The 72,089-nt window shown below is 35.6% G+C and overlaps 1 long non-coding RNA gene across 1 annotated transcript; it reads right to left on the bottom strand.

Moving 5' to 3' along the window:
- Nucleotides 1–44,415: 44,415 nt before the first annotated feature.
- LOC118499864 lies at nt 44,416–56,203 on the bottom strand. Its single transcript, XR_004902410.1, has 3 exons — nt 56,031–56,203; nt 49,119–49,126; nt 44,416–44,427 (listed from the first exon to the last, which is right to left on the bottom strand). It is a non-coding gene; the product is annotated as an uncharacterized LOC118499864 (long non-coding RNA).
- Between the last annotated feature and the right edge of the window lie 15,886 nt (nt 56,204–72,089).

Below are 72,089 nucleotides of genomic sequence, written 5' to 3'. Positions count from 1 at the left end.
TGATACAGCTTCTGAAAGTGAAGGACAGGTGGTTTGGAATCACACATCCTAGGAGACAATCGAGGCTTCAAGTGAGAACTAAACATTTCCGGTTGTGGTAATGGGATCTCATGTTCTTCCCATGTTTCCTTATTCCATTTAAGATTTTTATCATTTCTTATTCACCAGAGTTCAAATATTCTATCGCCTCACAAGCTGCTCCTGGTGTTTCTAATTAGCATACAGCTGGTGAAGATCGAGTGTGACCTTTTCTTGACTAATTTTCCTTCTTCAATTCAACAAGAGCCTGTGAAGTACTGTGCAATTAATAAGAATGTAGAAAGAAGTAAAGGTCTCATTTTATAGTTTAAAAAACGATTAATTTCACAAAGAGCAAGTTAGTTATAATTCTAACAGTAGTTCTTAAGCATCCTTTAACACAACACCTAACTGAGCCATTTCACTGTGCTCTACAAGAGTATAAGAACAACCAATTGTTTATTTTTGTATTTTTGCAAAATACTTGAAAATAGTTATTCATGAAATCACAAATAAGAGTGACATACCAACCTAATTATTAGCATGGTACTTACTGGCACCAGAAGTTTGACTAGTTTTCATGTACTCTTATTTAAAAGCAAACAAAATTATTCCATTTCAGAAATAAAAAGTTATTTTATTTTTTATTTTTTATTGAATATATTGGGGTGACACATTGTTTAATAAAATAATATGGGTTTCAAGTGTATAATTTTATAACACATCATCTGTGTATTATACTGTGTGTTCACCACCCCATATTAAGTCTCCTTCCATCACCGTTTATCCCCTCTTTACCCTCTTTCACCTCCCCCCATTACCCATTTCCTCTGTAATCACTACACTGTTGTCTAAGTTGTTTTTTTCTTTTTGCTTAATCACTTTCCCATTTCCACCATGTCCCCTAACCCACCTCCCCTCTGACAGCTGTCTGTTTTTTGTGTTTCTCAGTCTGTCTCTATTTTGTTTGTTGGTTTGTTTGTTTGTTTGTTTTGCTCATGAGATTCCACATATAAGCTAAATCATATCTTGTCTTTCTCTAACTGGCTTATCTCATTTGGTGTAATACTCTCCAAGTTCATACATTCTGTGACAAAAGGTAAGATTTCCTTCTCTTCACAGTCAAGTAGAATTCCATTGCACAAATGTACCACAGCTTTTTTATCCACTCATCTACTGATGGATTGGGCTGTTTCCAAATATTGGCTATTGCAAGTAACACTGCAATGGACAGAGGGGTGCATATATTCTTTCAAATCAGTGTTTCAGGTTTTTCAGATATATTCCTGAAATGGAATTGCTCAGTCATAAGACAGTTCCATTTTTTAATTTTTTGAGGCAACTCCATATGCTTTTCCTATCTACATTCCCAACAACAGTGTATGAGGGTTCCCTTTTCTCTAACATTTATTATTTGTTAATGTATTGATGATACCCATTCTGACATGTGTGAGGTGCTTTCTCATTGTGGTTTTAATTTGCATTTCTCTGATGATTAGTGACATTGAGCATCTTTTCATATTTCTATTGGTCATCTGTATGAACTCTTTGGAAAATTACCTATTCAGGTCCTTTGCCCGTTTCTTAATTTGATTGTTTGATGTTTTGGTGTTGAGTTGTATAAAATCTTTATAAATTTTGGATATTAGCCCTTTATCATAGGTAATCATCTTCTCCCATTCAGTGGGTTGACTTTTCATTTCATTGATGAAATGGCTGTGCAAAAGCTTTTTAGTTTGATGTAGTCCCATTAGTTTATTTTTTTCTTTTGTTTCCCTTGCCCAAAGCAATATACCACAAAAAAATATTGCTGCGAGGAATATTTTGCTGCCTATATTTTCTTCTAGGATTTTTATGGTTCCAAGTCTAACATCAAAGTTTTTAATACATTTTGAGGTTTTCTTGTGTATGATGTAAGAAGGTGATTTAGTTTCATTATTTTTGCATGGATCTGTCCAATTTTCCAATTAGAATTTATTCAATAGATTCTTTTTACCCCATTGTATGTTTTTGTCTCCTTTGTCAAAAATTAATTGACCACAAAGATGTGGGTTTATTTCTGTTCTCTCTATTCTGTTCTATTGATCTATGTGTCTGTTTTTATGCTAGTACCATGCTGTTTTGATTACTATGACTTGTAGTATAGTTTGACACAGGGTACTGTGATTCCTCCAACTTTCTTCCTTTATCTCAGGATTGCTGTGGCTATATGGGGTCCTTTGTAGTTCCATATAAATTTTTGGAATATTTTTTTAGTTCTGTGAAACACATTATTTGTATCTTGATAGGAATTGTGGTGAATCTGTAAGGTTAGGGTTAGTGTTGGGGTTAGGATTATATAGATGGCTTTGGGTAGTACCAAATGTCATAGTCTAAGCATGACATTTTAATGAAGTTAATTCTATCCATGAACACAGTATATACTTCCAGGTATTTGTATCCTCTTTAGTTTCTTTCTTCAGTGTCTTATAATTTTCCACGCATGGGCTTTTATATCTTGGTTAAATTTATTCCTAAGTATTTATTGATTGATTGATATTGATGCAATTGTAAATGTGATTGTGTTCTTAGTTTTCCTGAATAGTTATTTTTAAATGCTTCAGCAAAATGAAGTTGCTTGATTTTGACTTAAATTTATTTTCCTTTAGCTAAATAGTTTTATAATTTAATCTCACTAATAGATTATAATATTATTTTTGTTTTCTGATTATATGCAATGCATGTGAGAATTAGTAACATACTCTTTATGGTCTCTACAAAATGTTATTTTGCATTAAAGTGGGGAAAACACCTCTTCTGTGTGTGTGTTTTCACCTTTCTGAACTTCCAGACAGGTTAGCAAAAATGACAATGCATTTTGTGTCTCTTACAAAAAATATACACTGGACCTAAAAAAAACACATAGCTGATCCTTTTCAATTTTCTTAACTACTGATTTGGACTGACACATGATCCAAGTCAACCGATTGTGCGTAAATCAGTAGCTGAGAAAGCCAGACCTTCTCTCCGGTTTGGCTTCTTTCCTAAGCTTCTGGGCACGTGGTGTTCACTCAGTGCACCATTAACTTTTAAAATAAATTACTTCTTAAAATGCTCCAGTTATAAACTTTAATGGATGATGTTTGTTTCAAAAATATCCAGTAAATAAATAGCAAAATGTAATTTAGAGACTTGTATTTAAAAAATTGCCTTTATTAGACTTCTTTCCAATTGTACTTATTTTTTAAAATTTAGATAATAGAAACTTAAAAACGTGCATAATTCAGGCCCCTACTATTAATGTTATGACATGTATCTTTAAAATCTTTCTTTTTGCATATAGTGTGTGTATATATTCATGTGTTTATGTGTTGAGAGTAATATATGTTCCCTATGTGTGTTCCTCTAATAGGAATAAGGTGTGATGGGATAGGCTAAGCAGGACACAACTGCATGGAAACTAAAACTAATTTATCATCTCTGATCTGTTCCTTTAAATCACACCTCTAAATCAGACAGGCAATGTTAAAAATCCAGCTTTTCATAAAAAAAATGTTGCCTTCATCCATATCTAATTCCCATTTCTTATACAAATATATGTTCAGAAGAAAATGAGAATTTGAGAATTACATATGGATGGAGGTAACACCATATATGTATAGGGTGTGTGTGTATGGAGAGAGAGAGAAAGAAAACTGCATTTCCACATTATTGCTCTCTGTTATGTAGACTTTGTATGAGATTTTTAAATGTGTTATTCTCTACTAGAAACCCTAATATAGTAAAAAAAACCCTTAACACTGTGCAAGCTCTATTGATGGCTAGTCTGATTTTATCTTACACATATGAAAATAAGAAACACAAATTTACCAAGGTCAAATCACTATTTTATGAAAATCTAATAAGTAAGATTTGGTATGTAAGAAATCTATGATATGCTATGATGAAGAATGAAATGGAGTGAAAAAAAGCAATGTAAGAAAATTTCTTTGAAACATTTACATGAGGGGATCCTAATTTTAGCAGTCCTTAGGCATGATAAGCAACTGAGGAATATAAGATGGTTCTTTTATCTCAGATGTAGATGGAGTTAATGTTTGGTTTCCTAGGTGTTGTGAACTAAAATGTCCAAGCCTCATTCCCCACCCCCCCACCCCCACCGCAATCAGCCCTGTAACCACACAAGTGCTTGAAACACTGCCAGAAATCCATATCTTGAAGAAGCAATTAGCTTTTCTCAATTATTTATGTGCCTTATATTTCTATAATTAAATCTACTTGTTTATAATAAATATTCTGCCTTCATTTGGCCATTAGTAGGTAGAGATGTGTTTGTAAACTTTAGACGTCCTTAAAATTCATGAAAGTTAAATGTCATAGTCCAAGCAAGTCTCAGTCAGCACATTCTTGTGTATACATAAAGGTCAAGCATTTAAAGTGAGGAGTAGAAAACCAAAGAGCACATTGATAATTGTAAAAATTGGGCAATTATTACTATACTACAGAATGTTACTGCATGCCTTGTCTAAACACAATCACAAAATGTTCAAGAATCTCAGAAGTTTTTTTTTAATCTTGAAAAGCTAATTGAACAAACTGTTAAGATTCTCTTAGTATATAAATAGAGAGAGAGATGCAAGAATAGCATATTTTTTCATGTTCCCATGTAGGAATATTTATATAAACTATATACTACATAAGCCCATAAGTATAAAATACAAATAAAATATGTGTGTTCACATCAAGCAAGAAAATGGATGTACAAAAATAGCTATGTGAGAGTTTGCTGGTTAAAACAATAATATATAAACCACTTAATAAAACTAAATGAGATTTATTCCACTGCAGCTAGTATGCCATTCCTGCCAAATACCTGAGGTTCTTATATCTCAAAAGCTTAATGGTGGAACCTTTAGAGATTCAATATGCCATGTCCGGAGATGTGAGCAAGACACACCATTAGTTTAACAGTAGAGTGTGCATTTCTGTGAGGCAATTTAGCTCCTGTGTGCAAAATGTCAGGATTCCTAAGTTAGATGTGGAGTCAGTGTCTTGAGATCAATTAATTTAAAATTTCTTAAGACAAGGAGAAATCTATTATCAGGCATATTTTGAAACACACAAAAAAGTACTCAATGGAGATGACAACGTGCTCAATTCAATGTGCACTTCCACAGAGACTGTCGAATGTCTCCAAAATGTCTGATGCTTCATTGTTCCTAAAGGTGCATTCGCCAGCTTTGGATTCACTTCTTTTACCGCATGCAACAATCCAGTACTTATGTTCTGATTGCCTTGAAGTTTAATGTACTTCTATTTTGAGACATTTACTGAATCATATTAAGAACTATGGTGCTTGGGTTATAGAGGCAGCGTCATTTTTCTTCATTCCATTAAAAAGGTCTCTCGTCTTCTTCGTGTATATTTTCCCTAGCTAGAAAAGAAAATATTGCTGTCACTTCCAGTGGGGTTTGCCTTTCATCTCACAGTGGCATTTCAGGTCTCTAAGTGGTATCCAATTTATTTGTATTCCAATGCCACTTCAGTGAAGCGTGCCTCTCTGTCAGCTGAATGCAAGCTTCAGGTGCTCAGTGCTTGGATGCCATGCCATGAACAAATTGACACTAGCAACTACAGCCAGCCTTTTCACAGGTAATTTCCATCTACCTGCTGGGGCACAGTTCTCCAAATTATTCAGCAGCACTATCTATTATATTTTTTAGAGTAATCTGACATTTCTTTCCTTGAATTTCTCAAACGATGATATTTTGTTGTCAACTCCCTTTTATCATATTGAAGGTTAATGTTAGCATAATTTTAATTTTGTTTCTGAGAAAATAGTTTTTATTTAACATTAGACATTTAATGGTTTCATATTCTTTTCATTTATTATTAAAAATCAAACTTTGATTAGTCCCTACAATTTATAATTTTATGTAGGTCAGAATCAGAGGGTTATCCTAAAATTGCAACAGGCATAGCATAACATAGTATAATATAACAATATATTTTTCCTATCCTATTTTTATTTTTCCTTTTTTTACTCATTCGCTTCTGGAAAATTCACTAATTATAGAATATTATGTGATTGGTGGATTATGTTTTAATGTGTTCCTTCTAGTTTATGGTAGATTAACTACATAAATAGCCCCAAGTTTCCATTCTTTCTCTCTAATGTGGCTTTGTAGCTCCTCCCATCATGACCCAGAATCTGCTTCAGTACCCGCTTTGAATCTGGGCTGGCTTTGTCCAGTAGAATGCAATCAAAGTGACAGAGTGCCAGTTCCAAGTCTAGGCAATGGGTACTTGTACACCTCCACCCTTTAGGGGCGCCCCTGCTTCCACCATGAGATCAAGCTCAGGCCAGTCCTCAAAAGGATGAGATATAACTGGAAATAGAACCAGATTATTCAGTAGAATCACCTTCATCAACATGTTCACACCCAAGCCCAGGTAACAGAAAACATGAGTAAGCCCTGCTTAAATCACCTGGGCCTAGCCTAAGCAACCCATAGACTCAGGATAAATAAATATTGAAATTTGTAGCTGAACAGAATACAAAACAAAATACTTCCTCACATTTGGCTAAGCCACAACAAAGAGACAAGCCAAAAAGAAAGCATGAATTTTAAAAAATCCTTTTGAAAAATAAAGCTATGTCAGAAAAGACATGTAATTTTCTAAGTCAGTATCTTGCATTCAAGGCACCACTGAGGAGTTATAAAATGTAACATGGAGAAACCAATATCCCAGTTGAGTTTTAAAGAGGAAAGACATTTGTAAGACAGAGAAGAAACAAAATCTCAGTAGCAGAGTGAATTATATGAGCAAAGGTGAATTAGTGGATGTAGCTGGAATAAAGTTGCACGTAAAAGCTAATTGATGATGAGACAGAAAACCAGGTTGAGACTAAATCATAACAAGCTTTCTCAAGTTAGTTAAGGAATTTGAATCTAATCCCAGGAGCATTAATGGAGACCTAAGAGAATTTTTTGATAGAGAATGACAATAGTTCGAGACAGAGTGGATATAAATGAGTGTGTGACTGGAAGCAAGGCAACCAGATAAGGTGGCTTATCCAAAGGAAAAAACAATGAAAGCCTCAAAGGCAGCATCAGAAAGGATTTTTTTAAAGACCTAAATTCAATTGTTTTTCAAAGATAAAAATTAATAATTTTTCAGAGTTAGAATTGGTTAAAATAAGTTAAGAAAAAGGGATGGAAAAGGAAAGCACAAAAGCTTAGTATTGTAACACTTCCAATTCACGTGGAAACTATTAGAATAGAAAACTTGCTGCAAGAGGTTAAATAATACCTTTTATTTTAACATATTGATTTTGACATCGCTTCAGGACATACAGGTTCACATGGCAATTAAAAACACAAAATAAAACTGAAGATTATAAATTACCGTTGTCTGCTTTAGCATTTTGATGGCAATTCAAAGCGTGGAAGCCTGAAGATACCCAGGGATAGTGTCAGAGTAAGAAAAGGAGAGACTCAAAGACTTTAACTCCGGGAAACACAAAAGTCTAAAGGACCAGCAAGGAAGGAGAAGCTACCAAAGGATTCTTAAAAATATCTTTTGGATGTGGCTAAAAAATTGAATTTTAAAAAAATCCTGGGAAATAATGATGCAAATCCTTCAAAGAGAGCCTAGCCAACACTGTCAATGGCAAAAGAGTGATATGGGGTTCATAACAGCTCCATTGGCAATTAAGAAATGGCTGCAAGAAGAACAGCTTCATCAGGCACCAATTCTCTGCTTAAGAGTAATTAATAGATGAAAATTAAACAATTTGATTTACTTTTTTAAAGATTTTATTTATTTTTAGAGAAGAAAAGGGAGGGAGAAAGAAAGGGAGAGAAATATCAATGTGAGGTTGCCTCTCATGCAGCCCCTACTGGTGACTTGGCCTGCAACCCAGGTGTGTGTCTTAGATGCATTCAAACCAGTGACCCTTCAGTTTACAGGCCAGCACTCAATCCATTGAGCCACACCATCTAGTGTGGAAACCAAAGAATTTTAAAAAGCAAGCCTAGGCTACATTGTAACAAATTTTGGTAAACACTTAGAGGAGGAAAGTAGGACTTGAAAGAAAGTTGAGTAAAGGATGAGGATATTTGAGCTTCTTTGTAGGCTGAAAAGTGATCCCTGGAGGAAAAGACTCCCCAGGGTTTCAAAGAGCTAGGAAGAAATTGTTTCTAGGGTGCAGGTGAAACAGCTGCCTTGGAAGATAACAGAGGGCACTTCTCTGCCTATGGGTCATAGGGGAGAAGGGACATCAAATTAGGAGTGTTTAGAAGGGGGAATGCAAAGTCTTGAGACATCCTACCTGATACTCTTGGTGTTCCCTGTGAAGAAAGAATTCCATTGTGATGGCATTAAAAGTATTGTAGGATTCAGAAATAAGGTCTGGGTGCAGATGTGATGGAAATTCACATGGGAGTTGAAAAGGAAAAAGAAAAATTATTCCAAACAGTTCTGAAAGCTCAGAAGAGGATGAAAAACCTTAAGGCTGTGGTCCTAAAGATGTGCATTGATCTGTGTGAAGTCCATGGGTAGCAGTGGAGGAGGTAGATGGCTGAATTAATTTGAGTGAGAACAACCACCCAAAAAACGAGTCTGGGCAAAGGCACTGAAAGTCATGATGACAGTGTTTTGAAGGCAGACTCTAGTCACGATGGGAGCCTGCAGTGCAGCAAGAGGACAGCTACTATTTATAGGGAGGATGGAAAAACGCAAGGTAAATCTTCCCAACTCAATTCTGCTATGATGCAAAATAAACTTTATTGTGGCTTTTTCAGATATGAAAAATTAGATTGAACTGATTTATGTCTGTTCTACTTAAACAGTGAATACAGTTTTTCTTGTTTGAATATTTTATTACTATAACTCTTGTAGTGAGCATTCACTAAGTTATAACTAACACAAAACATGATTCCTTCTAGTAAGAAGGCACTATTTTATTTACCTTTCCCAAGTTAAACTAAATGTCAAGCATAGTTCAACGAAATGAATCTATAATTCTGAATAGACACAAATGCTTATTTTATTGATGCCAACTCTAACTCCAAATTAAAATCATATGGGATTGACACTGTGTACATATTTCAGATAAATTAATTTTGTTTTTTAATATCAAATACATAAGGAGAGTAACTAAAGCATTTGTTGCCCTTCTATGTTGGATCCATATGCAGGGACTTAAAAGATAATAATTAAAATGAATTTGCTCAATTCAGATTACATAAAAATATGATGGCAGATAGACAGATGGGAAATAGATGGATAAACAGATGGCCATATTACTTTAGAAAAATAAAGTAAAAACTTGCTTGCCATTCCAATTAACAGTAAATATCATGCTTTAACGTTGCACCTTGGATCAAAGATAACAGTATAGTAAACATGATAGTATTGTAACATGTAGTCCCAAAAAGACAGAGGCTATTTCAAGATTTTTACTTAAGATCTCGCGCAATTTGAAAAACTGTTGATATAGGGAACTTCTATGTTTATAGCAGGAAACTGATAAAATGCTGTGACTACTATATTTATAAACCAAAGACATCTAGTAATTATTTCATGTGCACCACTTAGGATTGAGGTTCAGAGGGATACTGTTTTTAAAGAGACTGAATTAATCAGGGAGAGCTGAACAGCAGGGTGCAAGTATAAATTCAATCTTAGGGATGAGGAAATATGTCCAAGTAGAGGGAGAAATGTTAAAGGTAACTCCAAAGAAAATTTAGGTTATTCTCAGCTTTGATTAGCCTCAGAGAAGAGCTAAGGAAAAGCCACGGTAAAGTGGCTTTTCAAATACGTATGTGCTGGATTATTTCAAGCTCAGAAGAAGAGACTGATATACTTCCTCCTGAAATCATCAACATTGGTTCAGAAACTAGAAAAAACTGAGATGCAGATAATGAGTAGGCACTATAACAAGAGAAAAGCCTGAGGCAAAAGAAATGACTCTGATTTGTATTTTTTAAAAAATGTACAATAAAGATATTAATGCTTACTTGACTTTACAATGAATGTATACATTGGTTTCAAAACATAATTCGACAGAGCATAAGGGACCAACACAGACAACACTATAATTAATATAGAAGTGTCCTTGCTTCTATGCTCTCTTATTGGGTAACTCTTTAATAAAGCCTTGGCAATGACTACTAAGAAGTCACAGTTTAGTCACATATAGCTATAACGAGCTTATATTTTATAACCATATAGGCAGGAGCAGGGAAGGAGAAATGATACTGATCTTTTCAAGAACAAAGGCTGTATCTCATATTATCTGTGGTCTTGTCAGCATCATGTAATATCTGAACATAGTAAAGGAACAAATAAATGAGCAATACAGCATGCTAATACGTTTTCATTTAAGTATGATTTTATTTCACATTAATAATAAAAAATAGTTCAGCTATGTTTATGAGGTATGACAGAACATACCTGAGAAATCCACTTGTAGCCTATGAGACTATACTAGAAAAAAACACTTTAGTTCAAAGAAATTAAATATAAGTATCAAAAATATAAACAAATGCATAGTAATTAAGAACTAGGTTCTGGAATCATAAAGACCTGGATTTGAATCCTCATAACCAAATAACTGACCTGGATTGTCAGGTCTGTGATTAAATTTTACTCTTTTCATTTACAAGCTGATAAGTTATACTGAAATGGTTTCATAGATACCAATAGGGGACATCAGATGCCTGGGTCGGGGACAGGGGTCTTTATTACACACAGCACAAGGTGGAGCATACGTGTCAGGGTATTTATGTCATGTATTCTTGCCCCTAAACCCCACAGGGCAACATGATAAACCCAAATTAATGCTGCATAAAACACAGCTTTGCACTAGAACTGGAAAACACCAAGTTTAAAGAATCCACAGCTTTTCTAGCAGTTAGCAACAAGTCTGCTTTTTGTCCAAGGGAGAAATATTACCTTATTTTCCAATATTGAGAAAACTAAGAAATAGCATAGCAATTAGGAACTTGAATTCTAGAATACCCAGCAAGACTTATAAGAGGGCAATAGACCAAAGAGTACTTTTCTACAAATACTATCTTATACAAATCATTTAAAGTCATTTATTAATTCATTCACTCACTTTCTCTTCTTTTCAACCATTTTTATTTTTGATGACCACTTATATCAACATTTTTATTCTCTATACTTCCTACCGGAATAGAATCTCAAAGCATATTTTATTTTATTCACTAATACATCCCTAGAACAACACCTGGCTATATTTGTTTTAAAAAATATTTGTGGTTGTATTTCATTGTGTAAATGTCCCATAGTTGTTTTATCCACTCATCTACTGATGGACACTTGGGTGGCTTTCAAATATTGGTTATTTTAAATAACGCTACAATGAACATAAGGGTGCATGGACTCTTTCAAATAAATGTTCCAGGCTCCTTTGAATATATTTCCAGAAGTGGAATCGCAGGTTCATAAGTCAGTCCAATTTTTAATTGTTTGAGGTATCTCCATACTGCTTTCCACAGTGGCTGTACCAGTCTGTATTCCCTATAATGCAGGGGGGTTCCCTTTTCTACACATCTTTGCCAATGCTTGTTTGTTTACTTATTGATGATACCCATCCTAACAGGTGTGAAGTGGTGTGAATATTTCATTGTGGTTTTAATTTGCATTTTCTGATGATTAGTGACATTGAGCATCTTTTCATATCTCTATTGGCCATTTCTATGTCCTCTTTAGAGATGTGTCTATTCAGGCCTTTTGCCCGTTTCTTAATTGGATTGTTTGATTTGGGGGTGGACAGGGGATGTTGAGATGTATAAGTTCTTTACAAATTTTGAATATTAACCCTTATCAGATGTATCATTGGCAAAATGTGTTCTCCCATTCTGTAGGTTGTCTTTTCATTTTGTTGATGGTTTCCTTGGCTGTGCAAAATGTTTTTAGTTTGATGTAATCCCATTTATTTATTTTTTCTTTTGTTTGCCTTGCATGAGATGTATCAGAAAAATATTGTTTTGAGAAATGCCTGAGATTTCACTGTTTATGTTTTCTTATAAGATTTTTATGGTTTTTCTATTTATATTTAAGTATCCATTTTGAGTTTACTCTTGTGTATGGTATAAGAAGGTGGTCTAGTTTCATTTTTCTGCATGTATCTGTTCAATTTTCCTAACATCATTTATTGAATAGGCTATCTTTATCCCATTGTATGTTTTTGTCTCCTTTGCCAAATATTAATTGACCATAAAGGTGTGGGTTTATTTCTGGGCTATTTTTTTCTATTGATCTGTATATCTGTTTTTATGCCAGTACTGTGCTGTTTTGATTACTCTGGCCTTGTAGTACAGTTTGATTTCTCCAACTTTCTTCTTTTTTTCTCAAGATGGCTGTGACTATTCAGGCCTTTCCTGGTTCCATATAAAATTTTGGAATATTTGTTCTAGTTCTCTGAAATATGCCATTACTATCTTGATAGGAATTGCATTGAATCTGTGATTGTTTGGGGTAGTATGGACATTTTAATGATGTAAACTCTTCCTGCCCAGGAACACGGTATGTGCTTCCACTTATTTGTATCTTTTTAAGTTTCTTTCTTCAGTGTCTTATAATATTTTGAGTACAGATATTTTACATCCTTGGTTATATTTATTCTTAGGTATTTTTGACACTATTGTGAATGGGACTGTCTTCTAAGTTTCACCATTTTCATATTTTAATGGTGTCATGATTTCAAATTTATAGTAGATACTGTTCAAAGGGAAGATCCTGTGTAATAAAGAATTTGGCTGACTTTTGTTTTTGTTCCTGATAGGTAATGTCTAAACTCTTACAATTTCCCCAGTGATAAGTACCTTTGTTTTTCATAATGGGCTCCTCAGACTATCCGCAGTCATTTATGGGAATAAGATGAATTACAGCTGTCCCCTTGATAGCTTAAGCAACCGAGCTGACTCAGGACCCAGAATGGCCAAGCCAGGAAGACCACTCATATGATTAAAGGTTTGGGGTTTTGAGCTACATGATTTCAGTCCAACATTAGGGAGGGGAGGAAAACTGGAAATTGAATCATGTCAGCAATGATTCAATCAATTATGCTCACAAAAAGAAACCTCAGTAAAATCTCTGGAATCCAAGCTTCAACAAGCTTCCCTGGTGTGCAGTACTCTTTTAATATTGTAACACTTTGGTGCCAGGATAGTAATAATTTTCCAAGGACAACAGAAGCTTTGCATTTAGCATCAGACCTCACCCTGTATGTCTCTCCCTTTGTGTTTCTTGATTTGCAACCTTTTACTATAATAAAACTGTAAGTATAAGCATAGTGCTTCACTGAGTTCTAAGAGTCATTCTAGTGAATTAGTGGACCTGAGGTTGGTTAAGGAAACCCCCAAATTTGTGGCCAGCTAATCAGAAGTGAGAGTAGCCCAGGGGAGAGTTGAACTTGCGGTTGATATGCGAATTAAGGACAGTCTTGTGGAAGACTTTGCCCTTCACCTTAAGTCTGGCAAGCTCATGGTAAACCCCGAAGGAAATCTAGCTCCAGTAAGTGCCCCACTTCTAGGTTCCGAAGGGCATTTAACCAAACCTTGAGAAATGACAGCTCCAACATTATCTTTTTCTGAGCTGCAGAGTCCAGCTGTATTTTTTTGCAAGAATATTTAGATTAGAGCTACTTTTTCATGTTGAAAATATATTTCTTTGGTAATGTGGTCAGTGTTCCTTTGGTATGATACAAACTGCCCAAACCTTGCATAGAGTGGTGTTGATCAACTTTTTGTTTAAAAAATCTATAAAAAATGTTTTGTTCTGTAGAATTTGTGTCAACTTCATGTAAAAAATTTTAAGCATAGCCCTGGCTGGTGTGGCTCAGTGGATTGAGTGCCAGCCTGGGAACTGAAATGTTGATGGTTCAATTCACAGTCAGGGTACATGCCTGGGCTGCAGGCTGGGTCCCAAGAAGCGGGCATGTGAGAGGCAACCTATTCACATTTTGCATATCGATGTTTCTCTCCTTTCCCTTCCCTGACCCTCTCTCTAAAAATGAATAAATAAAATCCTTTTTTAAAGATTTAAGCATAAAATGAAAACTCTAGTTTAAATTAGTGTGTTGGCAAAGTTGGAACTTTTTCTTAATTTATTGACAAGTGATTTAATAATATAGTCATGGAAGCATTCAAATGTAATAATTTTAACTTATGCAAATAGCACCTTAATGTTACTTTTAGAAAGGTGAAGGTTAAGTGCAGTAAATACCAGTAATAGCAATATAGTTTGCAAGTGAAATTAGCACAAACATTTTAATAAGTCCCCAAAGTCTGAATTAGCGATAAGAAGAAAAATGTTCCAAATAAAAATTTCTTAAAAGGTCAAGGTCTTAAAGTCAGTATTCATGATTATTTCTGAATACAAGATGAGCATATTGGTGAAACTCCTTATATGTGCAATTAAAGATATTAAAAGCACATAGCACAGAATTTGGTGAAATAATTTTAGTATAACTAATTCAAGTAACATTTCAGACTTTTCACACCTCACAAATATGTCATTGGAGTACTTTGGGAAGGACCCTGAAGATTCGACAGATGTCTTACAGGAAATACTTTTAAAATTAAGTTTTTGTGAGTCGAAAAGCACTACATGAAGTATGCCATTTATGTTTTAAAAAATCCCAACTTGTTCAAGAAGATGAATAAAGTGATGCCATTAACTCTAGATAGGAAGAAAAGGGAAAGAGATAGGCATTAGGATAGATATTAGTTGTATTTCTAATTTTTTTCTTTAACAATATTCTTTAAAATAGTAGTGAGGTACTTATATCAGTTATTCCTACATTATTATTTTTATACAAGTCTATGTGTTTGAACATTTTATATTAAAAATAAAAATTTAAGATGTTGAGGATATTCAGGGTCTTTTTGGTTCCATGTAAAGTTTTGGGATAATTAGATTAGTAGAACCAAATAGAGAGCCCAGAAATAAACCCACATCTTTATAACTAATTAATATTTGACAAAGAGGCAAGAGCATGCAATGAAATAAAGATAATCTCTTCAATAAATGGTGTTGGGAGAACTGAACTGGTACATGCAAAAAAATGAAATTAGTCCACCATCTTACACCATCCACCAGAAAAACTAATTTGAATAAAAGACTTAAATATAAGTCATGATATAATAAAAATGCTATAAGAAAACATAGGCAGTAAGATTTCAGATATCTCATGTAGCAATATATTTGCCAGTATGTCCCCCAGGACAAGAGAAATAGAGGAAAAAATAAACAAATGGGACTACATCAATTAAAAAACTTCTTTACAGCTAAAGAAACCATCATCAAAATGAAAAGGGAACTAACTACATGGGAGAACATATCTGGCCACTCTGCATCAGATACGGGCCTAATCTTCAAATTACATAAGGAACTTAGACAATTCAACACCAGGAAGACAAACAATTCAATTTAAAAATGGGCAGAGGACCTGAATACACACTTCTCTAAGGAGGACATACAAAGGGCCCATAGACATGAAAAAATGCTCAAAATCACTAGCCATCAAAGAGTTGCAAATTAAAATTTTCAATGAGTTATCACTTAACACCTGCTAAAATGGCTATTATTAATAAATCAACAAACAACTTGTACTGGCAAAATTGTAGAGAAAAGGGAACCCTAGTGCACTATTGGTGGGAATGCAGACTGGTACAGCCACTATAGAAAACAGTATGGAATTTCCTCAAAAAACTAAAAATGGAACTGCCTTTTAACCCAGCAATTCCATTGCTGGGACTATATCCTAAGAACCCTGAAACACCAGTTCAAAAGAATTTATGAAACCCCATGTCCACAGCAGTGCTATTTACAACAGCCAAGTGCAGGAAACAGCCTAAGTGCCCATCAGTAAATGAGTGTATCAAAAAACTATGGCACACTTACACAATGGAACACTATGCAGCAGAAAGAAAGAATTCCTACTTTTTGTGACAGCATGGATGGAACTGGAGAGTATTATGCTAAGTGAAATAAGCCAGTCAATAAAAGACAAATATCATATGAACTCACTTAAAAAAGGAATCTAATGAACAAAATAAACTAATGAGTGAAATAGAATCAGAGGCATAGAATTGTAGAACAGACTGACAGATCTAAGAGGGGAAGGGGAACGTGGGGACTAAAAGAAGGTGAAAGGAATAGTCGAAGAACATGTACAAAGGACCCACAGCCATGGACAACATGTATAGGGAAATGGGGGTGGAAATGAGGGTAGGCTGGGTGGAGGGGGCAAAGGAGGAAAAATTGGGACAACTGTAATAGCATAAACAATAAATTATTTAAAAAATAAAATTTAAGTATTGTGGTAAAAAATTTTAAACTATACACTGTGTACAATGAAAGAACTATCAATAATAGAAGATTTATATTTTAATAAATAATTGCTAAATTGTATGAGTACTTACCACAGACCAAGAATTTTAATATTTTAATTGTATTGTTTACTAAATCCTTGTAACAACCATGTAGGGTAGGCACTAGTGTAGTCTATCTTTTTCTGATAAAGATTTTTAGGATTAGAATAGTAACCTTCTCTATTTTGCTAATTGTGATATCTCTTTCATCTAGAAGAGTACCTAGCTTTAGTAAACTGATAAATATTTAAATTCAACCACAAATATTTTATTTTATTATTTTTATTATTTTTTAAATTTTATTGTATTTTTTCATTACCATTTAGTCCCCTTATACCCCCTCCCCCCTTAATCCCCACACTGTTGTCCCTGTCCATGAGCCCTTTTCCTTTTTGTTCAATCCCTCCACTCCCTAACCTCCCCCTACTAGCCGTCATCCTGCTTTCTATCTATGAGTCTGTCTGCATTTTGCTTGTTAGCTCAGTTTCTGCATTAGGTTCCATATAAGAGTGAAATTGTATGGTGTTTGTCGTTCTCTGAGTGGTTTATTTCACTTAGCATAGTGTTCTCTAGATCCATCCATGCTGGGAGAAATGATAAAATTTGCTTCTTTTTTATGGGAGAACATATTTGCTGATACATTGGATAAGGGGTTAAAAAAAGCTGTGTTGCATTTACATAGTGGAATACAACTCTACCATAAAAAAGAAGGAAACCATCCCTGGCTGGCATAGCTCAGTGGGCTGAGTGCAGGCTGCGAACCAAAGTGTCACAGGTTCAATTCCCAGTCATGGTACATGCCTGGGTTGCAGGCCATGACCCCCCAGCAACCGCACATTGATGTGATTCCTCTCTCCCTCTCTTTCTCCCTCCCTTCCCTCTCTAAAAATAAATAAATAAAATCTTTAAAAAAAAAACACATCTTTAAAAAAAAAGGAAATCTTACCTTATGTTAAGTGAAATAAACCACTGTTAAAAGTGATTGTACCATTTTGCATTCCCACCAGGAATTAAAGAGAGTTCTTATTGCTCCAAATCTTCAGCTTTAGGTGTTTTCAGTGTCCTGAATTTTGACCATCCAAATAGGTGTGTTGTCCATGGCTTTAATTTGCACTAAATTAAATGCAAATTATTGTTAACATGATGTTGACAATCTTTTCACATGATTTTCTGCCATTTGTATATCTACTTTGGTGTCTAGTATAGTCTTTGTCCCATTTTGAAATCAGATTGTTATTTCAGTGTTGACTATTAAAAGATTTTTTATATTTCAAATAAGTCTTTTCTCAGAAATATCTTCTGCCAATATTTTCCCCCACTTTGTGTCTCATCTTCTCATCCTCTTCATAGTATCTTTTACAGAGCAGAAATTTTTATTTTAATGAAGTCCAGCTTATCAATTCTTTCTTTCTTGGATCATGTCTTTGATGTTGTATATAACAGTGATCAACAAACCAAAGTTTATCTAGATATTTTCTTGTATTACCTTCAAGGAGTTTTATAATTTGTGCTTTACATTTAGGTCAGTGATCCATTTTGAATTAGTTTTTGTGAAGTGTGTAAAGTTTGTATATAGGGTTACCTTTTTGTATGTGGGTGTCATTCTTAAGCTTTAAAATGCATTTTACTGAGAAAAGTGAGTAGTAGCAATAAAAGCTGACATTTATTGATGCTTGCTAATGCTACCATGTAGACAACATTCTAAGAGCTTTCATGTCTTAAATTCATTTGATCATTATGACAACACTCTGCCGTAGGCAATATTATTTTCATTTTACAGAAAAGAAAACTGATTTCACAAAACTAAATAATTTGGTCAAGACACTGAAGCAAGCAACTGAAGGAAGCAGGTTTGAAGCCAGGCAGCCTGTTTCCTATACCTATAATGTACCTATGCTATTACAATGTTAGAAAATAAATACCTTGATTTAAGATTATAGATCTAAACAATTGGAAAAGATAAAGACAAGATTCTTGCATATGATGATTCTTTTACTTTTGAAAAAGACAATTTAAAATTTTTAGTATAAGAATGCTTCATAACTTTGTGGTACATTTACTAAAATATTTGAATTTTTACTCCCTTGAGTCAATGTATGCCACATATGCCTAGGAGCAAACATCAGGAAATGTATCTCCTCAGACATCAACTAATAGGCAATAAGTGGGTGTATATCTAGTGGAACTACATATATGCCTTATAGTGTGTGGGTTAATATTGTCAATAGCATATCACTATCAATTATGACTCATCAAAAATAGAGTTTGGTCATATTAGGCAATTGATTAAATATTACAGACTTGGAAAATCTATTTACAACCACCAGACATTGGTGACATTCAGGAATGTAATCTGAATAGCCTATTGTTTCTTAGTTTTAATGGAGACTTTAATCTCATCACACAAACTGGAGGCATAAACTCAGTTTAGCTGCTTTAGCTCAGTCAAGCTACCAATACATTTCCTTAGTCTAACTTGAATGCCTTCACATAACGACCCCCCCCCCAAAAAAAATCATGTAAATTTAGCCTTCTAGGTAAAATAATGTAACAAACATATGGGTTACACAAGCCATGGCAGATGTGAATAGGCTATGCTCAGATAGCTGGCTCCATGCTCACAGAGAAGATGACAAAGCATTATGTTATAAAGCTTCAGTCCAGGGGTCTCCAACCTTTTGGTGTCTCTGGGCCACACCAGAGGAGTTGCCTTGTGCCACACATTAAATACACAAACACTAATGAAAACTGATGAGCAAAAAAAGGTTTGAAGTAAATTTACGATTTTGTGTTGGGTCACTTTCATAGCCATACTGGGCCATATGCGACCCATTGGCCATGGGTTGGACTCCCCTGACACCCTCCCTGGAGCAGAAGTTTTCATTGTTCTAGCAAACTGCCCAGCCTATCACTAAGATCTGTTACATTTTCATTCTGATATTTCTTGTATTCATAACTAATAATTTATATCACTTTTTGTCATATGAATCACTGCTACCCACCTGATCCTCTTGATCTGCTCCAAGAAGAGCCCTCTATATTACCATTTAATTTCTTCTTCAGCTGAAAGTATGTTTAATGTCCTATATTTACACAATGCTTTATTTGTAGATACAAGACAACTTTTCTGCCCTCATATTTGTCCATCATTAATGATGATGTTTAGTTTGCACCAACTCAACAATCCAGAAAGTGCTTCTAACATCACTGGTGCCAGAGTGGGGAGTTTTCTGGGCTGCTTTTGGCAGTGGTGGTGGTACCAGGTGCTAAAAGGCTGATACTCAGAAACTAGATGTTAGTTTCTATAAGGAAAGAATCCTATATGTCAGACTCAATATGATTATCTTCCTGTGTGTCACTCTTTCCAGAAGAAGGGGAAAAGATAAACTCAGTAATCATTTTGGAGTCATCCACTGTCTGAAAGTACATATTTTAAGTAAAATTCAGTGTGGATTCACAGATGGAAAAATAGTTGTTCAAGACATTTTTTTCAAGCATCATTCATGTTTGTTTGTTTGGTTGGTTGTTTGTTTAGAGGGGGCAGAGGGAGAAAAGCGAAAGGGAAACATCCACATAAGAGAGAAACATTGATAGGTTATCTCTTGCACACCCCTGACCGTGGACTGAACCCACAACCTAGGCATGTGCCCTGACTGGGAATCAAACATTTAACCCTTTGCTTTCCAGTATGACACCCAACCAAGTCACACCAATCAGGACAAGTATTGTACATATTAAGCAGAAATTTATATAGCTAAATGTTAGGTAGGTTGAGCCATAGGAAATTACCATTTTAGTAAATCAAAAATGGCCAAATATTGGCAATTTTATATGATCCTGCTCAATACTCAGGTGGTAAGATATAATGACCCTAATTTCTATTGAGAACAAAAAGAGTAATATGCAAAAAAATGACAAAAATAGCAAGACACAGCATTTAATGTCACATCATCTACCTCATTTGTCTGGTTTAAGTGCTGTGTGCTACCTTAATTTTCAGCTGTTGCTTACATCTCACATGCTCTAGAAGACTGTCACAGAGCAGATTAAGAAGTGGCAGTATAAATCACAACTCCCACGGTCTAATACCATGGTTTCCAAACACTGTGCTGACAAATGATGAGAGCATTATGAACTCTTCAGTTCAATAATCCAATATCCCACCAGTAGTTAGCAAAAGTCATGTGAAATAAAACACATTCTGAAATAAATGCCAAGGTTAAAAATACTGTTTCAAAGTCTATAAACTTATTACATGCTATTATAAAGTGCCAACAGTTTTACATCCCCAGTACTTTAGTTCTACTTTACATCGATTGGAATTACCACATTAAATCTGCCTTTGAGAGAGCTCAGCATGGGAATAAGAAGCCAGATTAAACACAATATGGTCAGCAAACTCACACAGTATAATTATTTTTTCTTATTATTATTATTATTATTGAGTCTTGAGTAAAGACTCAAATCCACTTGCATTTAAGGAACATGATACTTTCAAAGCCCTGCCTGTGTGCTCTGAAGAAAACAAACATTAAAAAACATTTTCCCTGAGCTTACATTCTAATTTTAGAGACAAGGCATAAACATTTATGTGTTTTTTAAAAATAAATTTACTTTAAATGATATGCTAATATAGCAAAATAAAAGAGGTATCACAAGGCAACACATATTGTCACATATATAAATATATATATTATAAATGGTAATTAATGTTAGAATTCAAAAGACGGAAAGGTGTTTACAGACTCAGTCCAGGAAAGATCTGCACGTGCAGTGGGACTTGTGCTTCCTTGAAGGGTCACCGGTGTTTAAAAGACGGAAAGAGGAGAGAGGTTACTTTTACCCTGGATGCAAATGTCAGACATGAGAGAACAGAATTGGTCGATCCTAACTGTTTTCTGATTACACAACACCACTGCTTCTAAAGTCACCAATGTTCATTGTCACATGTTAATTACTTAGAAATTACATCACTCAATGTTGCCACCAAATGGTTTATTACCATATCAATTTATTTATCAAAAAATCTTTGATGGCTTCTTACAATTCTATTTAGTATCATTTATTTTAGTTTCCCCAGAAAAAAAAAAACACACTCCAGAAAATTTATAGCAGCTTCTTGGCTAGAAAAATAAGTCCCACAAATGTGGGGACGAGAGAGTTCTGTTTTAAGTCATTTTAATATTTCAAAATGGAGTCTATGAATTTGGAAATTGTCCATTTCTACCTCTATCACAGATTACCATATAAACATGTTCTGAGTTTTATTTCTTCTGAGTCCACAAAGAAACATGAATGCAAATTTGAATGAAAAGAAATTGAGACACTGTTTCCCATTTTCTGTATTTTCGCTTTCTGTCCCCAACCATAGCTAGTCACCCCACACGTACAGACCAGTTGTGACAAAAGGCAGGAGGAATTTCAGCTGACTCCTTTTTTGGAATTCAGAGTGATACTTAATACTTTATTGTCTCCCACTCAGAAGGATTCTAGGTCAATATATCAAAAACCAATCTGAAATTCAGTTTCCCACAGGAACTAACAAATGACCAACTTTCCTTCTTTGAGAAATACCAATATGCTAACTAGAAACTTGCTTTTATTTACTATGTCAAAAGATTTATGACATTTATAGTAGGCGATCAGTCTTCACAATGATTTTAATTTATGAGAAGAGCATAACATTCTAAGGTTTATGTAATTGACCTTTGCACTGGTTTTCTGATTCTCCTGCTGCTCCTGCCACTTGAAAAGCTGAATAGAAAGAGGAAGCACTTTGCTGGGAGAGGGAAGAAAAAAGGCTGAGCACAAAGAACAGACTGGGCTACTGATGTCAGAAAAAAAGGCAGGGGTGTGAAGAATTAGGAACGAGGGGATAGAAGGATGGGGCAGTGGAAGGAGAAGACAGAGGGACTGAGGCAAAAATTGGGAGGATATGCAGAAAGAAGAGAGATCAACAAGGAAATAGGAATTCAGAGAGAAACCAGAAAAGCCAGCATTCATGCTGCCCTTCACCTACTGTACCCAATAAGCAGAGACAGGGATTGAATCTTTATGGGTGCTTTATTCAGATGGTCAGAGATCTGAGAAGATGGGGGATTTGTACCCAAACAGACCATCTTAAATTCCATTTTAAACCAACCTTTTTGTAAGGAGAAGAAAAGTGGAGGCAAGGGGATTGGAATTCAGGAGAAAAGTTAATCAGATGAAGAAGCTGCTGCATTCTTTCCTCTGTGTCCTGTGGTCTTCATCTGTGGCATGGTGAGTGGGCATCTCTCCCTGGAACGCAATGGCTCAGATGCTGTCTTGATTGCTTGCAGTCCTCCTGAGCACAAAGGTGGGACTGCTTCTGGTCTCCTGCAGCCGAGGTGGGTCATACCTCCAGTTCCTGGGACAACAGCTTTTACAAACATTTTTTGCTAAACTCATTAGCTGTTACCTAAATTAAATTTTTCCAACATTTGAGCCCCACCTCAAGGGGAACTAAGAAAATCGCAACAGAGAGGAGGAGGGGGAATAAAGAATTACAGGAGCAAAGAGAGGGAAGTCTGAGGGAGAGAGAAGTTTACCAACACAGAGAAGAAACTGCAAGGCTAGGGAGAGGAAAGGGGTGCTGGGTGGGGTAGATTGAAGAACACGGAGGACACAGACCAAGGGGGCAGTAAAAAAATATGTGTTTCGATTGCCCAGAACAACGTAGGTCCCAATAATCAATCATGTAAGTTGCCGTAAACATTGTGAATATTTAGAAGTAAAGAGGTTTTGATAAATTATTAACTTTGATAAATTCCTTAAGTGTATGAGTCAGTGAGACATAATAATTGATCAGTGGGCAAAATGGACAGATTTCATGAAAACATCCTTGGGAATTTATTTCAGAAATGAACACAACTCATTATCAACTACATTTTTGTGTGTGTGGTTATAAATCTCTCAGAATTTATTTTATGTTATTTTATTTCTTTCTAGAGAGAGGGGCAGAGAGGGAGAAAATGAGGGAGAGAAACAGCAATGTGTGGTTGCCTCTCTCATGCCCCCAACTGAGGATCTAGCCCACAGCCCAGGCATGTGCCCTGACTGGAAATCAAACTGGTGACCCTTTGGTTCACAGACCAGCACACAGTCCTCTGAGTCACACCAGCCAGGTCCGAACTTTAAATGTTACTATCTGAACAGCATGTTCTTTGAATGCCAGCACAAGTTTCCATTTATCATCTGTCCTACTGTCATATAGGTTGTGTTCTTTCCTTGTAGTTTTCTGTCACCATGGCCCATCTGTTTCTTAAGACATGGCCATAAGGAATAATACTGAATAATAAAAAGGTTATTGTAGATCCTAGATGGCTTGTACAGGAATCTTCCTATTCTCACTGCAGCATCTTCTTTACAATGCTGGAAAATTTCTTCATAAAAGTGTTACTATCTAAGAGCTTTCAAAGCACTGTTAACTCAGAACATTATGTGTGTGTGTGTGTGTGTGTGTGTGTGTGTGTGTGTTAATTTTTATGAGGAAATAGGTGTTCCAAGAAGATAAGTGAGTTGTTCAAAGTTTGAAAATAACATTTCCAAAATCTGGAACCTTAAGTCTACTCTTTTTGCAGGAAAGCCAACACTTTCTGATAATAACACGATGCACCATCCCCAAATACTCTTAGAGACCTGTGATTCCTACAATATACCTCTAAAAATAGAGGCAACACTTTCAAGTGGGAAAATAAAATAACTAGAACATATGTGATGAATTGAATCAATCAGATTCATTCAAATAGTATTCCTCCCTTATTCTCTTCCCAGACACATTTTAGCTTCTCCTAATAATTTTTCTTATAAATTTAGTAAGTCTTCAGTTCACCAGTGCTCAAGCATATATGACTGAAGTAAGAAAAAAATTAAATATAATTTTTAAGTTATACTGTCCTTCAAAAACAACTCTTTTTATGGTATGAATTGTATAGCCATCATGTTATAAGAGGTGGTTAAGCTAAAAGTTACTATTCCAATAATGATTTAAAGAAATATATAGACATGGGTGTGTGTAGGTACCCTATTAATAGACTGATACCCTTTTGGCCTATTTAGAACAAAGTTTTATATTTACTGACTTTTAAAACCAGCCATGGTTCTGCCAAAAACTGAGATTTTGCTCTTCTTGTTAGTTAACAAATTGGTCTGTCACAGTCTCATGGATGCTCGTAGAACAAATGAGACTCTGGGGTGAGAGACAAAGGACAGTTTTCACTCATACCAATAGCAGTAGCCACAGTATCAGCATTTTTGTTCTGGCTCCCCAGGCCCCAGTACTGCAGGGTGACGTGAACAGTGCCAGGTGACATGCCCACTCTATGGGTTATGTTACAGAAAAAGAACCCCAAACTTAGAGAACCAATATCTTTTATGACAGGCAGTAATCATGCTTGCCTTTTTCTCCAGAAAGAAACATTTTTATTGTATTAGAGAGCAAACAAGGCTGCACCTTGCTCGGGAGAGACACTGTGTCTGTCTTCCAAGGTGCTGTACGAACAGCCCTGACACAGTAGTCCAGGACAAAGAGCAGACAGAGCCTCACAGGAAAGATATGCAGAAACACTGGAAATCTATGGGAATTATCTCTCAATATGCTTGTCCACATCTGTTTCAAGCTGTCTATTAGATTGCTCTGAAACTTGCTGTTTTATAAATTGGAATATTTCATTAATAATCTAATTGTCCCTTATGTTCCTTAATTATAAATAATTTATTTGGAATGTAGTTTCTTTCTGCTACTCTATTGAAGAGCCAAGTCAAACTGCTTTGATATACATGAATTAATCCATTTGCTGTAAATATTACTTCTTACAACCAGAAACTCTTAATCTCCCCCAAAGCTTTAAACCAAATTCAGGCTCTAGGGTCAACTCTGTCCTGTTTAAGACCTCAAGTGATTCCATAGTGATCCAACCTTGCTACAGGGCTTTTAATCCCCTGAGATACCCACCTTAACAGTTGCACCAATAGATCTGTTCTTCTGGCTGAAATCTTGTTTTGTTCTTTGAGATCCCACAGGAACCTAAGTCCTGGATCTAGCCCCAATCCAGGGCCTGCGCCATGCCACAGCTGTGAGACCTCTGTAACGGACTAGGCCGCCACGATTATCATCACATTTCTTTTGCAGCCACCCTCCCTGGTCCTGTGCCCCATCCTTTCATTTAGGCATTAACTAAATTCTTTTGCATGATTTTCTTGATATTAATCCCCTATCTGAAGAAACACCTTACTACTATCACCTACATCCAATTCATTTACTCAACATAGAGTTTTTGAAGGACTACTAAGTTCATGGATCTAGGCCATGTGAGTTTGCAATAGGATCCCCAAATACTATAGCTGACCAGGCCTGACCACCTGACAGGACACTGCAGTGGCTGCTCCTGGGAAGATCCCGGGATCCTGCCTGGGCGGCGTGCATGCTCCCACCTGACTCCATGCTCCAAATGTTCCTTCTGACAACCACCATGCTTTTCAAGTACAAAATCTCACCCAAATCCCCAATATCTGCCATCATTTCTGTTTGAAAGAATTTCTGAATATTTTAATAGCACTAGATGTTGTAACTCTCAGCACATTGGTTTTCTCATAAAATAATAGATTAGAAAGATATTGTGATACCATCTGACAATTTGTGCATTTTACAGTTTTTAAGATGTTGTCCCCTATACAATCTAGTGTTTTCACCTAAATAATACAATATTTCCTTTCCAATATTAAGGTCTTTGAAAACTTTGGAGTTTGTTAATTAGATTAAACTGCCACTGAGGCTTCATTCATTCTCAAAAGTTTTCCATGAATACAATTTTATATATTCATAGTCCTATGGTCCCTTCTTATCTAAAAAGCAATACTGTACAGCTATGTAATTCAAGACACCTTGTTTCTTTGAAATATCTTCTCTTTAAAATATCTTATCAAATGGAATCATCTCAATCTTAAATTGTAACCAGATTAACAGGCATTGTCCAAAATTTATTTCTATAAGATACAAAACCTCATGATTGTTGGTCCTGCAAAGGAAAATGAGTCTGCCCTGAATTGTGCAGTTCTACACCTATAAGAAACCCTTTTCTGATTAAACTTTTTTTTATCTTTGGACTCTTCCAACAGAAATAACAATGATTTATAGACAAAAACCTCTACTCCCAATCCTTCCAATTTTTCCTGTTTTATAAAGTTTAGTTACTTATCTCAAATCTTTTGAGAAATAATGAAGTAGAAATCTTTTGGATGAATGGATACTGAGAATAGATGGATGATGAATGATAGATACATACATACATGCCTGTACATGTACATACATAGGTAAAGTGACCCAACATTATTTATTGAAAAACCTGTTCTTCCTCACTTGTTTGCCAAGCTACTTCTGTCATACATCAAGGGTTCATACATGTGGGGGTTCTTCTGGGCTCTCTTGTCTATTTATCTACTCCTGTCTCAGTTACTCAGTTTATTAGATTGACATCGTGTGGAGCTAGTGTTTCACCATTTACTTCTTCTCCATCCTTGACCCTTTGTAGTTACATGTACATTTTAAAATCTGTCTTCAAAGTTCTACTGAAAACAAAACAAAACAAACCCTACAGTTTTCATTAAAATTTCATTCAGGCTCTAAATTATTGTTCTAAACTCCACGTGCATGTTATATCTCTCTATATAGGTCTTTCTAATCTCTCTCAGTAATATTTGATAGTGGCTACATGGTGACCCTGTGAATAGCATGGTGAATAACTTTTGATAAATTTAGATATGTGATAATTTTTCATACTATTTGAACAACATCTTTTTAAATTTCATTTTATATTTCTTGCTGGTGTGTAGAAATCAACTGATTTTTTTAAATAATGCACTTTAAATCTGAAAATTCCTAAACTAATTAATTATAATAATTTGTTTATGTAGCCTCTGATTTTAAATAATCTTATCAGCCATGTCAGATTTCTTTTTTTCCCTTACTTTTCTTTTGCTCTACTCTACTAAACTGTCTACTCCTTCCAATAAAATGTCTGAATGTGGGGAAAGATAAACCAACCTTAAAGAAAAGAGTTCAACATTTTCAACATCAAGTATAATATTTATTGTAAGTCCATTGTAGATGTCAACTATATGCTCAAGTCTGCTTACTGTTTCTTTTAAAAAAATATATAAAATTTTATCAAATGTATTATCTGCAACTATTCATAGAACTATACTCCAATAATTTGGGAACTTCTAAGATTGGTATTCTGGAAGAAATCTAACTCTATCATAATATCTTGTTTAAAGGTTGAGATTTCATTTGCCAATATTTGGTTTACAAACTTTTCATCTATATTCATGAAGGAAATTGACCAGTAATTTCTTGTACTGTCCTTAGTAGATCTGGGTATCAATTCCACTGGTCCTATTATAAGTTAGGGAGTATTGCCTATTTGTCCTCTTGGATGGTAGTACAAACTACTAAAGCCAGTTAAGCCTTAAACCCACTAGTAAGGTCAATTTTGTGAGAAAATTTTAATTACTGTTTCTATTTCTTTAATAGCTTAGAACTATTTGGACTACTCCTTCTTCCTGAATGATATTTGATAAAATATATTTTTATAAGAATTTTTATAATTTCATATACATGTTCAAATTTGCTAATATATTACTAATAATATCTAAAGTTATTATCTGCTTAATATCTGCATTATTTCTAATGTACTTTTCTTTCAGCTGATGCTAACAAATTTGTTTCTTGTCTTTTTCCCCTGCTTACTCTCACCAGTTGTTTGTCAATTTTATTGCCCCTAAAAAAATAAAAAAAAACTCTTGATATTTCTCAATCTCTAAAACTTCTGGCTTATATTTAATTTATTCCCCTTTTCACTATTTGAGAAACTGGATCATCTATATCTAGAATTATCACTATGTCTCTTTAAATCTAAATCAGTGTGAGACAGGCTTTCCTCACTTGTAACTGAATATGACTCTGTACCACATGTAAATATGATGCCAGTCCTAATAGTAAATTTAAAAGTAGCTTTAAACAGTAGCATTGACATAGTGCTATATAGTTTACAAAATGCTTTGATAGACATTTAATTTCAAGTAATCCTTGCAGAAACTTAGTAATTCTTTTAACCCACTTTAGAATTGTAATAATTGAGGTCTGAGAATGTTCCCAGGCCTCATTACTACTAAAATGACGGAGCATAAACTTGAATTCTTGGCTTTAAAAAGGTATGCCATTTCTAAAACATAGGCCCTTAGGCTACTAAGCACATTTCACTTTCCATTTTATTGAATTATTTGTTGTTCCTGTTGTTTCTCATAATATTATTATTAGCTGCCTGTGGTGAATTATTGTGAGCTTGCTTTGGCAAAAATTCTTCAGCAACACAGGGCCTGGTACTTTCTAAGTCTAACTGTTCTGATTGCTTCCATAAATCCTGTTCACATAGTCTCCTTCCATGATCTGTAAATATCCATTTTATTGCAATCAAATTGCTTTATTATTCCCTTAAGAACCTCCCAAATATTAGTTCCAAATCCTAATATCTTTAAGGAGTGGAACCCTGTCAGTCTGACTAGATTTTCATCTCCAGGGCACATAGTTTTATTTGTTTTCTGTAGAGCTGTCTTTAAAATATTTTTGAATATGTGGTTAATTTCTGAATGCACATTACCATTATTTCTAGCATCCTGTCTTCCCTCATCAATGTATACAAAGGCACGTGTTATCTGAAAACTGTTATCATCTACTTCATTTACTCCAAAAAGAAAAACTAAGAACTCTGCTTTTTCAGATGTGCACAATTTTCAAAGCCTTAAACAGATGACGGATGTTGAATACTTCCTTGCAGAGTGAATGTAGCTTAATCACACCAAGGATCGCATGAGAAAGTCAGCTCTTGGTTTTTACTCAGCGGGTTGTTCTCACTTCCCTTTATGAAAGAATGGGTAGTGTTACTTTCAGCTTGCCAACATGTTATAAATGCTTCTCTCAATTACCTCTTTTGTTCCCTTCAATGGGTCTTTGGTTATCCTTGCTAAACATAATGCCTGGATCCCAGCAGAGAAGCCCTTTGAGACCTACTTAATCATTGCCCCTGACATTAAAAAAGGACCCCCAAAAGGGTAAACTGCTTGGCATCCACATGAGAGGCAAGCTGTCGATTGGCATTATGGAAAGGTTTTTGGGATTAATTGAGCAGACTATCAGAATGGGAAGCTGGTATTCTGGCTCTGCTTCCATCAGTTCCTCACAGTGTGGCTTCATTATCCCAACAAGAAAGTGGAAAGGCTGTTGCTGCTGAAAAGAAATGAAGCAGATCATTGCAGTACTCTAGAGAAAGAGATGGTGAAGAGTGACACAGGAGTTGTGTTGAGAGTTCAGGCCTTCTGTGTCAGAAGAACAGGTCTGGGAGCATCACTTGGGTGTAGAGCCTACAATAGTAGGCATGGCCACCAAGGCAACAACCCCAGTTGAACAAATAAGAGGAGGCTGAGGAGAGGCAGTACAACACTTCATGAAAGTTTCCGATGGGCTGGAAGTAATCTTGCATTCCTGCTCTCATTCATTTCCCTGCTACCACCAAGACATGCATTCCCCAAACCTACACATGTGCTTTCCAGATGGATTTGTCAAAGATTACTGAAATCTATTGGACATGGAATAAACACACCTCAATGTTATTTGTCTTACCCTCTTCAAGTACACTGCTACCAAAATTGGCTATGCTTGTTTTTACACCCCCTTTTAGATAGAAACTATATTTATAATCATTGCACACTGTTTAAAGGCATATTTTCAATGTCGGACCCTCATGGAACTTGAACCAAATTCAGCATCAAGAAGACTATGTCATTATGGAGAGAAGAAAGTAAAGTCAGTGGCCAGGAGTGCCCGATCATTGTTTCTGCCTCCAACTCTCCAGGAGCAGAAAACACTTTTCTGCAGAAATTGGTGTCTTGTCAGTTAGAGAAGGGCAGTTTCAAAAGGGAAAGGAGAGCAAACAGTATCAAAAGTATTAGGAAGAGTGAGTACTGAAAACAGACCACTTAGTTTGCAACCAAGTAGATAGAGGTGACTTTACTGGTGCAATTTAACAACTGAAGGTGAGCACAGACTATATGGAAGATATAACAGGAGAGGCCTGAACTGTAACCAACTTTCTGTTTCCAGTCTTGCCCAGTTCCAATCTGTTACACAACCATCACTAGGATGATCTTTCTAAGTCTGACTTCTTTGTTCTCAAACTAAAGTCCTTTCAGTGGCTTCCTATTTACTACATAGCATAGTGTACCAGTTTGTAGTGTGCCAATTCTTCCTTCACTCTGCATTCACCCTTGAAGTACCAGTTTTCCTCAATTAGCAGGGAGAATTGAAAGCCCTCTTCTTTGTGCTCCATTATACCCAGGACACACTTCTCTTGTATCACTGACAGTATTCAATCCCATTTACATGTTTTCATGCTTATCTTTCTTAACTTATTTTAAACTCTGTGAGAATAAACACAGTGACTAACACATTGTGGAAACTCATTTAACTCTTGAATAAATGAGAAAGAAAGGGAGGAATAGACAATAATGAAAAAAAAAGAATATCTTCACCACCAAATTGGAGGAGAGGAAAGGAAGATAGATAACGATGGAACAGGAAAAAAACTAAAGTAATGATATAATAAGAAATCAACAAAATGAAAAAAGAATCAACTCCATAGAAAACTAAAATTTATACAGGGAAAGAATATTGTATACAAATAGACTCAACTTGGAGCTGGTCTAAACAAGCCATGCCTGTCTCCAGGGGTATCTGGAATCATAATACTAACCTTTGGGTAGGAATGGAGTACAATGCACTACCTAGGGATTTATAATGTGCCATTTGAATTCCAAAACTTCCCTGGTGGCACCCAACTGCAAGTTTTCTACATTGTTTATTGAGGATGTAGAGTAATGGTCTGCATCTGGCTTAACCAGTTTTATAGCCTTATTTTAGCTAAGGACTGATAGTTTATAAAAGATTCCTCAAGAAACTTTTACTTGGCTGCCCTGAGAAACATATCTTGGGGAGTCATCATCCCCAAAAATGTATATCTTATAAAATTGAGAAAGGACCATGAGGACTATGCCTAGAAATCTCAGACCTCTTCGATGTTTACCTGTGCTTTCTTTCTCCTGCTCTACTATATATAGCCTTCACCATTGTGAAAGCCACATATAAATATACCCTGTGGAGTCCACACAGTTCTCCAACTTTGTGTAATTGATATCACTGTCATATTGAGTGGAGTATGGAAGTGATCCCTGACTCTATAATTTGAATGATAGCTAACACTCTGGGGAAAAGAAAGATGAGAAAAAGGAGATGTGAACCTTTGATGACAGGCTGACTCCCAAGACACTTGTGGTTGGAAGTCATGCAAATGCTGTAACCACTGACTGGAGGAAAAGCAAATCAGAACTTAGAAGGGGCAGGTACTGAACCAAGGATAATTGCTACAAGGATTTAGAAAGAAATTAGTGTAGAGGGAAAGTCAGCCAAGGATTCTGTAATTTGGGCTACTTTGAAAAAATTGAAAGTAGCAGAAAGAACTGAAGCTGCCAAGTCCCCCAAATTATGGTTGATCATCTTAAAGACGAGGGACAGCACGCCAAAAAGGTAATCAGGCAGATATTTCTTTTATTAAAATGTAACTCAGTCTAAATGAGAATCACTAAAAAAGACTACGCACAGTGCAAGGGGAAGAAATCAAAGGCAAACAAAACACAGTAAGGCACTTGTGCAGTGGTATAAACAGCTTCCCTGGAAGCCTCAGCTAAAATGAATTTTATGCCTTCAGATCCAAGGAGCTATTTCGCTTGTAAAAGATACTGCTGAATGGAAGAGTGTGTTTGGAGTTACTCAGGATCCTTAATTAGTTGCAACTTTTACAAAAATATCATTAGAGGCTAAAACTGCCAATCTGTAAAGCTGCATAAAGTCAAGGTACATAAAACATACCTATAGAGGGGAAATTAGATACTAAATGAAATACTTAGATAGCAAATGAAATAATCCTTCTGAAGCTTCTGAAATTGGTGGCAATATTAACAATTTAGGATGATACTAAAGTATCCTCTAATTATACGCCTCTGATTCAAGTAATGGTTGATGTAGTGATTGAGTGATGAAAAAGATTCAAATTATTCAGAAGAAAAAAAATAATAAAGTGGATTTTTAAAAAATCCTTAAGACATTTAAGTTGGGTGGAAGTATTCACATGATTAATTTAAAAGGGTATAGAAAATGAAAAAATAGTTGGAATCACTACTAAAGTTTTAATGGATCATTATAAGAGATTATGAGATTCAGCCACTTTACCAACTCCTTCATTTACTCTAGGCTTGATGCATTTTAAAATGCTAGTGATGACATAAAGGCAGAATCTGCAGTCTCTTCCAAAGCAGTGCTATTTAAAAAAGTGAGAATTTAAAAACATATTCCAAATGACAAGATGGCTAGAGACTGTTGGTTCAATGTCCTAGCAAAGACATTAAGACCATTTGCATTGGTATGCAGGAAAACCATCCATGGTGGTAAAAAAATTTTGCTGAAATTTCTAAAAACTGATACACAATATACACATAAATTAACTTGCTAATAAAAGGGTAAATGGCAATGTAACTGAGTTGGTAGGATAAAGTAAAATATTCAAAAATAAAAGTACATAAAATGAGAGACAAAAATCACATGATCATATCAATACATGCGGAAAAAGGTACAGCACCCATTTATGATAAAGACACTCAGCAAAGTGGGAATAGAGGGAGCATTCCTCAACATAATAAAGGCCATATATGAGAGATCTAGAGCCAACATCATACTCAATGGACAAAACTTAGAGTTTTCCAGCTAAGATAAAAAACAAGACAAGGATGCCCGCTTTCACCACTCCTATTCATCATAGTGCTGGAAGTCCTAGCCATAGTGATCAGACAAGAAAAAGAAATAAAAGGCATTTAAACTGGAAAGGAGGAAGTAAAACCATTATTGTTTGCAGATGACATGATAGCGTACATAGAAAATCCTATAGACTCCACCAAAAAACTATTCAACCTGCCCTGGCTGGCATAGCTCAGTGGATTTAGTGTGGGCTGCAAACCAAAGCATCGCAGGTTCTATTCCCAGTCAGGATACATGCCTGGGTTGTGGGCCATGTCCCTAGTGGGGGCCATGTGAGAGGCAACCACATATTGATGTTTCTCTCTCTCTCTTTCTCCCTCCCTTCCCCTCTCTAAAAATAAATAAATAAAATCTTAAAAATAAAAAAACTACTCAACCTAATAAATGAATTTGGCAAAACAGCCAGATACAAAGTCAATACTCAGAAATCAAAGGCATTGTTGTACACCAACAATGAAACATCAGAAACAGAAATAAGAAAAAAATCCCATTTGATATAGCAACAAGAAAATAAAATACCTAGGAATAAACCTAACCAAGGAGGTAAAAGACCTATACTCAGAAAACTATACAACACTGAAGAAAGAAATTAAGGAAGACACCAAACAAATGGACACATATACCATGCTCATGGATTGGAAGAATTAATATCATCAAAATGGCCATACTACCCAAAGCAACCTATAGATTCAGTGCAATCCCTATTAAAGTACCAATGACATAGTTTACAGATGTAGAACAAACATTTCAGAAATTTATATGGAACCATAAATGACCCCAAATAGCTGCAGCGATTTTGAGAAAGAAGAACAAAGCAGGATCACAATACCTTATATCAAACTGTATTACAAGGCCACTGTAATCAAAACAGCCTGATACTGGCATTAAAACAGACACATAGACCAATGGAACAGAATAGAGAGCCCAGAAATAAACCCAAGTCTCTATGGTCAATTAATACTTGACAAAGGGGGAAGAAGCATAAAATAGAGCAAAAATAGCCTCGTCAACAAATGGTGTTGGGAGATCTGGACAGCTATGTGCAAAAAAAAAAAAATGAAACTTGATCACCAACCATACACAAAAATAAATTCAAGGTAGATAAAAATATAAGTTGAAACACCATAAAAGTCCTAGAGGAAAACATTGACAGGAAAATCTCAGATATTCCACACAGCAGCATCTTCACAGATATGTCCCCCAAAGCAAGGGACATAAAGGAAAGAATAAGCAGATGAGACTTCATCAAATTAAAAAGCTTCTGCATGGCTAAAGAAAACAGCATTAAAATAAAAAGAGAACGAACTATATGAGAAAACATATGTGCCAATGATATCTCAGACAAGGGTACATTTATATCTCAAACTATGGTACATTTACACAATGGAATATTACACAGCAGAGATAAAGAAGTATCTTCTACCCTTTGCGACAGCATGGATGGAACTGGAAAGCATTATGCTAAGTGAAATAAGCCAGGCTGTGAGGGACAAATATCATATGATCTCACCTTTAACCAGAACATAATCAACAAAACAAAAAAGCAAACAAAATATAACCAGAGACATTGAAATTGAGAAAAATCTAACAATAGCCAGCTACTTGACTATTAATAGTCAAGTAGCATGTGAGAAATGATGTTAGGTCCTGGAAACTAACTGTAGACTCTAAAGAACTAAATAAAGAGAATTCTTCAATAGCATCACCTGTTCCTCATACGATGTTAACAATTCAGTTTGGGCAACAAGCTAAAGGAGAGTAGTATTCTGTGATTAATTTGACTACTGATTCCTTTTTTACATTCCTATTTTGAACAAAAGTCAAAATCTAATTTGCATTCATGTGAAACAGACTCCAATACACATTTACTATGCTTCTATGGGATTTAAATTATCCTGCTTATTGCCACTACCTGGTAAGAAGAGATGTTGATTTAATTCCATCAAAAAGTACTTTTATGCATTACATCAATAATATAATGTTGATATCTAAAGCTAAAAATCAAGCTAAACGTGAATTCTAAATGTTGGTTAATTGTATAACTACCAGGGAATAGCCAATTAACCCAACTAAAATATAGGGTTCAGCGTAAATGATAAAATTCTAAGCGATTACATGGGCCAGAACCTCTAACAACATTCCTCAACTAATCATAATGATGTATTATCTGTCTAGCTCCAAACTAAAAAAAAAAGAGGTACAAAGATTGCTTGGTTTCTAAAGAAATCAGATACCACATCTATAAATTTTATTGGCCCCTATTCAGATAATAACAATGGAAAAAGCTGAATTTGAATAATGCTTTCCATAGCATTAGGCTCTCTTCAAGCTCCAAATGGTCATTGACCCATACAGCCCCACTCTAGCCAGATGCTAAAATGATAATAGAAATATAAGCAGCTAGAAAACTCAAGCTGGCTAAAGCCTTTGGCAAAAGCCCATACCACCACCCTGCAGTCATGGAGTCTGGACTAGAATATTACCTAAGGCTGCCTTATAAGCAGCATGATTCACAGATTGCAACTCAATGTTAGAGAGCCAAAAAAATCTGGAAGGCAGCTGCATTACAACTAGCTGATCATTTTATTTTGACTAGAGAAGAAAAATACAACTCCACTTAATGGTCAGAATTAAAAGGGATACTACTCAGAGAGCTAGATAATAAAAGTAACATAGCATGTATTTATACCAACTTTATTTAGTATGTAATAGAGTGAAATGCTCAACCTGTCTGACTCCATCTTATTCAATCCTGCTCTATTCCCATGGTCTTCAGGCTAACAGCTTCTGTTTAGTCTTATTGTGGACAAGATAAGCTAATCATGAGAGAAATTCTGCTTGCAGCTCGAGTTTTACAAAAATAGCCCCTTACTAGAAGGTAACAATCAACCTTGGTTGTTTAACAAGGTTTTCGGGAACCTACTTAAGGAACTCCCATCAAGTAGAGCACAGGTGGCAAACACCAGGCCCGTGGGCCAAATCCAGCCCTGGCACCTTGTTTTCACCCAGCAGCAGCACCAAGTTCTTGCTTAACTGTTAAGTAGCAGCTACATTTACACCATCCTAAAATTACATTCAGCCCTTTGAAGGCAACTGTGAGGCTGATGTGGTCCCCGGTGAAAATGAGTTTGACACTTCTGAAGTAGAGTCAACAGACTAACTTTCCTCAAGCCCCTGTTAGTACCCAGCTGTCTCGGTTTGTCTATCACTTCTTGCACCTCCCAAAACCCCTTCCCTTGACATAACAGAGGCCTGAACTCTGCACTTTCTTAAGTTGGATTTGAGGAACCACAAGATATCCCATCTTCTCAGTTGACACATTCTCAATTAACAAAGCTTTCCTCACTTCAAGACCTGACCTTAGGAGTTTTGCCCTCTTGAAGCATCAGGCATACCCACTTTGGACTGCTAACAAATAGCCAATAGACTGGAAATATGGTTCAGGAAGTGGGCCACAGATGACTAGAAGATAAGAGAAATTCCAGTGTGGGACTTTGCTATAAAAAGCTTTATGTACTTCTAGAGGAAACAAATGAAAATGGGTTAAGCTGAAGCTCATTTTAAAAAACCTCTGAATTCAGAAGGGTTCTGAAACTAACAAATAAATACCCTGTTTGCTTTTTGAAAGTAATTTTTTGGATGGTGATGGATGTTAACTAGACTTATTGTGGTGATTATTTTGCAATATATATGAATATTAAATCATTATGTTGTACACCTGAAACTAATATAATGTATGTCAATTATACCTCAATAAAAAAAATGGAAAAGTAGTTTCCTGGGTATACAAAATGAGTTATCATGGAGACATACAATCAATCAACAAAACATAAATATATTCCACTGTGTGCTCAGAAGCTCAAAAAGTAATTAACAATTGTTCTGTTCTTTCAACACTAACATCAGAGACTAAAAGCAACTATGGGCTGCATATTGACAGGGTCCACATCAGTCTGTAGCTGGCAAATGGATTACATTAACTTATTACTCATGACTCCAAGTATGTATTGTGCTGGTAGGTCCTGACCAGGACAGGTATTTATTCTAGATTTGGATGTACATTCCAGGTTACAGAAGTATATGCCTCTCACACTACTAGAGGCCCAGAGGGAAAAATATATGATTTCCATTTGGCTCTCCACTTATACATCACTGATGAAGGAGCACATTTACTACAGGTACAGTAATAGAATAGGCTAAAATGCATCATATATAATAAATTTATCATGTAGTTTACCATGTACAAATTAATGAGCCAAATGGAAATCAAAATGTACCAATTAAAATATGTGCTTATTAGAGGAATAGTCTTAGTAAGATGGCATAATATGAAGCCCCGGACCCTTCTTCCCTCTGTGGATATTGCTTCAACAATACATGGACCAATTCTATTTGTGAGAAATCTGGAAACTGATGGAGAGACTCATACCCCAGGGAAGCACAAAATACAATCATAATAAAATCAGTAATAAAATCTGTGGAAACATTTTCCCATAATCCCTTTCATGTGACATGGTACCACATCATGAGGAAGAAAGGTCACACTCCTAGTGCATGCATCTCGTACAGCTTACTCTAAGGTCATTGTGGCACTAGAAATGAACAGTCTGAAGGTTCTCCTTGAGAAGTAGGAAAAGAAGGAAATAGAGGTTTGCTAAGAGGGAAACTATCTATCTTCCTGTGGCCTACTAACTGAAAGACCCATCATTTAGAGAACTCCAGTTGAATAACTGGAAAAGAAGTAAAGAAAAGTACATTTATCAGAAGACAGACATTTAGAGGACTCTTAGTCTCCTCTGGACAAGGAGACAGTGGAAAGCATAGATCAGACTCAGTGGTGTCTCTCCAACCAAGGAAAGTGACTAATGTCATAGAAAATGACTATTGTATATGCACCAGTTAAGGCAAGATCTGGGCCATTTACTACTTAACATCCCATGAAGAAAATTCGAAGTAATGATGAAATTTCCTAGCTCTAAAACACTTCCATTTTATTGCTTTAATTCTTTAAGAGTCTTACTTATTTGCTCTTTGACCAGGGTTTTGAAAAAGTCTAATGTATTAAGAAAGTTGGCTAACCACTAGAATTAAAACTGAAAGAGGTACACAGCATAGTCATTAGGAGCTCAGTCTAAGAGCCAAACCTGGTCATACATAATGACTCGGAGGCAGTTACTGTCTCTCCTCTCTCTAAGCTTCAGCTTCCTAATCTTTAAAGTCTCTTGAAGTTTACGTGAGACTTAAATAAAATGAGGCATGTAAACTTCAAAGCATATTCCCAGGCACTTAGCAAGTACCAGATAACTATTATTATAGGTTCAATTACAAAACATTTATATGAAGCATGAATCCTAAATTAACATTAATGGACATGGTTAAACAGTCGTTTGAAATTTTTAAAGATTTTTTTTACACTAAAAGATTATATGATCCCAACTCTTTTCCGCTATGGCTAATAACAGAAAGCTCACAGCAATACTCTGATTTTTAGTATTAATCTTTTCATTATACAAATAACATAACATGGGCTTGAGTCATATGAGAATCAACAAAGATAATCAGAGATGTGTCCCATAAGAAACACTCAAGGAAAATACACTACTAAAGAGGAAAAATAAAACTGAATTGAGACTCTCTTTCTCTTAAACCTTAACAATGTTTATTTCAAAAGGGAGAAAATCAACAAATATAAGGCACCACCACCAACAGCAACACAAATAGGACCAACTTCCTGACAGACTTTGATGCTCATATACTTCAGTCTGCTCCTAATCCTGCCCTCGTCACACTAACCCAAAACTGGTTCTAGGAGAAGAAAAACAGTGAATAAACAAAATCCTAAGCAACCTTATTAACAATCTCCATCCCTGTCTTATCTCCACTGAAGACAAAAAGTGCATTAAAGATATTTCACTCCAGGAATCACTTAAGAAAAGTCATCAAATGTGCCAGATTCTCTCTATCACTGCATGTTCTCAGTAGAGCAAGATAAATGGTTAGAAAGCCCTTCACTTTGGTGTCTCCAGTCTAGGAAAAAAGCAGACAAGGAGAAAAAAATGACCATAATCACACATTTGAATCACATACATAATGTGATTTAGAGGAATGACAAAGAATAGAGAAAACAAACACTGAGGAAACAAGAAGCTAAGGAATATATAGTGATTCAAAGGCATTCTATAAAACAATAAACCAACTTCATTTACAGCCGACAATAGAAGAATCTTATAAACATAAGGTTACTAAATAGCAAGTGGGGTCCTGCTGCCCACTGTCATTCCCAGGCAAAATTCTAGGGGTGAAGTTTTGATGATAAAGGAAAGGAGTCTTTAGTCAAAGGCTACACAATTTTGGAATAACAGCTTTCCACATACATCAGTCATTTATAGCTTTAATCACTTAAGCTTATCAATTAAGGCTAAATTCTTCAATACCTGAATTCTCCTATCATTCTCCTGTTAGTTTTTAATTATCTTATTTCTATAAGGTTAGTTTACAAACTAAATCAACAAGAGATACAAAAGCTACACAATTTTGGAGGAACAGCAGTCTCTGCCTCCGAGCTTGCCCTCTCTAAAACACACTCAAAGAAGAATAACACTGCCACCCTCTGCCAAGCCAGCCAAATCCTAGGCTGTGCCCGGGGGGTTCCTTCCCATCCATAATACTGCCCTTTGGGAAATGCGAACAGCTGCAGCACGACCACACAGACCTCATCCAGGAAGAAAGAATGCTCAAGAGCCCGTCTCTTCCCTCTTTTTTTTTTTTTTAATCTTCTGGCCCATAATCCCATGCACCTCTCAGCCAATCCCATCCTACACTGTTTACCATTACTTCAAGCAACCTCCTCCTACATTCCTCCCCACTCCTCCCAGTGATCGGATCAGATCTCTCTGTGCCCGTAAAATTATTTAAGAATATATACATTTTAATTCTATGTTTTTCAGGAGTGTGGGTATAGGTATAATTTATATTATACACATATTTCTTTTTACTTTAAAACATAAAAATGTATATTTATTTGCCTACATTTTGATGTAGGGTCAAGGATTTTTTATTCCAGCATGGACACACTTCTACCATTCCAAAGCATTATATGAATGTAATATATTAACAACTGATCCTGTATTTATAATGTTAAAAATGACATTTTTCAAAATTTAAATGGTCCCTTTTTTAGGTAAAAAAAAAATAAAAGAAAAGCATTTTAAGTTAGGAAAAAACTTTGCAATGTCAATATTGTCAAAACAAAAGTTATAGTTTCAAATTTGAGAAAAGATGAAAGCTTCTTACAAAGAACAATTATTTCTTGCCTTCTCCAGATGAAGAAAGGTCTTCCTTTTTAACGATCTGTTTATTTCTGCTGTTGAGCTAAATTTAAATGTTTTATTTGTGACTATAATTGAACTATGGTAAGTCCTTGAAATTATTACTTGGGGAGGTTGGGTGACCTCGAGTCAAAAAAAATAAATCATTTACAGGAAAAACATCAGTCCAGATCTCTGGCCTTTGTAGGCACTTGTTAATCCAGTTAACACTCTAGTTAACCTTCAAACTATGACTTTAAATCCGTTAAATTTCCAATCCATGATAATGCATAATACTGTTTTCTAGAAGACCTGTATATAAAGTTATTTCAAAGCATGGAAAACAAAGACTTTAAATAATATTGTTTAATAATTGTTTCCTTCAGTTTTCAGTCTCTTTTTATTGAAAAATTAAGTAGGCAGCATAATATACCTCTATTTCCTTTCTTTCCAAGTGGGACCACCTCTATTTTGTTTCCATCAGGATATGAACTTGTTATTCCTCTGGAAAAGAATAGCTAAAATGGAAAGGGTAGATCATTGTTGTTGTTGTTGTTGTTGTTGTTACTATAAAGGTTGTAAATATTGCTCTAATTCAAAGGTGCCAGGACTGTATACAAATACACAGCACCATTAAAATCTACTAGGCAGTATCCACAATTGAAAGTGACTAGCTTATGCATTGGTATTTCAAATCATCATATCTCCTTATTGTTTTAATGTTTGTTGTCTACTTGGATAAATAAGTTTTAAAAAGTACTTTGAGTTATTTCTTTCACATCAAAGAATCAGTCATTTGTATTCTTAAATATTTAGATCATCTCCATTTTTTACTACTGTAAGCAATGATTCTTTCCTTAAAATAAATCCCTACGACTTAAAATGCTCATTATTAAGTATGCATATGCTTCAGACTTAAGATATATATAGCCAAACTTATCCTACAAGACAATAATAGAGTTCTGATTTGGTTGAATCCTAGATAATACTGGATAGTTTATAATTTTTCATGTTTTTGGCAATTTATACTGAAGCTTGCCTCCTCATTTGCAGTTTTGGTTGTCAGGTTTTATGTTCTAGCACAAAGAACTAAAACAAAGATACCTGTTGATAATGAAGTCATACAACCCTGGTGCATCAGATTTGAGTTATGAGTGAGTGAGAGAACAAGCTGGGAGGAGCGCAGTGATTGTTCGGGAGTGATTTAGATAGATCCAGAATATAAGAAGAACAGGCAATACAGGAAGAACAAGTCTCAGCATGGGCTGGATTTAGGGAAGAGTTTGAGGAAACTTGGTAAGAGGAAAAGGGTGTCTTCTTGGTAGCTCCCATAAATAAGAGTAAGAAGGAAATATAATTATTTGTTTTGCTGTGTGTTTTAAATAATCTACTCCCTCTTCATTTTCACTTTTACCAGATTTCAGTATTTATTTTCATTGTTATAAAATTATTTTTAGAATGTTTGAAAGCTATTTTTTTAATATACTGCCAAGCTATGACCAAGCAACTGGGCAATTGAGCTTTGGGAATGTTATGTCAAATGCCATAATTTAATAGGACTTTTTGTTATATTTAATATCTTATATATTAATACTACTTTCATAATATTAAAATAATATAATTTGAAGTTTTGTCATAATATGAACATTCTGGCCTATCATAAATAATGCTTTTAATACTGCATATTTGTTTTTTCCTACATGAAATTCTTAGATGGTTGATGTTTTCTGTATTTTTCATTATGACATATATTATATTAAGCTCATCCAGATATATAAAAAATTATCATTCACATATATAAGAGTAAATGTTTCTATAGTGTTTAAATGGAATTTATACATTTCAAAATATATAAAAATAAAGGAAAAATAGTTTCCAGGTATGAGAAAAGTGTGGTATACAATTTGTGATATAAGATATGCATTAAAAATATATCTATCTTTAACTTCTGAGGCTTCTTTAACTTTCAAACATTTATTACATACATATACAATGTCAGATGCTGTGTTAGGAACTGGAGCTACAGCAACAATAAGAAACAGCCAAAGTATCTTTCTGAACACAGCCATTAGACAAAGATGTTAATTATATTACCAAAAAAAGAAAGTGAAATTATATTTTTGATAAATGCTACAAATTGTGATAGACAATCCTAAGAACATTTATAATAATGGTATTTAACCTGAAAATCATTTTCTTTTTACAGGTTACCTCAGTACTCATCATTCACCATTAATTCATTCCAGAACTCATGACAAGTGCTCAAACCAAGGGGTACAGAACTAATTTTCCCCATAAGAAAAAATGTAATTAGAAATAATTCATGAAAGTTCCCCAGCATGTTCACATTTTACTGAGCTAATATTAAGGAATGAGGTTAATTTGTAATGCAGGAATTTAAAACTAAACATATGTGGATTAAAAAGCAATGAATTACATAGAAACAAAATAAAATTTGACTTCACTTTACCCGTACTGAGAGGAGTTCCTGGCATAATGGAATGGTGTCAAGGTAGAGGAGAAAGAGTGGAGGGGTTAATTGTTGGAAGAGGAGTCCTCTTCCAAGAAAATTTCAGGCAATTTCTCTGTGGCTTCTTCTGTTTTCTGTCTCTTGGCTTCACTGAACACTGTTGAAGACTCAGGTTTAGGGAGTTTCCAGAGAAAGTCGTTCCTATATATTTCAAAATGTTTCTAAAGTGAGGCATTGTTCATTAAACAGGTCTACATTTCAGTTTGCTAGAGCTTTGTCTGATTGATACTACTCCATAAAGTTTTTTGATTGATTGATTGATTGATTGATCTATTTATTTATTTAATTTTTTATTGTTGTTCAGTTACAGTTGTCCCCATTTTCCCCCATTTCTCTCCCCTGCCCTACCTACCCCCTGCCTTCACTTTCAATACCCTCCCCCACCATTGTGCTTGTCCATGGGTCCTTTATACATGTTCCTTGACTTGACCCTTCCCTTTCTTGCCCTGTTATCCTCCTCCCCCTACCCCCTGGTTACTGTCAGTTTGTTCTTTATTTTCATGTCTCTGGTTATATTTTGCTCACTTGTTTGTTTTGATGATTAGGTTCCACTTATAGGTAAGATCATATGGTATTTGTCTTTCATTGTCTGACTTATTTCACTTAGCATAATGCTCTCCAGTTCCATCCATGCTATTGGGAAGGGTAGGAGCTCCTTCTTTCTTTCTGCTGTGTAGTATTCCGTTGTGTAAATGTACCAGAGATTTTTGATCCACTCATTTACTAATGGGCACTTTGGCTATTTCCAGCACGTGGCTATTGTAAATAGTGCTGCAAACACAGAAGTACATAGGTTCTTTTGAATTGGTGTTTCATAATTCTTTTTTTTTTATTTTATTTATTTATTTTTAGAGAGGGAAGGGAGGGAGAAAGAGAGAGAGAGAGAGAGAGAAACATCAATGTGCAGTTGCTGGGGGCCATGGCCTGCAACCCAGGCATGTGCCCTGACTGGGAATTGAACCTGTGATGTTTTGGTTCACAGCCCGAGCTCAATCCACTGAGCTACACCAGCCAGGGTGTTTCAGAATTCTTAGGGTATATTCCAAGCTGTATAATTGCTGGGTCAAAAGGCAGTTCCATTTTTAGTTTTCTGAGGAAATACCACACTGTTTTCCACAGTGGCTGCACCAGTATGCATTCCTACCAACAGTGCACAAGGGTTTCGTTTGTCCACAACCTCACTAGCATCTGTTGTTTGTTGACTTATTTATTATGGCAATTCTTTCCAGTGTGAAGTGATATCTCATTGTGGTTTTAATTTGCATCTCTCTGATGGCTAGTGATGCTGAGCATCCTTTCATATGTCTCTTAGCCTTCTATATGTCCTCCTTGGAGAAACGTCTGTTTAGTTACTTTGCCCATTTTTTTAATTGGATTGCTTATCTTCCTGGTGTGGAATTGTGTGAGTTCTTTATATATCTTGGAGATCAAACCCTTGTCTGAGATATCATTAGCAAATATATTTTCCCATACGGTTGGTTCCCTTTCCATTTTGCTGATGTTCTATTTAGCCATGCAGAAGTCCCATCTGTTTATTGTTTCTTTTATAACCCTGGCTCTAGGGGACATATTGGTGAAAATATTGCTGTGTGGAGTATCTGGTTGTGGGTTTGGGGTAGTCACCTCCACCTCATTCCCATCCCCTCTCACATGCCACCAACTGTTGGTGACAGCTGGGTATAGGCATGATGCTACAGCACCATCCACATTCAGGTCTATTTTATTTGGCAAGTGAGTTGCTTTTCCACAAAGTTTTGAACTTCAACTCATTTACCACACATTTCTTTTATCAGTGCAGTAGATGCTTCCTCTTTTCCCTCCTCCTCAGCTGAAGAAATTTCTTCAGCCACTATCTGTTGCTGCTCCTTTTGAAGTTCCTGCAGGTCCTCAGTGCTCAGCTCTGCTCTGCACTCCTCCACTAATGCTTTGACATCTTCATCATTGACTTCCAGGCCCATGGACTTCCCCAGAGACACAATATGCTCCACTATTGGGCTACCAGGACCATCCTCAAAGCCTTCAAAGTCCCTTGGACTTACAGCTTCCTGCCACAGTTTCTTCTGGACAGAGTTCATGGCCTTGTGAGAGATTTCACACCAAGCTTCATCTATAAGAGTAACACAGTGGAGGGTATTAAAATGGTCCTTCTAGAACTCTCTGAATGCCAACTGTATATCTAATATTACTTCAAAACACCTCTGGAAAAGGATCTTCACATAAAGTTGAAGTTAGAAACAACCTACTGGTCCATGGCGTGGAGCAGAGGAGTTGTGTTAGGAGGCAAGAGCATCATGGTTATGAAACTCAATTCCTCCAGTAAGTCATCCTCCAACCCTGGAGGGTAAGCAGAAGCATTGTCCATTATTACCACAGCCCTGAGAGACAGTTTGTTTTCCTGCAAATATTTTTTCACACTGGGGCCAACAACATCATTCATCCACTCTATAAAGAACTGCCTCATCATCCAAGCTTTACTGTTGTCCCTTCATCACACTTACCTTGCTTTCTCACATCCTCTCTCTCGAAAACTCATGGGTTTTTACTGTGATACACTGTTAGAGGCTTAAGTTTTAAATTTCCACCAGCATTCCCACATGATAACAGGGTTAGCTTGTTTTTCACTGGCTTGTGCCCAGGAAATGCCTTTTGTTCTTGAGTAACGTAGGTTTGTTAGGCATTTTTTTCCGAAACAAAGCAATCTCATTGTAGTTAAGCACTTGTTGGGGAACAAAATCCTCAGCCTCTACATATTCACTAAACTCAGTGACATAGATTTCGGCAGCTTCTTTGTTGGCACTGGCTGCCTCCCCATGCCTCACCACACTATGAATGCCAGTTCTCTTTTTAAATTTATTGAACCATCCATGACTGGCTTTAAACACTTCAGTGCTCTTACCACTTGTTCCAGGCTTGTCTTTTAACTGATCAGCATGCAGTTGCCTAGCTTTCTCACAAATTCTTGCCTTAGAAATGCTATCACCTGCTGTTTTTCATTAATCCAGATGTAAAGCAATTTTTCAACTTCTTCCTATGTTTGTGGATGTTGCCTATTCACAGACTTTGCACCTTTATCAACACTCACTGCTTTAATTGCTTCCTTATTTCTCACTATTGTCAAGATCATCTTTCTCTGCATCTTGAACATCAGAGTGTTATCAGTCGCACCTAAACCACTATCATACTTAGCTATGATCTTTTTTTATTTGCAATCATGGTTCTTATTAACTGCCTTTTAGGCTTAGTGGTATCACTCTTAACTTTTTGTGATCCATGATTAGCACTTAAAATGCACAAAAGTACAAGACAGTAATGACAAGGATGTGGGGCTTCTGATCTGTTCACTATGAGACTGACACATTGACCTCTGCTTCATTGCGAGAGAGCAGGGACAAGTGGGGAGCAATGAGTGATGAAGCATTTTCTCTTGTGGAGCAGCGTCACGACTCATGCAAGCTCTATCATGTGCAATGAGTCCCAAGCAAATGCTGAGTGCTGACAAATTGTTTTTCTCCAAATGCAACAAGTACAGGATTAAACGAGTTCTAAAGCCAATGAGTACTCAGGTATGGCTGTATTTGATAAGAAACTAGTTATTTAAACCTATCTGAAGCTAAAATCTAGCCAAATTTTAAGTGTTTTTGTTTCCCATAGCAACCATCTTTGAAGTGTGGTGCATGTATAATTGTTACATTTTAGGAATTTAATCTAAGTGAAACTGTAGCATGAAAAAGAACTTAGAAAGAGAAATTGAATTATTCTCCCAAAGGTTGACCTAAAATTATTCACAGCTGAGCACTATTAAAAAAGAAAAGTTTTTATTGAAGTGATAATACAATAAATTTTCCAGGGCAAAAACAATAGGATTCATATATTTGAAAAAGAAGACATTCAAATGTTTAAAAATAGATAAAGTAAGGGAAAATCTTATGTAACAAAAACTTCAAAAAACTATTTTGGGAGAATTTAACATCTAAAAAGGTGTTTAAAAATGTAGTAGTATCAACACACTGTCATTTTAAAAGATTATTAAAAATATCTTAAAGTTCCCTGGCAGATTTTAAATTTCATATCTCTCTGAGATTTGATTGTTAGTGTTAAGTGTAAAATAACATCTAAATATAAATGATACTACTTGAGTAAGTTTTAAAGTAGACTAAAGTAATATGATCATAAACTTGTCCTTTTAAAGCTTTTTTTCTCCAAAGCCACACTCAAACTAACTAAAGTAAATTGGATCTCCTTACCAATCAAAAACATATTTATGTTCTTTTGGTTTTTCATGCTTATACTGGAATAAAAAAGTGAAGTTGCTGTTACCATAAGATCTAACAAGAACAAAATCAAGGAATAAAATTTCTTGCCTCTCTTCCAAGCACCACTCTAGGTTCACAGGAGGTTGCTCCACTCTCCACTGTCATTCACAACCTGTTAGTTTCATCACCTTTCTCTCTGGCATCCCCTGGGGTGTGTCCTCACCTGCACCATCAAAGCTGGGCTTCAAGTACATCCATGTTCAGCTCACAATATAGTTGTGTATCTGCAAAGCTTTGGGCCTAGGCCCGGAAATTACACTGGGCTCTTCTGTTCCTGTTGCACTGGCAACAATATGATCATATAAGCACATTGTGGAAAGACAGGGCTGGGAAGGATTGTCCTCAACTGGCAGGCACGCTGTGACTAGTGATAAGTTTATTTCCTCCCAAAAGAAATAAAAAAGGAAAAACAGATTTTGGTGCACATTTATCAGTTTCCCCTATACAGCTGCCTTGTACTGAATTTAATTATGTCTAAAATATTTCTGTGTCATCAGAATTTTTTATTTAAAAAAAATTTTTCCACTCACCATGTTGTTTTTTTGTCATTTATGACAAGAAAAAATCTGAGGTGTTCTAAACTAAAATTACAATGGCTGAAGAGTGAGAGAAAGAGACAGGACAGTTAGCATGCTAATAGCTGTAGACCAGCTTGACAAAAGTATATCAGTTGAAACTTAGTATTAATTTCCACATGGCTATTGTCACAATTATTCAAAATACAGAACAGCCAGGAACCACTAAATCTCAGGAGCCTCAGCTTCTTTTTTACATGTGAGCTTCCCTATCTGCTGCCCACAGCTAATCCACAGGAGTGGATGCTTCTTCTCTGGAGACTCTAGTACACCTATACCTGGACTCACCTTGCTTCACTTCCCATCCCCTTTGTCTGTAGTTAATGAAAAATCTTTTCAGAATGGCTTCTTTCTCCCCTTACTTGATATATAAGAACACTTACAAAACTCTGGGATAATGGACATGCTGTCTTTCTACCTAGCCATGCTGTTGGTGGTTTGGACTCCACGCCCCGAGATCAATTTATTTTTTTTCTAGTAATTGCCTAATATATCTTTTTTTATAAAAAAGACTTTCAGTCAGGGAAGTTAATATTTTTTGTTTACCTCTTGAAACATTTATTCTTTCTACAAGTATTTATTGAACAACTTCTCTGTATTGGTATAATGGTATGAGTATAGGATATAGAGAATTATGTGTCAGAGTCCTAGACTTCCAGAAGTTTGCCATACAGTTGAGATTGACATCTGCTGTAGCTAATGATTTAAACAAGTTTGTCATTTACTGATAGCAAAAACTCCTCTAAGAAGTCTGCGCCCTCTTTATATAAACACCAGGAAAACTTGAGGTTGTAAAAGTTAAGTAAAACAAATCTAAATGCCAGAACCCATAGACCCATCTTTTCCAAAGTCACTATTACTTTCAATATATAATGGAGCTAACCTAACACAAACTGTCAAACCAAACACAAAAGTTAGAACTCTTACACAGTATGAAATTTTACTGAATTTTAAAAATCCAAGCTGTAAAGAGATTCATACACAGCAGATTACAGCAGATAGTCACACAGTTTACATAGTAATTTCCAAGGAGCCATTCATAAACCAGGTTTTCTACTATAAGTCACTGCTAATTAACAATTGTTTACTACAAACAGGTACATCCTGATAAAATATTTCACAGATAAGGACCTCCAGCTAGCAGCACACACTATTATGAGTCTGTTTGCCACATCTGTCATTAACACGTTTAGATTAGTCCTGATCACCTGCTTTCTTTTCAAAGTGACACAGGCACATGTCTGCAATCCAGCCCAGCAAGAGGATGGATTACAAACTTCCCGTGTGTGAACCATTTAATTTCCATCAAGGGTTCTTTTCTTTAAATTTCCTGTCTCTCCCATTGTGTTCATAGTTAAATAAACTTGATTGCAGAACCATGACGTTCTATATAAATATGAATGTTTCCACAAAATGTTTGTTTTGTTTTACAAAACAAAATGTATAAGTTTTCACAAATAGTTGACACATGTATTTTATAAGCTAATTATCCATTTTACCAATTTTTTTCAAAATTAAATCTTAATTTAGGGACATATTGAAAGGAAGGAGAGAAAGCCATTGCATAGCATTGTTCTCAGAGCAGAGCCAACATCTTGAAAACAAAACTCAAGGTCTCCCAAAATTCTACTATAGCAACAAGTCCAGCAAGGCTGGAGACCTAGAATAAGGAGTTAAAGAAAATATTCATGAGAGAATGGAAATGGAAAAAGAGAAAGATACAGAAAAACTTTAACCACAACTTTTAGTACATCTACATTCAATCAAATGAGGTCCCCAGGCTCTCACACAAATCACTTTTCTTCATTGGCCATCATGGGGAGTGTAAGAACCTACAGAGAATTAAAATGCTCTGAACTGAGACTGCATGAAGTCTATGGCTTCATTTCATCCAGCCTTGAGAGCCACCGCTGCTATATTCCAGAAAATTAATTTTCCACCTAGTGATTTTCTTTGGTTTTCCCATAATGGAACATTTAAAACTCCACAGATCCAAGAATTTTCGAAGTTGTAGGCAGTGTTCAGTCAACTCATTCTAACACAGCCCAAGATACCCTGAAATTAAGGGCAAAGGAATGGAGCTTACTTGAACCTGTGAGGATGAAGGAACCCTTTTAAAGAAGAATATGTAAAGAGAAGATCAGTGGGCTGAGAACTTAGTCTTGATTAATGCTCACAGCTAAAGGATGAGAAGAGTAAAAAAAGTCTGATATTCACCTTTTTGAATGTGTGTGTGTGTGTTCGAAAAGTGCGTAGAGCTGGGATAGTGGAGCAAACAAAGGTTAGCATGTGCAACGGTGTATGTTTCAGAGAAGTCAGGACAGACACAGACTGAAGAGAAAAAATTAAATGTGACCACTATTTCTTTGGTGACAACAGAGTTCATTAGAGAAACTGGAGAGAGAAACAAAGCTTCCAGGAGATAGCGAGTGAGTGGATGATCAGCAATTATGGCAAAGCATGTCAGTTGATTGTTTGAAGCATATTAAGTTAAAGGGCAGAAATCATTTTGAATTTAGCCTAATATTTTTATTGCCTTTAACATCTATCAAATGTAATATACATCTCATGAAATCATATTTTCCTCTTTTTATTTATTGAAAAACTAATTCTTCTAAAACATACGTGGAATTAAGAATGGCAATTTTCTGTCCTGACCCGTGTGTCTCTGTTGGTTGGGCATTGTCCTGCAAAGCAAAGGGTCATTGGTTCAATTCCCAGTCAGGGCCTGTGCATGTGTTACGGGTTCAGTTCCTGGTCAGGGTTCATGCAAGAGGCAACTGATTGATGTTTCTCTCTCCCTCAATCTTTCTCTTCCCCTCTTTCTCTCTCCCACCCCCAGTCTCTGAAAATTAAAATAAAATAAAAAATTAAAAGAAAAAGAATGACAATTTTCCACAAGCTAGAACTGTTCTAGCTCCCTTGGCTCCTGTTCTAGTAAACCACGCTGGGCCTACTTTTAGACTAGTGAAATAATTTACTTACTGAAAACACTAGGGGATTTTGCAGACCCTTTAACTTAACCCCACTGCAGTCAAGCTCCAGTTAGGGATTCAAGGTTATTTTCCCCTTGAGAATTTTTTTTTAACTGCAAGGGAAAGAAATGTAGTTACTTTAGGTGATAATACAAAAACTCAGATTAACTGCACCTCATTTTCATTTCAATCTTATTCATAAAATATTGATTTAACCCTGAAAGACAAACAAAATTTGGACTAGAGAAGTGACATAGTTTAGGGTACCCTTTATTTCAACATGGGAACTGTGAAAATAAAAGCAGTGGAACCAGTGGAAAGGAGAATTGGAAAGCTATGGACTGCTGAAGGAGACTGTCATTGCCCAAGCTGTGGGAGAACACAGTCTCAATTAACATTATAACAGTAGGAGAAAGAAATAATGAGGCAGTGCTGATGGTCATTATGAAGGAGAAGCAGCAAGATTCAGAAGTAGACTGGATACAGAGACAAAAGAACATAAGAGCTTTATAGGATATAAATTGAGTTATTTTGACATAATTTGGATATAAATATAAAGAATGAACTTTATGGCCAATCATAGTACTACAATCTGGTGCTTCAATTAAAATGTTATTTGAAAATCAATAATCACTGAAGGAAATTAAACATTCTAGTTCTATATCAATTCTACTCTTAAGAGAGTTTTTATGCTCCCACATTTGATGCCTGGGAATGTTGGGTCTTTTGTATATTAATGTATGATGTCTATGTATATACATACATATTATATATATAAGATAGATATCTACATATGTATATATAAAATATGTACATATACCTATATAGATATATATTTGAGCCCAAATTTTTATAAATGTTTATTTATATATATTTGACATTGGTTTATAATAAATCTCACTAAAGACAGTTGTGCCATGTGAGCAAAAGAGCTTTTTTGATTTCCAATTCCATTAACTGATTGAATAATTGTACCAGTTGAAGAAGTCTACATGACTTCTATATTAGCAATATGATAGTCCAAATATCTTCCCTAGCACATACCATTAGAAGCCATGAATTGAGACGATAGTGTCACAAAATAGAAGGAACCTGGATCCTTAAGTCATCAGAATAAGAACCCCTACCCCAGACTACACTGGACTGGCATAAACAATAAATAAACATTTGTTTTACTAAGTCAATGAGATTTAAGGGCTTGTTACCATAATAAAGTATAGCCTAATATAACTAAATAAAAATGGATGGGGTTCTGGGTAAGGAAAACGGAAACACCAACCCAGTTTATTCTCAACCAAAGGACTGCCTTCATAAGGGCTCGGAATTCAAATTCATGTTAGCAGGATTGTTCAGAAAACTCCTAGCTAAGGAATTAACATCAGCAAGTTTTCCATTGTTGATAGCACTCCATGGATATGTCAACAAAATAGAACAAGATAAATACTGATAAAACATCCCAAATGTGTGTCCCCAAGTCAAAATTATACAAGTATAACATATGAAGAAATAAGCCACTGAAAAGCCATCAGATAATTTTAAAAAATTATATTCCCAATGACTTCAGATACTAGAATTATAAGACCTAAAATTTTTAATTTTTGAGAGAATAAAAGATTGAATCCAATAATTTATAAAATAACATACTGTCTGAAAAAAGCAGATGCAGTGAAACAAATAATATGAACATTAAAATTAAAACACCATGAATATGCAGAAATGACAGTTAAACATATCCAAAAATTATTCATAAGCAAAAAAAATGTAAATAAATTACTCAAATGGGGAGAAAGGAGGAAGATTGTCAAGGAACATGTATAAAGGGCACATGGACAAAGACAAAGAGGGGCAGGATCAAGGGTGGGAAGTGGGGATAGCTGGGGTGGGAAGGAGTGGTGGGAGGAAATGGAGACAACTGTACTTGACAACAATAAAAAAGTAAGTATCAAAAAAAAATTATTCAAGTAGAAACAGAATGAAAAAGAAAAGAGAGATTAAGAGATTTGGAGGACAGATTGAAGTTGAAGATATTTTCATTAGAGTTCCAAAAAATAATTAACAGATGGATAAGAAGCAAAATTAAAAGACGTAATGGCTAGAAATTTTTCTGAATTAATGAAAAGCATAAATTCTCAAATTCAGAGAATACAGTATTTCCTAAACATGATAAATAAAAAACAAACACATTTGAACAAATTTTGGTGAAAATACAGAACATCAAGGACAAAAAACACAATTTTTTAGGCAAACAGAGGAGACAGATTCTCTGAAAAAAATTAGTCAGGCTTTATTCAGTTAACAATGGATGGTAATATTTTGCAAATAACCACTTATGGTCATAGATAAATACAAGAATGATTTAACATCAGAAATGTTATTAATGCAATTCACTATATTTAAACATGGAAAAACTATTAGTGGATCATATAATAAGAGAAGTTAAAACAAAACACTACTCTTACTGAAACCACAAAGGACAGGAACAAAATACGAGGTCTCATATAGTTGCACATGTTAAAGCAAGAGGCTAGTCCAACTGTGCAGTGTTTGCAGAAGAAATGGTACAAAAGTAGTCTGATGTTAGACTTGTCACCTACTATGAAGAAATACAAGGAGTAGCGAAAGTGTTCATCAGCTGATTGAAGAGATTGGTTGAGAATATTTCTTTGTCAACTTCCAGGGAAAGTGCAGAGAGGGTGCTTCAAGCCAAGATACAACCCAAGTGAACTGCTTGATATGTGTGCTCCTAGGATTTGGAACCCACAGAGGACTAGTTTCTTATACATGCCAGAAAATCAAAATGATATAAGGATGTAGCTGCCAACCTAAAGCAGTAGAAAATAGAGAGGTTAGGTTGAACTAGGGGTGGGAAGAACTTCCACCAGCAATTTTTTGTTAAAGACACAACCATCATGGGACTTTATCCAAAATGGAACTTCCTGGATTGGGGAACAGGCAAACAATAGAAGTTCTGAAAACATAGACACTGAAAGTCAGAGATATGAATGTCAAATTGTAGATGATGTAACTTGTAATACAGGAAATTAGGTGGAAGGTTTCCAGAAGGAAAGTCTCTGGATATCCAAGAAATGTCCTCCAGAAAGGAAAACAGCAACTTAGAATGTCTGTCAAGTCCAGAAGTTTCTAATACTATAATAAAAGAAAACCAGCCCACTTAATCTGTTCTGTTAGCTCCCCAATCCCCCTTTCCCCTAGGTTTAACTCCAGGGAGCAGAGTGAGTAGAAGAGGCAGAGTTCTGAGAAAAGCTCTCCATGCTACTTGTCCTAATTCAAACTTCCAGGCCTGATACAAAACCAGATGGGAAATAGGAAAAGGCTCTGGGTTTAGAAAGCTAAGATTTCAGATTACACAGGCATAAATGATTTAGCTACTGAAATGAAACTATTTCTGGGCTTAAAAGTGATTAAGAAAAACAATTAAAAAATTGCAATAAAAAAAGTAATTGAGGACAAGGAATGACAGGAAACACCACATGATCTACATTATGTTTCATTTGAGGTCAGGAAAAGAACTAGTGCATAAAACAGGTATGAAGTAGGGAGGGAAGATGAGGAAAAAAGTTGTTTTCTTTTATTTAAATTATTTTATTGATTATGCAATTACAGATGTCCTGATTTCCCCGCCTTTGCCCCCCTCCAGCCAGCAACCTCCACTCCCTCAGGCAATCCCCACACAATTGTTTATGTCCATGGGTCATGTGTATAAGTTCTTTGGCTACTACATTTTCTATACGGTACTTTATATCCCCGTGGCTGTTCTGTAACTACCTGTTTGTACTTCTTAATCCCCTCACCTTTCCACCTATTTCCCCACACCCCCCTCTCATCTGGCACGTATCAAAACACTCTCCACATCCATGGTTCTGTCTCTGTTCTTCTTGTTTGATTAGTTTGGGGTATTTTTTAGATTCAGTTGTTGATAGATACTCATTTATTGCCATTTTACTGTTCATAGTTTTGTTCTTTTTCTTGCAACATCTACTTGCAAAAGAAAGCTTTGAAAAGACATTTGTTTCAGGTTTTTAAAAATGGAACTTTAAATGTGTGTTAAAACACGCATTAAAATATTTTATTCAACATTTGTAACTTCTTATCTGACATTATACAGATTTATTTTGACAGCCTATTTAGTGTTGACAAGTCTGTTTTGCTTTCTTGTAAGTGTATTTTAAAAGTTTATGTTGAACACATTTTGTATGAATTTCTTAATGATGCAAAAACAAACGTCAGGAAAACTGAATGCATCTTCAAAAATATGTTTTACCTCAATGAGGCTGCTTGAAACATGAGCACTAAAAAAAATTCTGTTTTCATTAGAAATCAACTCAGACTTGTGAAGCAAAAATTGCTTGAGAAAATATTTCAATATAATCAATTCACTGACCAAACATTAGGAGAATGCTACCTCCAGACATCCATCGATTATCAACATAGGGTAATTATCTCCCAAATATCTCAGCTCCATCTACTTCTCTCTATTCTCACTGCCAATTAATAAAATCTCTCCATGTTCTCTATTATCACTTACTGCCTCAGCCTCACCACGGACTGTGTTTGGTACATAATGTATTATTCAAAATGTTAGTTTGATGAATGAGTGAGTTCTGAATGCCTCAAAGTTAATGCCAAAAGCATTGTGGTAAAGGATCAAGACTGAGAAGTGGGTAGAGGCATATGGGGAAAACAGGAAAGGAGCAGAAGGTACATGAAGTGGTGACAAATGTTCTCATGTTACATTGTTTTCAGAGAGTCTTTGATATTTTCATAATGTAGAATTGGAAATAAGTTTTTAAAAATAATACCCCAAAGATAATATTTCCACAATTAGTTTCCAACTATACAAGTGACCAAAATGTGCCAAATCCTAACTGAAACTTCACTGGGAATTTATAAAAAACATAAATAAGCCTGTCAATTCACAATTCTCCAAATCATCAAAGTTTTTAAAGGAAATTTTATGACACTTGATTTCTATTTATTTTATTTGTTGTTAGCTTTTCATTTATGCAATATAATGTCAGTCACATAGCAGGTATTAAATGTTGCTGATTCAAATATTATTTGCTATTATTTACACAGGTAATGATTCCAATGTTTTTTTAAATTATATTTTATTGATTATGCTATTACAGTTGTCCTCATTTTCACCCTTTGCCCCCATGCATCCAGCAACCCCACTCCCTGAGGCAATCCCCCCACCATTGTTCATGACCATGTCATGTTCATGAACACATAAGTTCTTCAACTACTCCATTTCCTCAGCTGTACTTTATATCTCCATGGCCATTCTGTAACTGCCAGTTGTACTTCTTAATCCCCTCACTTCTTCATCCATTCCCTGATACACCCCTCCTATCTGGAAACCATCAAAATGCTCTCCATATCCATGATTCTGTCTTCGTTCTTGTTTTGCTTACTTTGTTTTTTTTAGATTCAATTGTTGATAGATATGTATTTTTACCATTTTTTGTTCATAGTTTTGATACTTTTCTTAAATAAGTCCCTTTAACATTTCATATAATAATGGTTTGATGATGGTGAACTTTCTTAGTTTTTTCTTGTTTGGCAAGCTATTTATCTGCCCTTCCATTCTGAATGATAGCTTTGCTGGGTAGAGCAATCTTGTCTGTAGGCCCTTGCTCTTCATCACTTTGAGTATTTCTTGCCAATCCCTTTTAATCCCTGCAAAGTTTTTTTTTGAGAAATCAGCTAACAGTTTTATGGAACTCTCCTGTTGGTAACTAAGTGATCTTCTCTTGCTACTTTTAAGATTCTCTCTTTATATTTAATCTTTGGCATTTTAATTGTGTTGTGTCTTGGAGTGGGCTTCTTTGTAACCACCTTGTTTAGGACTCTCTGTGCTTCCTGGACTTGCATGTCTATTTCATTCACCAAATTAGGGAAGATTTCTTTCTTTTTTTTCAAATAGATTTCCAATTTCTTGCTCTTTCTCTTCTCCTTCTGGCATCCTTATGATGAGAATATTGGACCTCTTAATGTTGTCCCAGAAACTGCTTATACTAGCCTCAATTTTCTGGATTCCTTTTTCTTTGTGTTGTTCTCATTGGTTCTTTTTTGTCTACTTATGTTCTAAATCATTGATTCAGTCCTTGGTTTCATCCACTCCACTATTGTTTTCCTATAAATTGTTCTTTATTTCAGTTAGTGTAGCCTTCATTTCTGAGTGGATCTTTTTTAATGCAGTTGAGGTCCTCACTAAGTTCCTTGAGTGTCCTTATAACCAGTATTTTGAACTCTGCATCAAATAGATTGCTTATCTCTACTTATTTAGCCCTTTTTCTGAATTTTTGATCTGTTCATTCATTTGGGCCATGTTTCTTTGTCTGCTCATTTGGGCAGTCTCCCTGTGTTTGTTTCCATCTATTAGGTGGAGCTGCTTTGACTCTGTGTCTTGGTAGTGTGGACTAATGTAGTAGGTGTCCTATAGGGTCCAATGGCACAGCCTCCCCCATCACCCAAGCTGGGTAATCAAAGTGTGCCCTTCATATGAGTTGAGTACATGCTCACATTTTAGTTGAATATTGATTGATGTTGATGTTAGCAAATCAATGGGTTTACCCAAGTCAATCAACTGCAAGGACTGGCTGTGACCACTCACCACCAACATGTGCCCTACATGGAATATCAGCTATGCAGGGGCAGGTAGTGGTGATCTGATGTGTCTGTAGCTGCCCACTGGGTGAGTGGGCTTTGGGATTCCCCAGGTGGTATAGGGTAAGGTCAGCCCCCACCGGTGTTTTGTTCCAGGCCACTCTGCCTGAGCTATAAACCAATCTGAAATGGCTGCTCTAGGGGATTTTTTTCTTTTAACTTATTTAGCTAAGGTAAATCTAAGATTTTTTGTTAGATTAAGACAGTATTTTGGTACACAACCAAATTATTGACTATTATTATTAATTTTATTCATTTGATTCTCCTATATCTTGAAAGTAATGATGCTAGCAGATCTTTCAATAGTGGAGGATGAAAATAGTAAAATCACAGTCTACAGTATGAAATTACTACTGGTTCCACTAACAGACACTCTCCTGAATCCTTGATCTGCCACTAAGTACCTATGAAAACCTAAATAAAGCATATAACTTTCCAGAGCTTCAGTTTCATTTTCTTTATGACAATAACAATATCTGATCTACTTACCTCAGAAGAATAGGTAAGATAATATACATGAGGTCTAGGTAAAATGCAAAGTATTGTTTGAATTTAATTACTATTTGAAGTTTATGTAAAGATCAAAAAACAGGAGGTTAAGCCAACAAAACAGCAAGTACTTTATACTATGTATTATTAGTATAGTAGTTCCAAAATGGATCTCCCATCTCCAAGCCCAAGAAAAGGTAAACTATATTTCCCAAATATCTCATTCTCATCCACTTCTCTCCATCCTCAGCATATGCTCAATGAATATTCATGTAATTAATTAGTTAATTTATTTATTTATATTTAATATTTATTGGAGTGACATTGGTTAAAATTATATAGGTTTCATGTGTACAATTCTATAACACATCATCTGTGTACATATTGTGTGTTCACCACCCCAAGTCCAGTCTCCTTCCATCACCATTTATATCCTTTACACTCTTGTACCTCCCCACAATCCCTTTTTGCTCTTGGATCACCATATTGTTCTCTGTGTCTATGAGGTTTTTTTCTCTTTGCTTAATTAATCCCTGCACCTTTTTCACCTAACCCCCATCCTTCTTCCCCTCTCACAGCTGTCTGTCTGCTCTATGAGTCTGTTTCTGTTTAGTTTGTTAGTTAATTTTGTTCATTGGATTCTACATATAAGTGATATCATATGGTACGTATCTTTCTCTGACTAGCTTATTTTTCTTAACACAATACTCTCCAGGTCCATCTGTGCTGTTGCAAAAAATAGTTTTTCTTCTTTTCTACAGCTCAATAGTATTCCATTGTGTAAATGTACCATAGCTATTTTTATCCACTCATCTACTGATGGGCATTTGAGGGGCTTCCAAATCTTGGCTGTTGCAAATAATGCTGCAATAAACATGGGGAATGGTGCATATATTCTTTCAAATTAGTGTTTTAGGTATTTTTGGATATATTCCCAGGAGTGGAATTGCTGGGTCATACGGCAGTTCTATTTTTAATTTTTTGAGGTAACTCCATACTACTTTCCACAGTGGCTGCGCCAATTTGCATTCTCACCAAGAGTGCACAAGGGTTCCCTTTTCTCCAACACTTGTTGACTGCTGATTTATTGACAGCCTCCTGACAGGTGTGAGGTCTTTATTGTGGTTTTAATTTGCATTTACCTGATGATTAGTAGCATTGAGTTATATAGTAGTAGCAATGAAAAACCTAAGAGTAGAATGACATTGAGAGAGAAGTCACCTTGTGGAGTATGCTTAAATTCCAGGAAACCTCTCCTTACTCAGTAATCATATAGAGTATCAAAGAATGGACAATAGGTAAGCATCCATTGTGATATATAAAGTGTGGCTACTACTATGGGTGAGGATTACAATACTGAGGCAGTCCAGGTTCTTTAGGAACAGCAGAAAAAACTAAAAGAGAGCATAGTAGTAGGCTGACTGTCTGACTCACTATCATTTCCTTCTTTACAGAGAAGTGCATTTGATCCACAGGGATGGATCTCTAGCACATCTACCAAAAGACCCAATGTGTAGCCATAAATTACTGACCAGGGGTGACCTCTAGACCTTAAGCTAACCAATAAAATTCTCCCAGAAATTTGTGGTTTTTACCAACAGTCACAGAAAATAGGCATCAGTGGGTTGTTTAATTGGAAGACTCACACATTCTCTTCAGAGATTCCCCAATTCCTTCCTGGTTGTTCAACCCCTCTCAGGATTCAGTGCAATATGTCAGTACCCTCCTAATAAATTTTCCCCTACACCTAAACTAATGGAGTTCACAAAAAAAGATATTTTAAATACAATGTATGTAGGATATTTTTCTGGCCAAGTTCTGTCATGCAACCTGCTACCTACCCAGAGCCAAGTTCCGTCGTGAGCTACAGTTGCTGCCAAACTGGAAATCCTAAGGAGAACTGCAACTCTAAGGAGAAGGGGTCCTGGAAGTGAGAGAGGAAGACTTTTGTTTGGACCACTGATAACATTGAAGAGAAAGAGGAATTAAAACCTAGGATAGATAGGGGGAAAACAATAGGCTTCATTGTCATTACATACACTAAAAAAGTGAATTTTGTATTTTTAGAAGATATTTCTCATCTTTACTGAAGAATGCACACTTACATATAAAGAGGGGGGACATGTTAATAAGAAGTTAACAATGCATTCTGTAGCCCAGGGACATCCCGTCCATAAATATTTTGTGGATATCTAATTTGTTGGCAAGGAAGTAAACTACCGAAACTTCAAATTTTCTACCAATTTATGCTTATAAAGTCACATAAGTTTTTCTATCATGAGATTTTTAAATATGAAGGATAGTCTAAAACCAAAAGTGTTCTAATTAATAGTTCAAAATACTGACAACCCATTCTTATAATTATTTAAAGGATGTGTAATCATGAAGTCATACACTGAAGACCACAGAGGGACACACATGGCTCACAAGCCATGTTTATTCATCACCAAATGATTTATATGGATTAATCCCATAGCAGAAGTCAGGAAATTGAAAATCTTAGCTAGATTTAAGCACAATCCTCCAGAGGCATACATTGCTAGAGGGAGAAATAACATTTTTAAACAGTTTTGGAAAACAGGGTTAGTAGCTAATATCATTAATATTCCAAAGCAGTCCTTTGAGACTCATCATAGACAAATCATTGATTTTTACATTTATCTTTCTTGGGACTTCTGTAGTCACTTCAAGGTGGCTTCATGTAATCCACTGATACCCAAGAATGTTTTCAAGGATATTCTAAATAATTAACCTTCTTACATTGGAATTCAAGTGTCTCCCTGTGATAAAGCACTTGAACACCTCAAAAGCATAATTATAGGCATACCCTTGAGAGTCGGGATATATCAAGTTCTCAAAATGTGGATGGATATTAAAATTGATATAGCAGCAATTAGTTATTATGAACTTTCTCCATTACCCAGCCTATTGGATTGTGTCGGTGAAATGTAATTCTGCTTAAAAGAGTCCACATAATTTCTGATTGCTACTCTCAATCCTCAGTCTTGAATTTATCATAGGATTTCAAAGGCAAAGTCATCAAAACAGATTTAACTTGCCTTTTTCCCCCTCTCACCATTGAATCAGTTATGAGGTCACATTGAAAGAAGGCTGCATTCTTATAAATAAATAAGAAATTATTTTTGGAGAAGAAATACATCAATTAAAAATAATAAAAAAGAATCATTTAACTAGGCAATGTATAAATGTATATGTAGGTCTAATAAGTCCTAACAATTGTGTTTTTAAATATATGAAATAAGCAATGTTGAGTAATTGACATTATGCCATTTGCCAAACAAATGGCAGGTCTATAAAGGTGCTCTTCACAGAAAGCCATTTTGACTTTAATTTCACATGTGCATTCACCACCAATATCTTAACATGGAGCTTCTAAAATGCAAAATAAAACTCATATTTTTCTTATCAATAAATATATTCATTTAGAAATATTTTCTAATGTCCCCTTCTACCAAAACCATCAAAAAGATTATCTCAGTAGAAGTCAAGACTCCCCGATGAGAATGGTCATATTCTCTGTCTCTACCACTAGTATATGAAAACTGTGACAGATTAGTTTTATAAATGACATATTTAGTTCAAGGATTTTAAGAAGAGAGATTCATAATAAATGATGCACTCTATTTGGAGTTTTTTAAACTTATGTTTAACATTTTTCATTCTAACTAATTGATTGCCATACTCCTATTTATGATGGAAATGTGTGTAGGTGTGATTTGTTCTTAGATATAGATCATTTAATACTACAGGATTGCAACCATTGTCTTCAAAACCTTTCAATAGCTTCTCATATACTGCCAAATAGTATCTAAACTCTTCACCTTGCCAACAAAATCCTACATGGGATAGGCCTCCACTATCACTTTGATCTCATCTCCCACCTTCTGACACCAATTATCCCTATTCTGCTCTTCTCTCCTTACACTGATTTCCTTCCTGTGTTCCAAAGTCTTTGCTCACTCTTTCCCCTCTTCTGTGCATGCTTTTGACCAAGATAGCTCATATGGCTTACACTCTGACTTCCTTCAAATCTCCATTCTAAAGTCATTATATTCTCTAAAAAATACTATTACCCACATACACATATGAACCCACCTATAGGGTCTGTTTCCTTTACCCTACCTTTGCTTGCTTGCTTGCTTGTTTTTATAGCACTTAACCACCCACTGACAGGTTTGAATGTTTATTTTATGTCTTCTAGGCATATAAAATATATTTTACTAGAGACATGTTTTATTTTATTAATCATTATATACCCAATGCCTAATACAGTCTGATCAGTCAATGTCTGATACTCAATGGTTGTTAAGTAATTATTTTTAAATGAATGAATGAAGTCAAATTTTACATCAAATACAAATACTGTTCTTCATGCTTGATATTATAGCATTAAAATTCTGCTTTAGTTTGTCTTAAAAGTCTTCAACTGAACTATAATTATTTTTAGCATCTTTTTTTCTTATAATGCTAAAAAAGTAATAAATAAATATCAAAGTCTTGAAAACACCATAACCATTGCCATCCAGAGTAAACTATTGAAATTTAAATAGCAACACATAAATCAAGACAACAGTAAAAAAAATATTGTAAACCATTTTGTAGACTATGGTTGCTTTCTCCAGTGACCCCTCCCCTTCAAAACCACAACAGAGAGGACAGAAGGAAGAAAGAAAGGAAGAGGAAAAGAAGTCAAGGGATGGAAGGAAAGATGGAAAAAACAGGAACAGAGGAAGTTAAATGAACTTTTAAACTAGGAATGTAATTTTAAAGTTAACATTTTCCAGATTCCTAGTTATCTGTTGGCTCTAGATTATATCACTCAGTATTTGATTTTTTTGTGTGTAGAGTAACATTCAAAAGGCAATTCATTGACTATGCAGTCATTCAGCATGTGATTATTATAAATGAAGGCAGTAATAACTAGTTATATGAAATCCAACCAGTCTGCAATGACTAAACACAATCATCGGTGTCTCTCCGGAAACATAGTTTCATATAGGAAACATCACTCTTCAACATGCACAAAACATAGTTTAATTTCCAGTAGTATTCTTAGTCATTTGATCTTTACTTATTTGTTTCAGTACCTGCAATGGATAGTACAATATCACTCACGTGTGTAAGAAGATGGAATCTAACTGAAACCCACTCTCTATATATAGTCCTTGCAAACCATACTTTACTTATGGTTTACTAAATTAAAAAACTTTAGCACCTATGATATATTATACAGAGCTCAGCATAAGTAACGCCTGCTTGAGTGTGGTTGGTCGGGTATGTGAATGTCTCGCACAAAATGGACAACAGTTTGAACATTTCACCTAAATGTCATATGGTATTCTTGAATGATATTGTTATGTTACAGAATTACATGTTTATGATATTTTAATGAAAGATTTTTGTCATAAAAGGGATGTTGTGTGCCAGACCCTTCATAATAAAACTTCAGCACCTTAGTTTATGTTTTCATGGACATCTGAGAGTCTATACTGGTTAATGAATAGAGAGGGATTAGAGCAGAATAGTATCACCAAAACTGATGATCAAAAAGTAGACTGACTGGGTGTTATTTAGACAGCTGATGAGACAAGATTGTGGATTAAAAGGACAATATTATTTGTGATTGGATACAAATCACCAAATGTCCCGATATGGTTTATTATTTCTAGGAAATAAGGCACATAGAGTAGTAAGTAAATAATTATTAGATGTGCTAAGGGCTATGAAAGGAAAAAAAACACGTTGCTTAGAAAATAGGCAGAATGAGAATGAGAATTGAGGACCCATTTCAGATATGGTCAGGGGTGGCCTTCCTGAAAAGGTAACATGTAGATTGGGTCCAGAAGGATTCAGTAGAGTTTAGTAATGAGAGATGTAGGCAGGGCAGAGGTGGGGGAGAATGGCCCAGGCAGAGAAAAAATGTGGGCAAAGACCACGAGCTTGGTAAAAACTCGGCATATCTGAAGAAGTTAAAGCAGCCCGGAATGTCAGGAGCACAGTGAGCAAAAGGGAGAAGGGTAAGGCAGGCAGGGATTCATCATGCAGTGCCCTTTAGGCTATTATAAGACATTAGGTCATGATTCTGAGTCCAACAGAATGCCACAAGTGTTATAAGCAGCAGAAGGCCATAACCAGATTTACATATTAAGAGTATAATGCTGCCCTGGTTAGGTAGCTCAGCTGGTTGGAGAGTCGTCCCATACACCAAAAGGTTGAGGATTTGATTCCCAGTGGGCATATATGCAGGTTGTGGGTTCAATCCCTGGTAGGGACACATATGGGAAATATCCAATGGATGTTTCCCATTCACATCAATGTCTCTCACTATTTCTCGCTCTCAAATCAATAAACATATCCTCAGGTTAGAATTTAAAAAGAAAAAAAAAAAGAGCATAATTCTGGCCCTGACCAGGTAGCTGAATTGCTTAGAACATCAACCCGATACACCAAGGTTGCAGGTTCTGTCCCCAGTTGGGGAGCACACAATAATGCATGGATAAGTGGAACAACACATTATAAATGGAAATGTTGCTCTTTCTCCCTCTTTTCCTTTCTCTCTTTCTCTCTCTAAAATTAAAAAAAAAGAGAGTGTAACTCTGCCATATGGAGGATGGATTGGAAGGATCAAAAGCAGACTCAGGGAGGCCGCTGCAGGTGTCCCAGGAAGAGAGGATGTCGGCCTGGACAAAGGGATGTTATCAAAGTTTAAGACAGCCACCTCGGAGGCATATCTGGTTGGAAAAATTGGTAAGCTGAATTGATCAATTGGACGTGAAGTCTGAGGGAAAGAAAGGAATTAAGGATGGTATTCACAGATGTGGCTTGCTCAACTGAGAGGATGATAAGAGTACATTACTGAAAGAAGAAAAACTAATGGGGTGGGGTGTGAAAGGGATAAGAATATAATTGGTGGAAAACATTAAGAGTCTTTAAACATCTTATATTTGAGAATCGGTGAAACCTCCAAGTGTGGCTGCTGGTAGACAGCTCAATAGACCAATCAGCAGTGCAAAGGAGAGGCCAGGGCTGGGAGGCAAAATGTGTTTGACTCTCTCTCTACACCACATTGGATACATTCACAAGAGGGTAGGGAGATAGCACAGTAAATGGGTGGCTCTTGTGAATGATGCTTTTCACAACTGAAGTGATTTGCTAGATATTCCAGCTGCTTCCCTCTGCATGTCTTTATTTAATAAAACTAATGCATTAGTTTGTGCGTTAAAGGTGAAGCTCACTTAAACTGGTGAGCTTCACCATGCCAACATATCTCTCTGTCTCTCTGTCTCTCTGTCTCTCTGTCTCTCTGTCTCTCTCTCTTATACCCTTCTTCTTTCTCCTCACCTATTTGACTTCTTTGTTCTTTGGTATGTGGGATTTGTGAGTAAGCCTAACCTACCTACAGCCTTTTTCAATATGAAACTATAAAACTAACTTGTGTTCAGGAAAACATGGACACAGATCAGCTTACAAGAGTGCTCTACACTGTGGTTGAGGACCCTGGCCCAGACAACAATGATGTTGCACTTTCCTCCTATATGTCATTTTTCCTTGTGAACATACTCACCCCCCAGGAAAGAATGACTAAGGTCAAGGGTAAATTTTAGATATCCTGTATGCCACATCATCATCATTATTTCTGATGAAGTTCAATGTCTTTGTTTAGTCTCACATCATACCTGTCCGATGGTTGCCTACTTTGCTAACTTGTAGTATACAATAAATTGGACTCTCACTATATATCATTTGCTGTCCTTTTAGACTGTACTCTTAGTAAGTATACTCCACTGATTCCATTTAACTTATAACAGATCTGGGCACCTGCTTCCAAGCTGAAACACATCTCAGCTGTGGATTTCTTTTTTTAATGTGTTAGCAGTTGAAGTGAATCTTTACTATGGAATGGCATCCCTCATCTATAAAGCCATTTACAAACTTTACTGATCAAGCTGTACATTTCTGAGTTGGAATTTAATCTACAGAGCCTCCTGCAAAATGAGCTGAATCCGTTACTAATCATGGGCAATGGTAGAATTTATTTGGTTGGCAGTGATTTGCATTATTTGCTTATTATAGCCCTTGGTTCCTGCTGCAGACCACTGGGCAGTGCTGCTGGAGCTGGGAAATCACTCTCCACATCATCCTATTCCTGAGGTGAGAACATTTTGGTTGCAGATGAAATGTCTTCCTAATATGAGAATCTCACCATTCATGCAAGCATTTATCTTCTCTCTATGTCCACATTACACCATACCATGAGTGCTGCCTGGACATTTCTGTATAAACTTATGAAACTATGATGTTCCAAAACATTAAGCCAAAAGCAGCATTATTCCATTTGACCATAGTCTCTGTATGACTCCCCCTTAGCTTAACCCAGTATTGCATTCACATAAACCCCTAATGCTATTAAAATTGTTTCTGTGCTACATCCCTCCACTCCTACTCTAGAAATAGTACAATAATGTAGAAAATTTAATCAAACTAGATACCATATGATTCTTGCTCCAAAAAATATTATATTCCAACTAAAGTATAGAGAATGATTCAAAATGCCATAAATTAAAGATATTCAAGCACAAACTTTTATTCTTGGCCACCAAACCTAAATAGACTGCAACAAATAATTGCAATAAAGTTGGAGTACTATTTTAAGAAATCTGTGGTACCCCTATATACTCTGGGAAATGCATTGCTTTATACAGAGAAAGAATAAATAATTCTAGAAAAGAATTGTACTCACATCCAATAGTATCTGAACCAACATCTAGACTTGTCAGGTAAGATCAATATACTTGCTTCATGTTTGCATCACGGATGGCAAGATGGCTTTTCACTAGATAAGATAATACCTAGGGTTTAATCCTGGTATATCAGAAGATAAAGCACTCAACTGTCCAAAAGAGCATAAAATTTATGTTTTAGCACTTTGTAGACATTAACCATATACACAATAGACCAGATAAGCAAATGTGTGCAATCTTAAGAACAAAAATATAAAACTTAGTCACTCATTTGTTGAAGGTTTTTCTCAAGAAAACACATAAAATGACTAAGGTTGCCTACAGTATGCAGACAAAAAATATAGCCCAATAATTACAGTCAGGAAAGATGTTCTATATTAATAGATTCACTCATCAATCCATAAATTGTATACAAGGAAGATTAAATAATTTTAATGTGACAGAATTTGTTAAAGATAAAATATGTGTAAACCTTCACCTTCTGTTTTTAAACTGATCTTCACCTTTGCACAGGGAAGATGAGAACCACCAATAATTGCCCCATTGGTTGCTCTTTTGTACACATGTCCTTAATTTGTTTACTGAGAAATAAATGCTCTAAAAATTAAATTTAAAAAAACTATGAAATATCATCCTTGGATTCTTTTTTTTTTAATTTTATTTATTTATTTTTAGAGAGGGAAGGGAGGGAGATAGAGAGAAACATCAATGTGCGGTTGCTGGGGGTCACGGCCTGCAACCCAGACATGTGCCCTGACTGGGAATCAAACCTGCGACACTACCCTTGGATTCTTTAACATTTTGATGTCTGTAGCATCTAACAGATTACAGTCAAATCTATTTGAAAAACAATAGCTTTTGAAGGTTTTGCAAAATATATCTTCCCTCATGCCCTAATTCCACTTTAATCTTGGATAGATTCCTCTGTGTTCAGGACACCCCATTGGTTTTGAAAACTGCTTTTTAGAGAACCTTGCTAGGATTATTCCAAGAAATCCAAGGAATCTATTAGAAATCAAGAAAGGTTTAATTTCAAGAATGTGATTCAACCTATTCCTTTTTTCCTTTTTAAAATTATTTGTATTTTTATTGTATTTTTCCATTACCATTTATCCCCTTATACTTCCTTCCCCACCCCAAACCACTGCCTTGTTGTCTATGTCCATGGGTCCTTTTTCCTTTTTGCTCAATCCCTCTGACCCCAACCCATCCCTCCCACAGCTGTCATCCTGTTCTCTACCCATGAGTCTGTCTCTATTTTCCTTGTTAGTTCAGTTTGTTCCTTAGATTCCACATATGAGAAACCACATGGTATTTCTCTTTCTCTGGCTGGCTTATTTCACTTAGCATAATGTTCTCCAGGTCCATCCATGCTGTCGCAAAGGGTAAAATTATCTTCATTTTTATGGTCAAGTAGAATTCCATTGTGTCAATGTCCCACAGTTGATTTACACACTCATCTACTGATGGACACTTGGGCTGCTTCCATATCCTGATGATTGTGAATAACACTGCAATGAACATAGGTGTGCTTGTGTCCTTTTGAATTAGTGTTTTGGATTTCTTAGGATACAGGAGGTCTGTCTGGAAAAAGTCCAGCCATTGTTAATATAAAAAGAATGGTTTGCATGACACTGATATGACCTGGCAGCCAAAGAGAATGGACTAGAATGCACATGTGTGAACAATGATGACTTCACTATACTAGTCAGTGGGGACAGTAGATGACATATAGTGAGCATATGTATTGTGTGGCTGATGCATTCAAAATGACTGAGCGAGTAAAGCAAAACATCTGCATCAAACTTTGCTTTAAGCTTGAACTTTCCACCGTGGAAACTATTTGGATGATTCAGAAGGCTGCAGCTATGGGCAACTGGTGATTGGAGACTTCATCACAACAATGCACCAGCTCATGTATCATGTATCATACAAAATTTTTTGGTGAAACATCCACTCACCTAGGTGACTTGGCCCAACTGCAGCCCAGATTTGGTGTCCTGTGACTTCTGGCTTTCCCCAAAATTAAAATCACCTTTGAAAGGGAAGAGATTTCTGAAGATCAATGAGATTCAGGAAAATACAAGAGGGCAGCTGATGGTGATTGAGAGAACTGTGTGAGGTCCCAAGGTGCCTACTTTGAAGGGAACTAAGGTGCCATTGTCATATGACTATGTCTTGTATCTTCTTCAATAAATGTCTCTATTTTTCATATCACATGGATGGATACCTTCTGGACTGGCCTTGTATTCCCAGAAGGAGGATCACTGGGTCAAAAGAAGATCCATTGCAGCCACTATGGAAGGCGGTATAAAGATACCTCAAAAAAATCAAACTATTTCTATTTAATCTATTTTATAAAATAATTATTCATATATTCCAGGGAATGAAATAATTCAGAAAACCACAAAATCATAGAAAAGACATAGTAGAACCTTCTATTATTTAGTTTTTTCTAAATAATTTGTTCAGTACACGCAAGTGGAGACATGCTTGCAAAATTTATTTTACTACTAGATTTTTGCCAAATACAATAGGGAAGAAAATAGAACTGGGCAGGCAGAAGAGTAAAAACTAAAGCAAAACTATTCCAAGTTAAAAGATGTACACACTTACAGTTGAGTTCTTTCTGCAAAATAATTACTTGGTTTGCCTTCAGGTAGCTACAACTATTCCTGTAATGTGAATAACATGCCTGCTTCTGGTCATTTTAGGTTTTTATGTGAAATGAACTGTGAATGTTACTCTAGATTTTACCTACAATCCCTCCTAGATTTTTTAATATAAGCACCCACTTATAATTCTTTGAAGACTACCCAAGATGGTATATGGCATTGAACTCAGGACCTATTCCTTGATTTCTATCCGATCTACAAACAAGGAGAAAATGAGGGTCGGAGGAGTGGTGAGGGGAAAATGGAGACAACTGTACTTGAACAACAGTAAAAAAACATGTAAGGTAAAAAATTTAAAAATAAATAAAAATTAAAAATTAAAAAGAAGAAAATGAGAGTAGCCAGTGACGGTGCATAGGTTATATTGGCAAACCTATGAGGCAAAGGTTGTAACAAGTTATTATTTATTAATTCAAATTGGGAGATGGCTATAAAATAGAGCCTTGTGTGGGAAAAATGGAATGCTTGCTTAGGATGTTTATTGTGTGTGTGTGTTAGAAGTTTACCCGCTCACTACTGACATCACCCAACACACACAAAAAAAATACCTGATCTGCTGCTTTCTGTGTAAACAATGTCCCTGGAAGATCTAGTACTAGCCAATGGGATTAGCAAAAGTACATCCATGCTGGAAATAACCCAACATATGGCAAACAACTAAAACTCTTATGTGTCAATATACTAATAGGTGTTTTAGTGTTGGGTAAAGTCCTGATCTTAATGTCAATTGAGTCCCAACAGTATGATTCAGAAAGAGTATTGAAAATGCAATAGCCCTTCTATTTGAGAATGCTTGGTAAGGTGAGAAAAACAAGGGCAGACGTTGTTTAAGTAATTCACAGGGTAAAGTAAAAGGGCAAATAGATTCAAGATATATGTGTGATAGATAACCAAGCCAAAGTTAAATTCTAAACTCTAACCCTCCATCTGATCATAGGGACTTGTAGGAACCAGAGACAGTGAGGCTGCCTAAAAACAAAATATTGCTGATATAATCAGAGATTGAGATGCATGCATGTCAACTACGGTCTCCAAATGCTGAAAAAGTTCCAAATAAGACAAAGTCAACTACTTACCATCTCTTGAATCATATTCATTGACTTAAAGCCAATAGTCTGAAAAGTTCTGTTCTGTGATGCAATAGACAATGGTTGGGTCTTCCCCAGGCATTCTTTCTAAGCCCGCTTCCTCACAAAGGGAGTCATGCCATAGTCCTCTAATAAGGAGGTTCAAGGTCTCTGGAAAATGGATTACTAAGTAAGTGAACTGTAGCTATTCAGATAAGATGATCCATCTCAACTTTTCCAGCATTGCCCACTACCAAAAGGAGGCAGGACACCCACTTCAACCAAAGTGTGTTCTAGAAAGCACCACTTCAACCATCCTAAGAGGAAAATGCATAGTCCATGAGCTTATCTTTCCCTGGACCACAGGAGAGAGAAAGAGGTAAGAGAGTTGAAGCCATATCCTTTTTCATTCACTGTACTATTCCACTTTTTTTTAATATCTCTTGTTAAGAGTGCTTGATTTGATCAAATCATCTAGCACAGTTAAAGAGAATGTTTAAAGAATGTGTGTGTGTGTGTAAAAATCCTGGAAGATCATACATTAAAAATATGTGAATGGTTTTCTCTCAGTGTTGAAATTTCAGGGATACAGGTATAGTTTACCTTCTCCTTTGAACTTTTCTGGAATGTTCAAATGTTCTTTATCTTAGCATTTCAAATAGTCTGTATCTTCCTAAGTATGTCATAAATCAGTAATTTCTCCTCATAGTTTCTCAAAATGTAGGTTTCATTCAATCTAAAGAAAAATTACTACCAATGTAGCTATAATTACCAATGAGCTCTTTCACAATAAACCAGAAAATGTATATAATTTTCTGTAGGATTGCATATATAAGTATTTATTTTATACAAATATATTCAGAAATAAATCTTAAGTGAGGCCAGTGAAAGAATTATGTGCAATGGAAATGTATGAATGAAATGAGAAAACGGTAGTGAAGAATGAGGCAAGTGCCTTCTGGATTTTTTAAAAACAGTGTAAAGAAAAGTTGTGTGAATAATTATCCACATCACCAATTCATTTTATTTTTCTTGAGGGATGTAACTATTGCATATACATAGTTAAAGTCAAAAACAAGATCAGTTCAAGCAAAAATAAGTAAAACATAAAATTTTAATAATTACTTGAATAATAGATCTAATTCTCCTTGAAATTTTCCCCTTAAAAAAACTTCAGAACATTGTCACAATTCTCCATTTCTCTTTGGCTACAGTTATCTAATATCAGTGATAAGGAAGGACATTAAGCAGCATATAAGATGTTATACCATGCCAAAATATGTGGTTATTGTTGTTATTATCATTTGCCTTTTGATACTCAAAACTTTACCCAAGCAACCAGAATAATAAATGTGATT

Source organism: Phyllostomus discolor, chromosome 4 (genome assembly GCF_004126475.2).
Source record: "Phyllostomus discolor isolate MPI-MPIP mPhyDis1 chromosome 4, mPhyDis1.pri.v3, whole genome shotgun sequence".
Taxonomy (NCBI): domain Eukaryota; kingdom Metazoa; phylum Chordata; class Mammalia; order Chiroptera; family Phyllostomidae; genus Phyllostomus; species Phyllostomus discolor.
The sequence above is the reverse complement of the archived record's forward strand: the minus strand, read 5'-3'. Positions and strand labels throughout refer to the sequence as shown.